This window comes from Pseudonaja textilis, chromosome 3 (genome assembly GCF_049901715.1).
Source record: "Pseudonaja textilis isolate UNSWEBS1 chromosome 3, rPseTex1.2, whole genome shotgun sequence".
Lineage (NCBI taxonomy): Eukaryota > Metazoa > Chordata > Lepidosauria > Squamata > Elapidae > Pseudonaja > Pseudonaja textilis.
The window spans coordinates 43,017,692-43,089,780 of NC_141992.1; the positions used below are offsets into that span (position 1 = coordinate 43,017,692).

General features: G+C 36.7%; 1 protein-coding gene and 1 long non-coding RNA gene across 2 annotated transcripts; one reads left to right on the top strand and one right to left on the bottom strand.

Moving 5' to 3' along the window:
- Nucleotides 1–19,028: 19,028 nt before the first annotated feature.
- Nucleotides 19,029–42,406, bottom strand: LOC148126087 (uncharacterized). Its single transcript, XR_015742807.1, has 3 exons — nt 42,333–42,406; nt 20,278–20,339; nt 19,029–19,306 (listed from the first exon to the last, which is right to left on the bottom strand). It is a non-coding gene; the product is annotated as an uncharacterized LOC148126087 (long non-coding RNA).
- Nucleotides 42,407–52,059: 9,653 nt separating this feature from the next.
- IL10 (interleukin 10) lies at nt 52,060–57,707 on the top strand. The gene is made up of 5 exons (XM_026715629.2): nt 52,060–52,206; nt 53,063–53,125; nt 54,114–54,263; nt 56,274–56,339; nt 57,490–57,707. The coding sequence occupies exons 1-5, from the start codon at nt 52,060–52,062 to the stop codon at nt 57,580–57,582; spliced, it is 519 nt and encodes a 172-aa protein (XP_026571414.1). The 3' UTR covers nt 57,583–57,707.
- Nucleotides 57,708–72,089: the final 14,382 nt, after the last annotated feature.

Genomic DNA, 72,089 nt, shown 5'->3' on the forward strand with positions numbered 1-72,089 from the left:
GGAGAGATGCGTTGAGCCATGTTTCACAGACAAATATAATGTCGAATTTAGCCGTATTTAGTAAGAGGAGAAATTCAGATATTTTATTTACAAGGCTTCTTGCATTGAGTAGCTTGCATTTAAGGCCAGTTGTGGTTGAAATAGAGGTAGTTAGGGGCATGCATGCCTAGTTTTGAGTGATGTTGGATTGGATGGGGTGGGGTTGGATGCAGAATTGTGGGTTGTGTGACTTTCTTTTGATGCAATCAGCTCTGTAGTCAATGTATAGATCCTTTTCTCCATTGTCTAGATGGTTTTTGAGTTCTGCGCAGAGTTCACAGGAGTGGATTCTTTGCAGTATGGATAAGTCTGGTCTTGAGCAAAGTATTTTGTGGTTGGGATTGGTTTTTGCAATGGCATTTATTGTATGAATGAATATGCGTTTGCTGGACTCATTTTTGCATACACTTCTCGATTTTGTGCTTGAGATAGAAAAAATGCAACTCTGATTCTGGTTTTTTCCAATTAAATAAATTTGTTATTATAGAAATGGCTATTTCGTATGTAAAGATAAAAAGATGAGATTCTAATGTTATTATTTTATTCTACTAAGCTGAAAAGAGTCAGAAGTCAATGCTTTTATTTCCTCTTTTCCCTCTTTTTTCTTCTTTTCCCTTCCCCATTTCTCACTATTTCCATTTCCATTTGTATTGTATACTTTGATAAGTATAATAAAATTATTATTTTAAAAAAAGACATTTTGAAAGGTGAAATGGACATCTCCTGAAAAAGATCAGTTGCATGGCTTTTGCCCCAAAATTTGACCAGCTTACATCCAGTTATAACTAAACAGCTTTATGAAGTATTACATAAAGGACTAACCAAAGCTATAATTTGTAGAATTATGTCAGATCTGATTGAAACAGCTGTTTTTGTTTACAGGATGATTTGTGTCTCATAGCATTCTATTTTCTCAACTATTGCTATTATTTGTTGCTTTATGATTTCAAAGTTTCTTCAGTAACAAAGTTTCTTATAAACAATGTTTAAAAGGCAATGGCTTGATCCTAACCTTCTTTAATTTTTGCCCTTTCGTGTTCTTTAAATTACTTGCATCTGAGTTTAATTTCTTTATCTTGGTCTCTAGTCTGATCTTCCACTTTGGATTGAATATGATTTTGCTTTTGGTTTTTTGATAATCAGTTCTTCTGTAACCATCATTGTTCTACAGGTAGTTCTTGATTTGCAACTAATTATTTAGTAATCATTCAAAGTTACAACAGACCCCAAAAAAGAAACTTAAGACCCATTTTCAACTCCTGACATCTACCCCCTCTGCAGTCACATGACTATATTTTGGGCACTGTGCAATCAATCCAAACTATGGCCATTTGCAGGATCTCTGGTCATGTGACATACTCTTTTTGTATGAACACCATTTAAAACATTATATATGAGCCATATTCTAGCATGACAATGCTAGACAATGTACTATATAATACAACAGGAAGAAACGTAGATGTATGTCATAAGCCTAGGCCCCAGTGAGGAACTGGAAATGGCTATCCATTCAGTGCCTCATCTGAAGAACCTTCTGTGAAAAGCACCAGAGAACTAGCTGCTCCTGCATTTTCTCCAAACTGAGAAGTAGCTATGGGAAGCAGCAGCACCTGGGGCTTCTTTCCATTCCACTGCCCCCATGGAACTGCCACTGGAGGCTGATGAATCACTTTGCCTGATGAGCAGGCTAGCCTTGCACACTAGTTAGATCACTTCTAACGTGTTGATACTTGAAGGAGTCAGCAGAAACAAGGGCTTACCTCCCAGCAGCTTGCTACTTTGCATTTTGCTGGCTTGGTTGGTTAGCTGCTGAGCCAGGGAATCTTAAAGCAGCAGGGAGGAAGAAGTTCCTTTCCTGATACTTTGGAAGTTAAGGTTTAACTTTAAGGTTTTATTGGAAAGTTTGGAGAATGGAAAGCACTGTCACTGCTCCTTTTCCTATTTTATCTTTCTTTTTCCTTTTTTTCTGATTCTGGCCCTACAGTGAGGATGGGACCTGGTCTCAGTGTAGAGTGATCCTAGACTGTCAATCATATGAAAACTTCTTAAGTGTATGCTCCTGAGGCAGAGGTGTATGTTGGGGGAAACCACCCAAAAGGTTTCTGAGCAGTTGAATAATTTGGTTGCCTGACACCTGCTAAGCCAGGATATCAAGTGGCACTGGGAGGGCAGTTCAGACACCAGGGAAGAGATAGGGTTTTCCCCACAGGTGATCTCTGTCATGCTATGTATGGCTCCCCTCCCTTCTTACTCTTCTTTTTTATTTAAAAAGAGTTAATAGATTCATTAATTATAAAACATTTAAGATGGCAGATTTGCTCGTGCAATTATGCCTGCCATTTTTTACTGCACTCCATTCCCTGCATTTTTAATACATGAAGATTGTCTGGAATTATGCAAGTAGAGTGTATTGTATGAAGGAAAGTTGGAGAAAGGGCTGCCTAAATGAAGGTGGTAGTGGTGATGATGATGATGATGATGATGATGATGATGATGATGATTGGTTGCACAGTCAGCCAGACATTTAGGCTGGGTTTAGCATTTTTGTCCAACCATTATGTTCTTACCAAGTACCTGGGATAAGTAGAATTTGTAGTTTGATAATATTAAAAGTATCATAGCAGGATGTAAGCTGTTTGAAGTAAAGCTGCCTTTTGCAATTGACTGATAGTGATTTTATCAATGCCAATCTTATTCAAGTGATGTTCCAGTTGTTTTGGGATTGCACTTAAAGCACCAATTACTATTGTAGTATTTTTGCTTTCTTTTGTCCCATTCATTCAACTACTATTTGCAGGTTATCTTCTCCATTCCTTTCTCTTCTATTTTCCTGTGTCCAGGTACTGCCACATCCACTCTCCAGACCCTTTGCCTTTTCTTATCAATATAGTAGAACCTTGGGTTGCAACTGTAATCCATTCCAGGACTATGGTCGCAACCCGATTTGGTAGTGACCAGAAGCATTGTGCTTGCATGGACAAAAATTTGCATGGACTGTGCATGTGCAGAAGGGGAAATCAGTGCAGAAAGGGAATCTGCCAGGGCTGGGTTTGTTTGCCACCCAATTTTTAAATTGTGACCAGAAGCATTCATGACCTGAGGTTCCACTGTAGTTTTTAAGTCTGGGGTGTTATGTGGCAGGTATTTGTGTGTTTGAATTCTAAAGCACTTTAGCATCTTCATTTTCTATTATTTTTGCTGTGCCACCAGTTCTTGCTTGCAGGCAATTGGGACTTCCTGCAGATATTCCAGTGCACTGTTGCAGCAGCTAAGTAGGTAGTCCACTGTTCTTCAGCTTCTTCACAGAAACAACATTTGATTTCTATTACTATCTTTATCAATTCTGACTTTGTATGCATTTGTTCTTAAGGCTTGATCTTTGGCAACTGGAATTAGACCCTCTCTCTTCAACTTTCCTGCTCTTAGCCATAGCCAGCTCTTGTTATCTGCTTTGCCTGCTAGTTTTTGTTGTATATACTGGCCAGGTAATATTTTGCCTTTTTTCCCCTGTGTGTATTTAGTTGGCCTTTGTCATAGACTGGTTTGATCTCTCCAGAATTCAGTAACCCTTCATGATGTACTGTAGTATTTTTTAGTGTATCTTCTTCCCTGTCCTTCATATATTGTTCCAAAGACCTTTCTTATTCTTTAAATGGTCTGGTGTACTTTCAACATTCCACATCCACCTATTTTCTTTGGTAAGTAGAGTCTGTCAATTTTGCTGCATGAATGAAGGGCATTATTATTTGTATTATGGCTGATCACACATCAGCCAAATGTTTAGAGTTTATTTTGCATTTTTATCCACCTATCAAGTCTTTCCCAAAAACCTGGGCTAGACAGATGTCACTAAAGGAGAATATTTGTAGTTCAGGGTTGATTGTTCAAGCAGATCATTCAGGCAGATCCAGGCAGTTCAGGTTCAAGGTTGACTCAGCTTTCCATCTTTCTGAGGTGGGTAAAATGAGGACCCAGATTGTTGGGGGCAATATCCTGACTCTGTAAATCACTTAGAGAGGGCTGTAAAGCATTATAAAGCAGGATATAAGTCTAAGTGCTATTGTTATTGTTAAATGAGGGGTCCTAGATGTTTTTTGAGCATAGTTGTTTTCTTGAAGACATTTCATTACCCAAATTGGTAATATCATCTGTGCTAGTAAGGTGTGGGTTTTCTCTCAGTTTATGTTCTAGTGTCTTGCCCTGTCAGTGTTGGTGCTGGTGGCTGTAGAGATTCTTTGGTTGGCTTATTTGGCATTTTTTTGATTGGGGTATTCCTTATTTGATTGATGTCTGGTCTTAATCTTAATCTATGCTCATCTGGATGCTGATTGCTGGTTTTAGTCTTTTTGTTCCTTTTTTGGCTTGTTGATTGTCTCTTTTGCATAGTGTATGGATATTGTTTATGTCTATGTGTCTATTAATGACTAATTTGTCAAGTGTGCCAGGCTTCTAGAAATTCCTAGTATTTTTGAACTTGACTTGGTCTAGGATGATCTCAATTGAAACTATGGTTACGTCTATCCATAGGTTGTGAAATTAAAAAGTTTCCATCATGCCATTATACCAAACTGGGTCTCATTCTTGTATTTTCTAATGCCTACTTCCTAAGTCTGCTCTATCAAAACACACACACACACACACACACACACACACACACACTTTTAAAAATGGCAGAACAGCAAAGGCAATAGGCATATCAGGAGCAGCTTATACAGTGTTACTGGTGATAGTCAGCACTTTAAGATAGGCAAAGTCAGGAAACAGAAGATGTTTGGAGTTTTGGAAGGTACTTTAATATGACTAGGGTATTATATCAAAATCCAGAAAGCCTGTCAAGGCCCTTTTCTATTTCAACTTATACCTAAACCCAATCAAGCTGAAGTTGCTTTCTTTCTCATGCTTTCTACTTTAGGACTCAAATGTTTTTTTCTGTAGTGGCTCATATCGTCCTTTCTCTTCTAAGTCAAACCAAATTTCATCTCACTTCCTACTATAGTCCTGGAATGTGTTCCAGCCAACTAACAAAGGTTATCTACCTTTTACAGAGAGACTATCAAACATGGACTGCAAAAGTGTGAGTAACCATTAGATGGCAGGGAATACTTTGAATGCTCTATATCTTTTTGTTCCAAGAGCAAGGGCCTTCAAACTTGGCAAGTTTATGACTTATGGACTTCAACTCCCAGAATTCCTGAGCTAACATGACTGGAGGAAGAATTCTGGGAGTTGAAGTCTACAAGTCTTAAATCTGTCAAGTTTGAAGCCCTCTGATCTAGAACATGGGTACCAAACTCAATTGCATCACGTGACTTCATGTGATGTATCATATCTTTTTTGGGGGGGCTTTTCAGAGCTGGGGTGGACATGGCCTGCATGGGTCACCAGTTTGACATCCCTGATAGAGGATAACCAGATTTTTGTAGGCCACAACTGGTAGCCTAAGGTAGTTCACCACTTTTTTGGAGTCATTCCTCTTGAATACCCTGTTTTTCAATTGCAGTAGTGTGGAAGGAAATGAAGCATAATAGAGAATGGTTATTTCGATTATTCAAAATCATCTTTCAAAAGCCTGACAGAAATTTATTAAGGGGACACAATATTGCAGAGGACTCCCTACTGTATACTATATAACTATTGAAGTATTATTATTGGTTCTTTATATAACTGATTTCTCAGTCCAAGGATCTATTGAGTCTTAGCTTAGCTCTAACACAAATTATGAAGAAAACTATCTCAGAAGAAATGCTTCTTGAAATGCAGCCTGAACTGAACTAATTTATTCATCATAAGCTACATTTTGTGTCAGTTACAATTCCTAGACATTTTTCAAGGGTGACAACACAGAACATGTACAATAGTTAAGACGGGCCATAACCAAAGAGTAGAATCGTTGCCAAGTCTGACCACCTAAGGAACAATCACAGTTAGCACTCCACCCTTAATTGTACAAAAATATTCCTTGCCTCAGCCACCACCTGCAAACCCAGTGAGAATTAAAGGTCAGGAAGCATTTGCAAAGTGCAAAACTTCTCTTTTTCAGGGAATGCAATACTATGGCAAGCAGATTTCACCTCAATTCATAAGCTCAGCTTTCTTCTTACCTATAGCACCTCTGTAATTTAATATCATATAATTTCAGCTTCTTTTCTCTCATTTAGCCCATTACCAAAAATCAAGGGTACTTCACTGAAATGAGAGAGAAAAGAGCAATTATCAGTTTATGATACTGCACTCCAAAGTTCCAATGATCTGCCCCAATAGATTCATGCAGATAGTAAATAACCCGGGGAACAAGATAGAACCCTGTGGAATTCTATAGATCAATAATCTATATGTCAAACCATAGTAGCCAACATCATTTTCTCAGTGCAGCTGACCTAGCATCATCAAATAATCCATAAAGATATAGTTGTGGCTATTGATGAAAGCTGCTCAGACAGCTAGCAGGATTGTACTCTTCATTGAAATAGGTCATCTACAAAAGCAAGTAAAGCAATGTTGGTTCAATTTCCCAAATAAAATCCTTATTGTAGGGTTGGAGGTTACAATTTTCTTGAGCCTCTTAAAAGCTTTGGTACCTTCTTAGTCTGCTTGGTATTTTGCAGTAGTTCTGCTCTTTGCTGTTGGGGCATGCCCAGGAGGTGGTGCTCACACCACTCTATTGGTGCCTAGTTTTTAACCAGAAATAAGTATTTAATATCCTTGAATGCTGCCTAATATTTGTAATGGGCTTGAAGGGGGAGAACAAAGTGAAATTAAATCCATACATGATAGAGATGTGTTGGTAAGCCAAATCTGGACTCTGGAATTATGATGAAACATGGGAATAAAATTAAATCTCCCACAAATATAGGCAGATTAGGACTTCTCTTTGACCTACAAAAAGTTTGTCGATGGCAGATGTGAAAAGGAGTACGTTTGCACTATTATGACCAATGTGTCAACTGCAATTCCTCCAAAGCTAATCAGACTTAGTGATTGGCGGCCATGCTTCAGCCCAACAATGACTGATACATCATTGCCATGCATTTTACTTGTGACTCCCTTGAAAATTGTTTGAAAGTTGCCATTGGGACAAACAGGATGGGCAAGCAAATATGAGATGCAAGGAACATATAATGCACTAATAATAAAGAAGGGAGTTATAGATAGATGATGAAGAGATAGATAGATAGATAGATAGATAGATAGATAGATAGATAGATAGATATAGATAGATAGATCACAATGAGCACATTGGGCACAATGTGTGGGGTTGGTATTGACTTTAAAGTGCTGAGCAGTTTAGGACCTGATCATCTGAGGGGCTACCTCCAGTTATGAACATGCTCCAACCTAGATCAGGAGGCCTTTCTGAAATGCTCCCATTCCCAGTTTATCAAATACATGGGAATAGGCCTCCACTAGTGGAGCTCACATGGAATGTGCTCCCGAAAAATTAGCTAATGTTTGGTTTCCATTCTGCCAGCATTTAAGAACATACTAAAAGTACAGGCCATTTTGCTAAGTTCTTTAAATTATTTTAATAATTGGTTTTAATTGTTTTATTTATTATGTTTATTATTTGTTTTACCATTGGAAGCCACCTTGAGTGTTGGAATAAATCAAAAGGTGCAAGATAAAGTCAATAAATAATAAATAAAATGTAACTAATCAGAAACATCTTCTATACATATGCACTGTGAATTCACTAAGTATCTTGTATTCTATTACTGCTGAGCAAACAGCTGTTATTTATTTATTCATCCGGTCCTTGTTGTGGTTTAAAAAAAAGTTTCTCAGCAATCTATGCAGTTATGACTAAAACAAACCAGAGGTTGATATATATTAAAAGGTAATGGCATGTATGAGGTAATCTTTGTACTCACGTTCTGACCACAACCACAGTTACATGATATTTGAAATTAGCTGACTTCTGTTTTAAGAAAAGAGTTCAGTTGCCTGTTGCCTGTACAAATTTGATAAATGTAATCAATTCCCGAACTACCTTATCTTATTGTAAGTTGGGCTTTACTGAGCTGATATGCTCCATTGATGTTAAACTTCACCTCCCAGAATTCATAGTTATCAGAAGCCATCAAAGAGAGGAAGATTGTTGTAAGGAATCATGTCATGGTATTTTAATTGGCTTGCATGCTAATCAGAAGCATTTTCTAGAACTATAAAAAGGTCTGATGATTTGGGGTTGACTATAAACAAAATTTCTTTAAAATCTGAAGAGAGTGGACAACTGCTCAGTCAGAAATTTCCTCATGAGCTTTTGTCAGGGCTGAAGATCTTGAGAATTGCAATGGAGCCTTTGCAGTCTAGAAATGTCCAAAATATTTGGAATTTGAAACATTTTACATGCTACTACATAATTTTATATATAATTTTGTCACAAAGTGCATGAATTCCTCATCTTACTAAGCACAGCCACATTCGATATTATATTTGTCTGTGAGAGATAGTGGAATGCATCTTTTCCAGACTCCATTATCACAGTCAGAGAATATCATGTTTATCGGTCAGATCGTGAAATCCATAGAGGAGGTGGAGTTGCTATCTTCTATAAAAAAAATCCCTAAATCTAAGAAAGATTCTAATTACACAGGAGCTTGCTCTTCCAGAGACCATCATTTGTTAACTGTCCTTAAATACCACTATCCGCTTCTTACTATGCTACAGAGCCCCTGATTATGACATAGTTCATGCAAACAAACTAACTTCACTGCTGACATGGGCTGCCTCTTGTCCACACCCACTTATTTTCCTTGGTGACCTCAATCTACTTCTTATAAACTGGACCCTAAATGAATGTACTTCCAAACCCATACATGCAACCCTGTACAACACTGTTACCACACTGGGACTGGATCAATTAGTAACAAACAACACTAGACTCAACAATTGTCTCAACCTCATCTTCTGCAACACCCCAAACTCAGTTTATGGCCTACAAATACAAGAACCCTTTTCAAACAGTGACCACAGTATGATTGACTTTTGTCTCAATTTACGCCTTTACAAAGAAGATCATAATGAGGGATCTCCAAAATACAATTTCAAAAAAACCAATTATGATCTCATAGATGCTGACCTATCATCTCTTGATTGGCACTTTCTGTTCTCTAACTGTAATACTACAGAAGACCATTATAATGCATTCTTACTTGGACTTGAAAGAATCATTAAACTATATGTACCATTAGTAACCCCTAAAAACAAAAAACAAATTACCCATAACAATAAGGAAACTTCAATTTAAAAAAAATCACTATGGGGTAAAAACAAAACTAGCTAAGTAGCAAACTTTAAAAACCAATACACCTTATGCTGACAGATAAAGGCAGAATGCACAAATAATTACTGAAAACAGGAGGAAAACTTCCTACGTACAAAATCTACCTGCACCTTCTACAATTTTGTAAACACCAAACTTAAAGACTCAAGAACCATCCCACCTCTAAAGGGACCAAATGGGAAAGACTGCAATGATGAAGGTGTTAAGGCCAACCTCTTCAACACATTCTTCAGTTCAGTCTTTGTAAACAGCAATGGCTCATGCCCTGCATTTCCTAGTTGCACCACAACCAACTGTAATGACCTACTACATATTGACTTTACAGAAGATAACATAGAAAAGGCACTACATAATCTAAAACCATCCCTATCTATTGGCCCCGATGGATTATGTGCATACTTCTTAAAAAAGCTTTCCTCTGCCGTAGCGGAACCCCTAAGCATTATATATAATATATCATTCAGAACCAACTCCTTACTGAACCTATGGTCCTTAGCTATGGTCATCCCTATCTTCAAAAAAGGTGAGCCCAGCCTGGTTGAAAACTATAGACCAATCTCGCTGTGTTGTGTCATGTGCAAAGTCATGAAATCAATCATTAACCAATTCATCACCCTCCACTTAGATTCAAACAACCTACTCTCCCAAAATGTGGTTTCAGGAAAAAAAAATGTCCTGCAACCTACAACTCCTCCACTGCAAAAACATATGGACTACTCTACTCAACTAGGGTAAAGCAATAAACACAATTTACATAGATTTCTGCAAAGCCTTTGATTCAGTGGTACATGACAAACTACTGTTAAAACTAAATTCTTATGTCATGTCCAGATCCGTTCATAAGTGGATTACTGCATTCCTGTCAAACAGGCAACAAATAGTAAAAATAGGGAGTGCTATATCAAACCTTGCTCCAGTCAACAGTGGTGTCCCCAAGGCAATGTTTTAGGACACACACTCTTTATACTCTATATAAATGACCTTTGCGATCACCTTATAAGCAACTGTGTCCTCTTCGCAGATGATGTAAAACTATTCAATACCACCGACAATGCTACTATTCTTCAAAGTGACCTTGATTATGTGTCTGAATAGTCAAACATTTGGCAACTCCAAATCTCGACCAACAAATGCTCTGTCACATTGGTAAAAAAAAATCAGTTCACCAAATTCAGGCGGATATGACCTCATTGATGACCCTCACTCTGTCAAGGATCTCGGAGTACTTATATCTAATGATCTAAGCACTAGAGCTAACTGTAACAGCATTGCCAAAAAGGCATTAAGAGTTGCAAATTAATCTTACAAAGCTTCTCCTCTGGAAATATTGAATTGCTAATAAGGGCATTCAAAACCTTTGGTAGACCAATACTTGAATACAGCTCATCTGTCTGGAATCCGCACTGTATATCAGACATTAATACAACTGAATGAGTCCAGAAGTATTTCACAAGAAGAATACTACACTCCTCTGCTCACAACAGAATACCCTATTACCACCAGGCTTGAAATTTTGGGCTTGGACAATCTTGAACTATGCTGCCTATGGTTGGACTTAAGCATGGTACACAAAATTATCTGCTACAATCTCCTACCAGTCAATGACTACTTCAGCTTCAACTGCAACAATACAAGAGCACACAACAGATACAAACTCAATGTTAACCACTCCAAACTTGATTGCAGAAAGTATGACTTCAGCAACAGAGTGGTCAATGCCTGGAATGCACTACCTGACTCTGTTGTAACATTCTCCACCCCCCACTCCTTTAACCTCAAACTATCCACTATTGACCTCACCCCATTCCTAAGAGGTCTTTAAGGGGCATGCTTAAGTGTACCATCATGCCTACCATCCCTGTCCTATTGTCCCCATTTATTTGTACCTATTTCCTATATTCTTACTCATGTTTATACTTATACCTATTATCTTGGAAGCGATTGACGAATCAAATAAATAAGCTTCTGTTTTGCAGATAGTTGGAAGAACAATTCTTGATGTGGAACATATGCAGTTCCCAAATAAGGGATAAGCCGCATTGTGGCAATTAACAATAGGGGAGTCAAGTGACACCGCAATGCAAAATGTGTGTTGAGATTTTTTTATTGCTTAGAAAAGCCTGTTTATGATTTAATGTACAGTAAATATTAGAAATCATCTTTATAGCATGTTTACCAGCTCTATTTTAAAACTAGTTTTCATGCTAAATTAATGTCTTTCTCTAAGCTTCTCTCCTGCTATGAATATGCTGTAAATAAATACATTACATATATTTGTAAATCTCCCTTCTTAATGAATGTATATTATGCATATTAACAATCTTGGAAATGAGTTGTTCTATTCTGTCTTTTCCATGATCAAAGAAATGTTTTCAGGAGTCAGATTTTCTGCTCTTCCTATTTTAAAATTCCTAAAAAAACTTCACTGAGGCTACAAAAATTATAATGTGCCTGAATGCAGATAATGAAAAATCATAGACATGTCTAAGTAATAAATACAATAATCTGGTATACTACATGAGAATAGGTACTATCCTATCTAGCTTTCCTAATCTCTCTTCAGCTTTCAGTACCATCAATCACAGTGTATTTGGACTGACGGTGAAGTTTGGAGTGGTGCACCATTTTGGTGTTGGTTTTCCTTTTTTCATTGTGGGTGGTTTCACTTGGTATTAATGAGAGCATGGGGAAATTGAACCTACTGACACTCAGTTGTGAGTTATCAAAGGACTTGACTCCCTCTCCCCTTTTATTTAATAGCTACCTGAAACTGCTGGATGAAGTCATTTGTCAATTCAGGATTTCACTCCAGATTATAAAACTGTCTGTGTAACACATAGGCTGCATGCCAGTATTTTCCTTCCTTTTTGCCATGCTACAATCAAACCTCAATGCCCATTTCCTTTCAAGCTATCGCTTTCCCCATACCATGCTTTGCATAGGAACTTCTCACTAGACTTCCAAAAAGAGAGAGAAGAGAAAGGTCCTTTATGCTATTTGGGGAAGAGAATCAGTTGTTTTAGCACTGTACGTCTTTCACAATATCCTAAAATGAGTAGACCTATGCTGTTTTATCTGTGGAAGAAGAAGATGCATTTTTTGCACTAATCCATTTTAAACTATTTTTACTGTGTACAATCATAGCTCTACCTTTCTTCATTACAATATCCAGAAATAGTTGAATTGGGCTGTTGCTCTTTGTGTGCCCATCCTCCTATATTTATCACTTTTTTTTTGCTCCTCTTTCAGTAATTAGAGCACAGGGCTACTTGATGAGTCCTTCCTCTTCCACTCTCACATACTCTCACATTTTCCCTCCACCCCATGAAGAAAGAGACTCAGTTTCCCATTAGCTAGTCAGTTATGCTCATCCTATTCTATGGAGCTTAGCTTGTTAAGCAGTCATACTGAGTCAGCCTATCTTTCTCTTCAGAGTTCTCTCTGCTCTCCTATATATTTCTCTCCTTTTTCCCCCACAAATTTTAATTGGGAAATGGTGAGATGGAATGGGAAAGGAAGGACTCATAAAGTGCTCTTCTTACTGAAAAGAGGAACAAAACAAAAACAAAAAACAAATCAGCTCAGAAATCAATTTTGGCAGTAAAAATAAGATAGGGACATGGACATGAGAACATGGGAGCTGGACTAGAAGACCTAAAAGGTCCCTTTCAACCCCATGATTCTATGATAGCAATCCCCAGAATTGTTTAGTGTCAAGGGCAGGCACTTTAATTCAGTAAGTGGGGAGAGGTCTTGGGTTTAGCTTGGCAGCTCATGCCACCAAACCATGAGGATAAACTGCTGACAACTGAAATTCAGTAGCAATCTACCCTGGCCCCACTATGCCACAATCTTGTTTGTATGTAATTTCCAGCCTCCTGTATATAACTGACTATGGTTCTTGCTGTTTGAGACAATCTTAAACTTTTAAATTATCCAGCTCATCCTGCGGGATTAAGAACAAGTCATGAACAATCTAATTTTGCAAATTTGCTGTATCTATAATTAATTGAATTTGTTTGTAATGCTGCAGTGTATGCCAAAACTAATCCTTGCAAGTAGAAACAGAATCAGTCATGTCTTGACTATAACTAGCTTAAAGCAATCTCATATTATCTCACATATCACAAATCTCACATGTAACAAGATAAGTTACAAAATCAAGTATAGCAATAGAATATTAATAGATACTATCTCCTAATCAGTGGTAGGGATTTTCTCCCTACATTTTGCTTGACCAAACCTCAGTAGCATTCTATTTTATAATTACATGAGCCATTGAAATTACCCAAAAGGGGGGGAAAGCCATTGGTGGAATTCAAATTTTTTTACTACCGGTTCTCTGGGTGTGGTTGATGGGTGTGGTTTGGCTTGGTGGGCATGGCTTGGTAGACGTGGCAGGGAAGGATACTACAAAATCTCCTTTCCCTCCACACCCCACTAACCTTCTTTCCAGCTCCGTTCTCCTATGCAGGGCAACAAAAAAAGACCTAGCTGACAGCTGGGACTCGGGAGGCAGAGAATAGATGGTAGCAGGGCCAGCCAGAGGTGGTATTTGCCAGTTCTCCAAACTACTCAAAATTTCCCCTACCAGTTCTCCAGAACTGGTCAGAACCTGCTGAATACCACCTCTGGGGAAAGCATTCTAGTAATGAACCTAATTGAACTACTTGGGCTGTAAGTAAAACGAAAAAAAAACTTATCAGGAGTGACATTTCTCTCCTATATTGAAGAAAATTAAATGGATGCACTAGAAACTGAGTTTGATTTGAAAGAGTTTTCACCTTTAATGACTCCACTTCTATATTTAAAAATCATGAACTGACTATAGCATAGCCTGCTCAACAAACTATTAAACAAGTTCAGTGAACTTCTGGTAATCAGTTGGAGAAACCTTTGCCTCTTCTTGTGAAATGTTCTTAAGAACATTGAGACAATGTTTGGGAGTTTTTTAAAACCTGCAACTTTTTTCTATTGAAGGGTGGTTTTTGAAATTTTGTAACCATCTACACAGCACGTGCATCCATGCCCTTGTCATGTAAAAAAAACAGAGATAGCAATTGAAAAGTTTTTGGTCAGTGTACAAACACTATTAGCTAACTATGGAAATTTAGAGTGCAATTCTATATATGCCTACTCAGAAGTAAGAAGGTAGCCAACTCCCAGGCAAATGGTTGGAACTGAGGTCTTAATTATTCATAGTCATCTCTCTCCAATAGCAAAATATTTTGTGGGGTTGGGTTCAAGACAATTTTCAACAACATTCTGTAAATAATTATGTAAGCATGATTGGAAGTTTTGTGAACTGTGCAGCAGCCTCATTCTTCAGCTCCAGAATTGGACTTTCAAGTTGCATTTTCCTTAAATAAATTACTGTAGTTTCTACTACATGTATTTGTATATACTGTATGTCTGAAGAGCAGCCAGGAAGAAGGAAAAGATATCTTGCACATGCAAAGGATATCACATTAGCTTCTGTGAAACTTAGCATGTTTCAGTCTTTATTTCTTCAACCACTGATATTATGCTGACATTTGCATTATTGCTAGCAATGTATAAAAATAAACAAAAGAAAGTTTTGAATGTAATATTTTATTTTTCAAGAAACACAAACAAGGCCATAAAACAATATTTTTACTAAGACCATAGTTTCTTTTTGAGGAAAGCAGAAGTAGGAGAGGTCATGTCAGGCATGTGGATGAAATGGGGTCAGGTGGAAATTCACAAGGTGAAGGGGAGATGTGCATTTTGCTTGATGAAACTACTCTCTTTTGTGACATAGCTATGTCGATATAGTTATCATGGCAACAGTATATCTTATTCAAATAATGTTCCACCTGTTTTGTTAGGAGAAGAAACTGTAGTATTGCACCTGAAAAATTTAATTTTGAGTCCCCATTCACCAGAATCTAATAACTATTCACTACTATGCAGGAAGGATCCTTTAGTGTATCAATGCTCCCAACCAACACATAGCCTAACACTGGTCATTGATGTGGCATTGACAGAGGCTAGATGGGAAGGTAGTAGATGGATCCACACAGGGGTAGGATTCAAATTTTTTAACAACCGGTTATGCGGGCATGGCTTAGGCGGTGGGCATGGCTTGATGGTCATGTGACTGGGTGGACATGGCTTGGTGGTCATGTTATTAGCTGGATGTGACCAACTCAATATCACTCACATTGAGGCATGCATCTCCTCGTCTGGCCTCTCATGACTGTGGGGATGCTGCAACAGTCGTAAGTGTGAAAAATGGCCATAAGTCACTTTTTTCAGTGCCACTTTAACTTTGAATGGTGACTCCACGCAAGCAAAGTACCAGCAAAGGAGGGGGAAAAAACTCCAGAGACGTTCCTGAGACAGGAAGTCTAGGCCTGCCAAGAATGTAATAAGGGTTAACAGAGAGGCAGTTTCTGTAAGCAACACCAGAATGTTTCCTTCCTGCCTTCCTTACAGGATTAGGCCAGTAATTTCTTCTAACAACCGGTTCTCCAACCGCTTAGAATGTTAACAATCGGTTCTAGGGAATAGGTGCGAACTGGTAGAATCCCACCCCTTGGATCCACACCTCAATCTTGCAGCTAAGACAATAGTTATATACAGACCTGGTGGATATCAGTTTCTGAACACAAGATGTTTTGTAATTTCAGAAAGCATTAGCTTAGATTGTAGCTTATTTAGAGGCTGGCAGTCCAACTGAAGCTACTATAGCAGGTTTCTGAGAAGTCATACACACACATACACACATATTTGCACTCTTAAGGGATTATTTGTAGTGACATGGTCATCATCTTAAGAATTAAAAATAATGTGATATAAAAAAGTAGAATGTTATGAAATTACATTGGTGTATGCTTGCCTCTGCCCACATCTCTCTAAAGATGATACCTCATTTCAGAAAGAGATTGCAGGTACACGATAGTAATCATGAATAAGAAACTGCAGTCAAAATGAACTGAAGGAAACAACATGTAACAGCTCAAACTGATCTTGCTGAAGATATGACACTAATATTGTAAATGTTTCTTTACTGTTTTGATATGGTTTCGAAACTTCCATCAAGTGTTGGTGTTTTGGTAAAACTGGTTGCCTAGCAACTACAATGTCGTAACTTGCATCACATTATATTATGTGTATTGCATATATATAAGTGTAAAAGACTGTATATACAATATCCCTCCTCGTCTCTCTGTTTTGTTCTTCTAACATTGGTCAACCTCCAAGTACAAAAGATTGCAGATATTTGTGCAGAACTGGGAAATATAGAACAGACATTGTCTTCAGTGCAAAAATCATAGAAACTGAGGATAACTCCCATTGCAAGACTGAATCTAAATCTGTTTGTCTTGAATATGGTGGGACTCATCTCCAGGGAGGATGAGTCTGCCTATTGAAATGCGGTGGACCGTTTGCTTTCATGGTGTGGAGACAATAACTTGGTCCTCACCAAGGAGCTTAAAAAAGGAATAGATCAGACATCCAGCCCTTGCTTATCAATGGAGACCAAGTAGAGCAAGTGGTCAGTTTTAAGTATCTGGGTGTTACCTTAAAAGAGGACCTGACCTGGGGTGCTCACATTGCAGCACTGGTTAAAAGGACCCAGCAGAGATTATACTTCCTGAGACTCCTCAGAAAACAACAACTGAATGAAAAACTGCTGGTGACCTTCTACCACTGCACCATAGAGAGTATCTTAACTTACTGCACCTCTGTATGGTTTGCCAATTGCACAATGGCAGATAGGACAGCACTCCAGAGGGTTAACGTCATTGCCCAGAAGATCATTGGTTTCCCTCTCCCCTCTTTGGAAGAGCTTTATAGCTCCCACTGCCTTAAGAAAGTTCAAAACATTCTCAAAGATCCATCTCATCCTGTGCACCTTTTTTTGAATTATTACCATCTGGCAGACAGTACAGGATAATAAAAACAAAGACAAATAGGCTGAAAAACAGCTTCTATCCCAGGGCAGTAACGCTATTGAATTCTACTGTATACTGCAATATTAATGCAATATCAGGGGTTTTCAATTCAATATATAGAATGTTAAGGATGTGTGTTTATGTTTATTTTCATAGTCATAATGTACACTAGATGGTATTTAATTTCATTGTATAAGGTGCAATTACAATAAAGTAAACTAAACTAAATATCTCAGAAGCAACTTAATAATACTGTGCTATTGATGTGCATCCAATAATTTGCACAGTGCTCTTGCCTGCTAAAAGATTGATGCCTCAGACAGTAGTATTTTTTTTTAACCTAGGATTTTTTTTTCTGGCATTAAAGTCTAAAGACTAATAACTGAAATGAGTTGGCTTTGGCTAACCATTGAGACATTCAGAATGTTATCACTCATTCTCTGTGATTTCTCCTTATTTGTTCTTTGCTACCAGTAATGAGCAAGACCAAAAGGCCATGTGTCATGCTTAGTAAAACTCATGATTCAAAATAATTTTTGTAGTCAGACCCCTCTTCAGATCTAACATAAAGAAACTATCTAGTCATACTATTTAACCTGTGTCATCCCCCAAAACTGAAATCAAAATTTTCAGTAAATACTTTGCCTGTGTGTTTTAAATATAATTCATCTCTTCAATGGTAGTATTATTTCTGCATGCTAATGCTGCCAGGACCAAAGAGATATATAGAGTAGTCTCATTCTCAAAATTAAAGTAAGTATTGGTTTCGCTGATACTCAAAAGCAACAAAAAATATTTCTAAGACCCATTTATTTAAAGAATGTACAAGAGATGAGCAACAGAAGTGCAAAGACCACAAACCAACACAGGGTAAAAATAGGAGAGATAACTTGACTATATAGCATATATTTTTCATGAATAACATCTCAGGTATACAATACACAACCATTGCTGAGAACATCTACCCTGAATCTCTGGAGGAAAATGTGGTCCATAGTTGAAAATACTGAAATACTAAAATCCTATGATCTGATGTCTGAAAAAATATCTCCTTAAAGATTCCTTTGACTCCCCTCTTGTTAATGTTAAAGGTCTTTGAAAATCCTAGGCCTTGAGTTAGTGTGGTGGAAATAGTGTGGTTATAGGATTTTATAATAGTTTTAATGTTTTCTGGATGTTTATTATTCTTTTAATTTTTTAAAAAAAATTGTTCTTATATTTTTAATGTATGCCATATGCACAGCCTTCAACTTTTTGTAACCTCACTTTGTAGGGCAAGGTAAGGTTTATGCAATCTGAAGAGAAATTTAGAAATCTTTCAGTCATACTATGTATGTACCTAGTCTGAGCCTCCTGTGGAGAGACAGTTTAGTGTAGTGGTCAAGGCATCAGGTTAGAAACTGGGAGACTATGAGTTCTAGTCCTGCCTTAGGTGCAAGGCCACGTAGGTGATCTTGGGCTAGTCATATTCTCTCAGCTTTAGGAAGCAGACAATGCAAACCACTTCTGAAAACATTGCCAAGAAAACTGCAGGGCAATTTCCAAGAGTCAGATACAATTGAATGACAGAAAACAAAACTTTGGACCAAGCACACTTTCTTTCCTTGGGAAAGAGGTCTAAAAAAAAGAACTACCAATGGAAAGTAGTTAGAACTGGCATTATTTGTCACTTTACATGAAGCAGAAAATATATTTCAATCCTCATTATTGGCAATGTTCCCTATATTTCTATTAGGGAGTTATACTTCATTGTTTTGGAAAAAGAAAGCATAAAAGGTGCATACTTACGTGGAATGTATATATGCTCATATGTTAATTTCATTGAATAGATCTGAATTTTAAAAATATGAGTATAGCTTGCCCAGTGACAAAATGAATCTCACATTAACAGGAAAGATTTATCAGCAATTTTGTCCGTTGTCTGTGTACTATTTGCTGATGGTGATTCACTTCATGCTCATGGTCACTTCATGATCCTATCTTCACTTCATTTGGTTCTTTTATCTTTATTCTAGATCTAGATTGGACACCTCTTCAGATGGAGAACATCTTGGGTCTGTATCTATAATAAGATCTAAAGTGCATTATAATATCAAGTATATTTTTTCTAAAACATGCACAGAAGCAAAAAATATATAGTACAACCCATGCTAGAAGCATATTATCCAGGTAAGTTGCAGAACCTAGCTAATCTTGGCTGATCTTGAAAAGCTAAGCAGAATCAGGATCTATCTAACACTTGGAAATCATCTAGAAATCCCAGGACTGTAGATAGAATGTGAAGCAGAGAAAGCATTCCAGAAGAAGGCAATAGCAAACCCTTTCTGTATTAATGCCAGAAAAACCCCTATATATATTTCTGAAACTGCCAAGAATCTCCAAAGGAGATTTTACCTTTAAAGTGTATTCACATGAGAAGCTTATATTATTTCAGGCTTAAATAAAGTGAAGCATAAGTAAAGAAGAGAATACCCACTTAGTTTGATGTTGTTTATTAACAACTTTACAGAGGAGTTTGAAGAAGAAGCTCAAATTTTTTGATACAGTAATGCAGTTGTGCTTATATTTAGTTTAATATTATAAGAAGCACCTAATATTAGCTGACACCGGAGATAACTATTTTGCTTTGGCAAAGTTTTTAAATTACAATAATCGTGGATCATGCTGTCTTACATAAAATAAATAAAGCCTGTTAGATATCTGCCAATGAAGATCATTAATAATTTCCTCTCATCTTCCCTGCAAATCTTTATAGCTGGCACAGCACAAGCTGATTTTTGGCTTGCCTGCCTTATGACTCAGTTCATTAGGCAAAACCATGAGGCAGGTACAAACATTTCATCTTATATAAACTGTGAATGGACAACTACATAAAAGCTCTTCACATTCACCAAAAATGAGATTTCCTGGATCACCTTAGGGTAAGTCACTTGTTGGCACAGGCAATCTTAAAATTACAACATGGGCCCTTTGCAGTTTTAGAAGCAAACAAAGGTTACTCAATAATAGTCAAGTTATAAGTTATTAGCTTACATGTTAGCAGAAGTAGTACTGACAGATTTGGACTTCGGTGTTGGAGAAGACTCCTGAGAATACTGTAGACAAGAAAACAAACAAATGGGTCATCAAAAAATTCAATCCAGAATTCTCACTCAAGGCACAAATGTCCAAATGGCTCAAATTACCCTACTTTGAACCCATTATATGGAGGCCCAGTTCCCTAGAAAAGGCTTTAATGCTGGAGAAAAGCTGACAGAATGCTATACAACCAGGCCAGAAATATATTAACAAGAGAGATCAGAGCAGCAAAAAGAAGCTACTCTGAAAAGTTAAAGAATCAATTCTCAACAAATGAACCAACAAACATGTGGAAAACTCTTTAAAACATCACTGGCTTCAGCAAACCTCCTTCCCAGGAAGAAGGAAATCAACAACTAGCAGATGACCTGAATGTATTTTACTGCAGGTTTAAAAAGAAACTACAGCCACCTATCTCCACAACCCACATCTCAAACACACCAACAACAGTCAAGCCTCCTACAACTGGCCCCAATCCATTGGACTCACAGACTCTGGTGATCACAGAAAAAGAAGTGCAAGATCTATTACACAGACAGAAGCCAGGAAAAGCACCAGCACCAGACAAGATAACTCCTACTTGCTTAAAAATCTGTGCTGACCAATTGGCCCCCATCTTCACCTGAATCTTCAATAGATCACTAGAAATGTGCTATGTTCCTTCCTGCTTCAAATGTTCTACCATCATCCAAGTGCCAAAGAAGCCCTCCATCAAGGAACCGAATGACTACAGACCAGTTGCCCTAACATCTGTAGTTACGACAATCTTTGAAAGGCTTGTGCTGTCCCACCTGAAAACCATCATGGATCCGCTGTTAGATCCCATGCAGTTTGTATACCAAGCAAATAGATCGACAGATGATGCTGTTAACATGGCTCTGCATTACAAGGTGTTGTGCATTACAACACCTTGAATCTCCAAATACCTATACAAGGGTCCTCTTTGTAGACTTCAGTTCAGCATTCAATACCATCATTCCAGACACTCTTCTAAGTAAATTAAACCAACTAGCGGTACCTAAACACACTTGTAAGTGGATCATAAGCTTCCTAATAGACAGGAAGCAACAGGTGAAGTTAGGCGGAATCACATCCGATACCTGTACAATCAGCACAGGGTCCCCCCAAGGCTGTGTGCTATCTCCACTTCTCTTCTCCCTATATACCAATGACTGCATCTCAAATGATCCATCTGTTAAAATACTGAAGTTTGCTGATGACACAACAGTGATTGGTCTCATTCGAGACAACGATGAATCTGCATACAGACAGGAGGTTATACAACTTGCCTCGTGGTGTAACCGGAACAATCTGGAACTGAACACACTCAAAACTGTAGAAATGGTGGTAGACTTTAGAAGAAACCCTCCCATACTACCACCTCTTACAATACTAGACAACACAGTATCAACAGTGGAGACCTTCAAATTTCTAGGTTCTACTATATCACATGACCTAAAATGGATACCTAACATCAAAAACATCATCAAAAAAGCACAACAAAGAATGTTCTTTCTGCGCTCAGAAAGCTCAAACTGCCCAAGGAGCTGCTGACACAGTTCTACAGAGGAATGATTGAGTCTATCATCTGCACCTCTATAACTGTCTGCTTTGGTTCTGCAACCCAACAGGACAGACACAGACTTCAGAGGATAATTAAGACTGCAGAAAAAACAATTACTACCTACCTGCCTTCAATTGAGGACCTGTATACTGCACGAGTCAAAAAGAGGGCTGTGAAAATATTTACAGACCCCTCACATCCCGGACGTAAACTGTTTCAACTCCTTCCCTCAAACCGACGCTGTAGAGCACTGCACACCAGAACAACTAGACACAAGAACATTTTTCGAAAGTCATCACTCTGCTAAACAAATAATTCCCTCAACACTGTTCAACTATTTACAAAGTGTACACTACTATTACTGTTAATTTTCCCACCACTCCTTATCGTCCCTCCCCTCCCACTTGATTGTTTCCTAGTATGATTTGATTGTACCATATGACTATCATTAAGTGTTGTACGTTATGAATCTTGATTCTTAATGAATGTACCTTTTCTTTATGTATACTGAGAGTATTTACACCAAGACAAATTCCTTGTGTGTCCAATTACACTTGGCCAATAAAGTATTCAATTCAATTCTATTTCTATCATGGAGTCTCACTGTAAATGTCACACAAAACTAGCAATATGCAGATAATTAAATATATAATTTGGCCCTTAGCTAAACTTCTCTTACGTTTAGCTAGCAGTACCAGAAAGTGCCCCATTTCTGATTAGTTTCTTCTTTTCAGCACGTGTTGCAAAGGAAAGAGGGAAGTTATTTCTAAGAGTAGTACATTGGGTTTCGTAGATATGTAGATCTTCAGTTGTACAGTTCAATGGCAAATTGTACTTAGACTTGAATGGCCTTTGATATAAAAATCTTTAATAAACTCTTTGCTATTTCTGTTTCTATAGGGACAGCCTCTGGGGTTAATTTGTTGCACAAAAGCAAGCAGCTTGTCTTAAATACTACTAAATTGAATATGCATGAATGCATTACAATGCACTTTAACAACTATATAGAATGGAGTTTTATATGCAAGTACAGTTCTTTAGAAAGGGTGGTATGATGAATAGAAAGATGAGAGACAAAGGTATCTATAGTTTATGACATTAATAAAGTTATTGTTATTTGTGGCAACCATTCTTGTCTTGATCCTATAATTTCTCCTTAAGTGTTAAGAAATAGAGATACACTTCTTGATGGATTCTAGCTCAGGATTTATTGATGAAATTGATCTTAATAGTCCCTTTATTTTAATAAATATATGAAATATTAAGTTATACATTAATATATTTGATTCATGTATTGATAATTCAGTAAATTCCCTTTCCTCTTAAAATAAGTGACAATCGCTTAGGAATCCAGAGTTTCTCCATCGGTTGCTGGATTATGCTACTTTGGATGTCACATATATGCCCATTTGTTCTTTTGCTTGTTTGGCCAATATACAGTATATTGCTGACAAACTATAATGTATGATGTTGCTAATAATTTACTGCCAAAGAAAATATGGAGATGTATTAGCACTTGTATCTACACCATTGTAGCATAGACTCTTGTTGCTGGAAGCTGATAAAGATAATTATTAACGGTGTGCAAAAAAAAGCAAAAAAATTTTTTGAGGGGGTGTGTTTGGAACAAAATACCTCACTCAGAATATTCATTCTATCAATCTGTTTTTGAAAGGACTATATTGTTAATGTAACTAAGAACACTAAAATTGTCAATATGATTACTATCATTTGGTATCAAAACTAACAATACCCAGATGCCACACTGTTCATGTATTCAATGTATGTATGTATGTATGTATGTATGTATGTATGTATGTATATTCTTAAGTTTTTGCGGGTACTTACACGTATGGTATTCAGCTTTGTTCGGGTATTTTCCCACATCATTATAGTTGTGCTTTTAAAGTTGTAGCAATGTTTTGGCAGAATCTCATCTGCCATCATCAGGCTTCTGTATTGTGTTCTTCTGTGAATCAGACTTTCACAGCCGTTTCTGTTTTAAATTTGGTGCTAGCCATCTGCTGTGCCAGAATGGTTTTTTCTTCATCCTGATTGGTTGGGAGTCTTGGTCTGTGTTTATTGGTCTTGGAGTTTGCTGTGAGTCTGCTTGATTGGTATTTCTAATATCTTCTGTCTGCTTTGTAGCTTTTTTTGTCTTGATTGGCTGGCAACATTGTGTTTGCTGTATTGGAGGTTTTTAGTGTGGCTTGGCTCCGAGTAAATGGACGGCTATCATTTATTAGGAAGCTAGGTTTCATCTGGGTGCCTGGTTGGGATGTGTTTGAGCTGGAGGTATCAGGCAGATCTGTTTGTGCCCAGGTGTTTGCCTGGCTTGTGGTGTGGAGATTTTTTTGTTTGTGAGTGCAGGCTTCCAAATAATTGACAGTCTGGTGGAATCATCTCTTCTATTCATGCTTTCAGGTCTTGTTTCAATCTCTATGGCTTCTCTGATAATTCTGTAGCTGGGGTTTTCTATAGTGGCTAGAGTTTTGGTGCCATTGAAGTCGATGCTATGACCTGTTGCTTTCATGTGTTGGACTAGTGAGAAAGTGTGTTCCAGCTTTTTTACTGCATTTTTGTGTTCATCCAGGCAGGTACTTATTCTTCTATTGGTCTGTCCAATGTATGTGGCAGGGCATGATGCACAGGGGACTTCATATATGCCTTGGTTTTCCAGGTCAATTTTATATTTGGGGTTTCTTAGGATGGCTCCTATTTTTCTGTCCTGCCCTACATAAGAGGTACTACAGACAAAATCAGTAAGATACTACACAGGCATCACATCAAGACTGCCTTCAAAACAGACAGAAAACTGTTTCCACCCAACTGTTGGAAATGTCACTACGAACAAGGAACATATTTTCACATGTGGTGGACTTGCCCATGTGCTCAGAAGTTTTGGAGAAATATTAGAAATTGGATTTTAAATATAACAAAACAAAATTTAAAACTTTTCTGCTAAGTATGATAGATTTAAACATGGAGAAAAAATATCAATATTTAATTTTGCACATCATAACTGCAGCCAGAATAACCTATGCACAAAACTGGAAATTGTCTTTCATTCCTTCAGAGAATATGGTAATTAAAAAAAATACATGAATGTGCTGAGATGGATAGCCTAACCAAACTGTTAAAAAATAAACAAGATAGTGATTATTATGAAATATGGAATGTTTGGTATGATTGGTTAAACAAAAAGGTAATATTTGATATTTGGATAAGTTATGGAAATGACAGAAGACGGCATTTAATTATAAACTATATAGAGAAATCAAAACATTAAAAGAACGAAGGAGTTATTGTAAAAAGGCAGATCACGTCAATGATAAAGATAAAGAAAAAAAATTAACCATTGCTCAATATACGCTGTAAAATGTGTGTGTGTGTGTGTGTGTGTGTGTGTGTGTGTGTATCAGCTTTGTTCGGGTATTTTCCCACATCACTGTAGTTCTGTATAGAGAGGGTACAGAAGCCTGATGATGGCAGATGAGATTCTGCCGAAACGTTGCTACAACTTTAAAAGCATAACTACAATGACGTGGGAAAATACCCAAACAAAGCTGAATGCCATACATGTAAGTACCCGCGAAAACTTAAGAAAACACACACACACACACACACACACACACACACATATATATATATATATATATATATGTATATATGTATATGTATATATATATATATATTGATTGATTGATTGATTTGTCTGTTTTAAATGTATGTCAAATAAATATTTAATAAATAAATTTAAAAATTTAAAAAAAAACACAGACCAAGACTCCCAACCAATCAGGATGAAGAAAAAAACATTCTGGCACAGCAGTAGACTAGCCCCAAATTTAAAACAGAAACGGCTGTGAAAGTCTGACTCACAGACGAACACAATACAGAAGCCAGATGATGGCAGATGAGATTCTGCCAAAACATTGCTAAGAGTACCATGTTTCCTCAAACCTAACATGAAACATGTTGAGCATCTTGGCTAGTAAAAACAATAGAAATATAGAAAAAATGTTTGCTCCAGAATCACAAGAATAAAATTTGTGCTGAGCACGAACAGAGAGCTGGTTTGAAGCAAAAAATGGCACAGGGGAAAAAAATCTTGTTTTTGAAATCTCTCCTATTATGGAAGTATTCGTTTCATCTTCTTACAATGGTACCTGCTTTGAATTCAGTACTTGTTTTAGCCTAGTAATGTGTTAACTGAAAAAAATAGGAAGAGAGATTAGTCAACTGGTTCCCTCTGGGAAAAAAAAAAGCCGTAATCTCTTTCACACTCTTTTTAACCTAATTTGTGTATGCCTAATTCTAATTTTACAAACAGTTAGAAATAGGACTGTTGTTTCCTTCTGCGCCAGACTTCCTTCCAGATTGACTTTTCAAGGGGAGGGGAGAGAAATGAGCTCAACTACAGGCAGATTGCCAAAAAAAGAGGGTGAGGTGTAAGCAGGCAGGTAGGCTTGGAGGCAGGTTGTCTGGCAGGCCAGCAGAGAATTTCCTTCTTGGGAAATGCACAAAAATAATCCCTTTCTGCCTGGCTCCTAGCATTTACATCCCAAATGTAAATCACATTTATACTGTCAGTAGCACAGAGCACACTGCCTCAGTAAAGCAACTCCTTTTTTTAACCTTGAAGTGCTAAAGGAGCAGAGGGACTGCTGCAAACAGACCCAGTTCAAATATGCCTTTTCACCAAATGCACAGTAGGCTATATTAGCCAGGCATAGGAACATGAGCCAAAGTATGAAACTATTGTGAACTTAGTTGGTTAACCAGCACAGAGACTTTAGCTTTTTTATATATATATACTCCGAATTTTCATTTTGCAAAGGCACTCAAAGTCAGTAACTCCAAAGGAGCAAAGTTTAAACAGCCAGCTAAACATAGCAAGCCATCAGAATAGAAAAGTTTTTCCCCCATTCTCACCTAGCCTAAGTCAATGGCAACATTAACATCAGTCTGGAACCCATATCATGTATCTGATATTAACACAGTGGAGAAAGTCCAGAAGTATTTCACAAGAAGAGTTCTCCGCTCCTCTACTCATTGCAGAATACCTTATCCCACCAGACTTGAAACTCTAGATCTAGAAAACTAGAACTACACTGCCTTCCGTCCAATCTAAATATAGTATATAAAATCATACATTGCAATGTCCTACCTGCAAATGAATAATTCAGCTTCAATCATAACAATACAAGAGCACACAATAGATACTAACTCAAGGTTAATGGCACCAAACTTGATTGCAGAAAATACAACTTCAGCAACAGAGTCATCAATGTTTGGAATACTTTACCTGATTCGGTGGTTTCTTCCCCAAACCCCAAAAACTTTAACCTTAGACTGTCTACTATTGACCTCACCCCCTTCCTAAGAGGCCTGTAGGGGGCGTGCATAAGCATACCAATCGTGCCTACCATCCCTGTCCCATTGTTTCTTCTTATTTTTCTTATAAGTATCCATCTCATGTATTCAAAACTATGTTTATTCTTATACCTGTATCTTGTAAGCGATTGACAAATCAAATAAATGAATAAGTAAATTAATATGACTCAACCTTCTGACTGTACTAGCATAGAGAATAAAATTTGAAAGTTAATATTCCAGTTCACATTACCAATCACATTACCAAATATCAGTCTGCTGAATACCATATGCAAAACTCCCAATGGCCACTAGATAATATTAGGAAAAAATCGTTAAAATCTCCTGTCTCTCAGTTCATAATTGCTGAGATTGTTGCAGTCAAAGTTTTGTAACCCTGCTAAGACAGCATGAACCATTTCACCAGGTGTATTCAATACAGATGGGTTTTGTTTCTTGAACAGTGCCAATTACTAGTCTGGACCATTTCATGATCATTATAGGGGGTACGAAACCAGAGATATTCCTGACTGAGATATTCTTTCAGAAGAAGAAACTTAGCATAATAAATCACATTAGATTTAGATTAAGTTAAGTTAAGTTATTAGATTTGGATTAAGTTACAACTTCAATAATTTCATTTGCTAATTGTTAGGAAGCACAGCAGACAGTATACTAACAGTATTTCTATACAGTCTCAGCCATTAAATGTTGTAGCAGTCAGTCAGATGTTGCAGACTGATAGATGTAATATCCATAGATTTAGCATCTGCTCAGCAAGATGTAGTTCTTGCAGTGCACAACCTCTGTCTACCTGGCCATTGTCCAATCCTAGCCTGCTGTGTTACAGATAGACTTGCAGACAAAGCTTCTTCTTCAGTCAACCAGATCACCATGATTCTTACTGGTCAATCCTTTCATTCAGCGTTAAATTCTGAATAATAGATATTTTATCAGCAATTCATCTACTGCAACCTGAGTATAAAATATGCCAGCCTGATCTCCTTTCCCTGCAACTAGTCAGTTGCACTCTTTCATCATATCTCCCCCTATTGGTTACTAGTACAGTGTTCTCTGTCTTCCATTTCTTCCGATGTACATAATTATTAACATTTCTATTTGTAGAAACTTTGCTTCCTGATGCATCTCTCTAACTTTACATAAGCAAAATTTGTTTTCTTCATGGAAATATTTGCAATTTCAAATCTTGTAGTCCATTGCTTACACATCCATGTTTATAGGCTATTGACTGTACTTTTTCTTCCTACTAAAAAAATGCATAATCAATACAAAGATTAGCTGTAAAACGTCCTCTCCTTGGAAACTATTCTTCTAGAATACTGCTACAAAATCAAAGCAGCAAAAATCCAAAAGAGGATACACTTTACTGCCATCTTGTGATCTTTTGGATTTTTGTAAAAGCGACCTGTAGGATTGGACTGTCTCTATTACAATAAATCGGAAGCCAGAGCCTTCTTTCCTAGAGCTGCAAACCTCAATCAAGCTTAATTGATTGAAGTCTGCAGCTCAAATAAAATTACATGCTGAGCCAGTAATATGGAATATATAAAACTCCTCTGTAGATTTATTTATTTATATCCCACCTTAATTTTTTTCACTTAAGGCAGTGAACATACACAATACTCCTTCCTCCTCCTATTTTTATTGTATTTTTATTTGTCAATTACTTACAAGATAATAGGTGTAAGTAAAAATATACAGTCTAAGGTAATGAATACATGGATACATATAAGAATATATATATATATATATATATATATATATATATATATATATATATATATATATATATTTGGTTGTTCGGGTTTTCTCCGCGTAAGATTCAAGTATCTAGGCAACGTTTGATGAAGTCTCATTCATCACCAGGCTTCTGTCTTCGGCTCTTGCTTCTCACTCTGAGAAGCAAGAGCCAAGACAGAAGCCTGAAGATGATGAATGAGACTTCATCGAACGTTGCCTAGATATTCGATCTAGCTGGAGAAACTCAACAACCAAAGATCCACATACAAATACCCGAGAACCTCAGAATATATATATATATATATATGGGAGAAAACCCAACAACATATATATATATATATATATATATATATATATATATATATATATATATATATATATATATCTGAGGTTCTCGCGGGTATTTGTATGTGGATCTTTGGTTGTTCGGGTTTTCTCCCGTGTAAGATTCGAAGTATCTAGGCATATATTCTATATATATATATATAGGACAGGGACAGTAGGCACATTGGTGCACTTATGCATGCCCCCTAGAGACCTCTTAGGGAAGGGGTGAGGTCAATAGTAGACAGTCTAAGGTTAAAGTTTTTGGGGTTTGGGGAAAAAAACCAGAGTCAGGTAGAGAATTCCAGACATTGACCACTCTGTTGCTGAAGTCGTATTTCCTGCAATCAAGTTTGTTGCCATTAACCTTGAGTTTGTATCTATTGTTTGCTCTTGTGTTGTTATGGTTGAAGCTGAAGTATTCATTGACAGGTAGGACATTGCAATGTATGATTTTATATACTGTACTTAGATCGGACCGAAGGCAGCGTAGTTCTAGGTTTTCTAGGTCTAGAATTTTGAGTCTGGTGGCATAAGGTATTCTGTAATGAGTAGAGGAGTAGAGAACTCTTCTTGTGAAATACTTCTGGACTTTCTCAACTGTGTTAATATCAGATACGTAATGTGTATTCGAGCATTGGTCTAGCAAATGTTTTGTATGCTCTAGTTATTAGTGTAATATTACCAGAGAAAAAGCTACGTAAGATTAGCTTAACAACTCTTAATGCCTTTTTGGCTGTGTAGTTACAGTGGGCACTAGCACTTAGGTCATTTGAGATGAGTACTCCAAGATCCTTGACAGATCATCAACAAGGTCTTGACAATTCAGCCTGCATTTTATTTTCTGATTTTTTTTTTGCCAATATGTAGGACAGAGCACTTATTGGTTGAGATTTGAAGTTGCCATTTGTTTGACCATTCTGATACATAGTCAAGGTCTTTTTGAAGGGTAGCAGTATTGTCTGTGGTTTTGAATAGTTTTACATCATCAGCAAAGAGAACGCAGTTGCTCTTGATATGATCACAGAGGTCATTTATGTAGAGTATGAAAAGAGTTGGTCCTAGAACACTGCCTTGGGGGACACCACTGTTGACAGGTACAGAATTTGATAGGACACTCCCAATTTTGACCATTTGTTATCTGTTTGACAGGAAGGCTTCTATCCAGTTATGCAGGTGTCCAGAGATATCGTAAGATGTTAGTTTTAGGAGTAGTTTGTTATGTGCCACTGAATCAAAGGCTTTACAGAAGTCTATGTAGATTGTGTCTGTTGCTTTGCCCTGATTGAGTTGTGTAGTCCATATGTTTTTGCAGTGTAAGTGTTGCAGATTACAGGATAGTTTTTTGCTAAAACCAAATTGATTATTAGAGAGTAGGTTGTTTATTTCTAAGTGGAGGATGATGGATTGGTTAATAATTGATTCTATGACTTTTCAGGTGACGCTGCATAAAGAGATTGGTCTGTAATTTTCAACTAGGCTGGGGTCTCCCTTTTTGAAGATGGGGATGACCATGACCATAGGTTTGGCAAGGAGCTGGTCCTGAAAGAATTTTCAAAGATTATGCTTAGAGGTTTGGCTATGGCAGTGGGTATCTTTTTTAAGAAGTAGGCACATATTCCATCCGGTCCAATAGATAGAGATGGTTTTAGATTGCATAGTGCTTTTTCAACATTGTCTTCTGTAAAATCGATATGTATTAGATTATGGTAGTTGTCTGTGGTTTGACTAGGAAATACTGGGCATGATCCATTGCTGTTTACAAATACTGAGCCAAAGAATGTGGTAAAGAGGTTGTCTTTAATAGTGTCATCATTGCAGTCTTTACCATTAGGTCCTTTCAGGGGTGGAATGGACCTTGAGTCTTTTAGTTTGTTTGTTGTTGGAATTGGTGCATAGAAAGTTTTCTTCTTGTTTAATGTGATAATTGGTGCATTCAGTTTTTATCTGGTGGCATAAATTTTTGTATTGGCTTTTGAAGTTGGCAACGTGACCAGATTTGTTTTTCCGCCAAAGTGATTTCTTTTTGGATTGAAGCTTCCTTATTGTTTTGAGTAATTTGTTTTTTCTGGTTAATGGTACAACTGGAGTTGTTATTGGTATAGTTTGATGTCTCTTTTGACTTCAAGTAAAAATATGTTGTAATAGTCTTCGTTTTCCTCACAACAATCCTGTGGGGTGAGTTGGACTGAGAGAGAGAAAGCCACTGACCCAAGTTCAACAACCAGCTATACGTGCCTAAGGTGGAACTAGAATTCACCGTCTCCTGGTTTCTAGTCTAGTGCCTTAACCAACCAGACCAAACTCATCTATGAACTTGTTTTCCTCATGATGAAGTTGAGTACTAGTTCCCAGACCTTATTTGTGTGAACGTTTGAGAGATAACTCAGTTGAGTAAATCAATATACATATAAAATTTAAATACTGTGGCACCTAAAATTTATGATATCTACTGAATAATACAGCTTCATAACAAGGAAACTCTGCCCTTCAAAATAAACAATCCTGTTTTTAAAAATGACATTTTTGAAATAAAATATAGACGATGATATTCTAACATGAGAATTAGAAATAAAAAATGTGAGGTGTGTACTTTGGGCTACCACATTTATAAAGTTTGGCTTTTGTAATTTCCACTATATTTTGTTTTAATTCTGTCACTGTTGTTTGGATTATGTCATTGTAAACCACTAAGAATTGTATGGTTTCAGTGGGATAAAAATCAGATAAATAAATACGTGAACTTCAGTATCATTTCTCCATAATGGTAACAGAGTAGATATGGTAGAACAGTTTGATGAGTTTGTGATATAGGAGATGGTTATGGGTTATCAAAAACAGCAGCATTGCAGAAAAGAAGCAGGAAGAGAAAGCCTGGCATCTGGAATTTCTCCAAGCCACTTAATAGCAGTGGTGATCTGTGTCATGTGACCAAAAAGGAGTGAGTTCAAGAAGGGGACAGCTGCCCAATTGCTTTTTCCAAAGTGGCAAGCTTCTCTGGTGGCAGCTTGTACTGGAAGCAGTAAGCTCAAGAATCTCTCTCAGATCCTTGATGAGTAAGATTGACTAAGAAAAAAATCACAACACAAGAACTTGGGCTAGAACTTTCAAATGAAGAATATGAATCTAGGCAAATTACGGTGGGATAATTCTTCTTCTCACATTCTCCTAATGTAAAAGAGAGGAAACGTGTCCCTTTAGTGAAAGAAGGGCTCATTGCATCTCTTAAAAGTTTAAGAAATGGCTACTAATTATCTTGCAGCCATTTCTTAGGTGGTCAGGTGAATAGGATTAACATAGGGCTGACCACCTATGTGAATAGGTGATTAGCCCTATGTGAATCCAACCTGATTTCAAATTAACCTTCTTTTGCCTGTTTCTCTCATTTCACCAAACTTTATTGTGTTCTATTCTGTTTTTGGACAATTATCTTGATGATGGTTGGATATATAGACCCAAGATATATTTCATGTATATTCTTTTCAACATCTTCTTCTTTTAGAAAATAAAAATAAAAATCATGAAACTTAGACTTCTGATTAGATTCCAAAATGTAACCTTAGTAGGACAGTTTTTCTAATTTTTTAGTGAAATAATATTGGAGAAATCAGAGTAACACATTCAATTATTTATTAGAATATACAGTTGTAAGTCCAGTCTTTAAAAAACCAAGCAAGAATCTTGGTGAGTAACACATGACAGTGACACATGTGACCTTTTCAGAATTTTTCACCAGGGAAGAGGAGAGGGAGAAGCCCAGTAAGAAATCACTCAATCCCTTCATAAAGTTATCACAAACTGAGTCAGGGAAAGTCCCTTCTTAACAAATGATTCCTGACAGATAGAATTTTGTGTTGCATATAGAGATTGAAGTATATTGTCACCCACCACATCTCAAATTAAAATTGGAAGCCTAACCATCATACTGGCAGTGTGAAATATTTTCATACTCAAACGTTAATCTAAATGAAATGTTTAATAGATATGTTTATCTGCACAGACTTAAATCTCTCCTGGGCTTACAGTGGGTTACTGCTCATCTGTATGCATTTGCATATGTGCCATCAAATCCAGGTTGACTCTTAGAGACCAAATAAATGAATTTTCTCCAAGACAATCCGTCTGCAACTTGGTCCTTCAGATTCTCCACTGGTTTGAGGGTAATTCTGTCCATTTTGTTCATGGTCACCTTCTTCTTCTTTTTCCTTCCAACATTCCGAGCACTATAGACTCTTCCAGAAAATTAGGTCTTCACATAATATAGCCAAAATGTGATAATTTGACCCTTGTCACTTATTCCTCAAGCATGTATTCTGCATTAATTTGTTTGATGATCTACTAGAAGTCACTGGATGTTGAAGACAATATTAATGACAAGACTCTCTGATTTTTGCTTATATAAACATTCAAATTAGCTTACACAAGAGAATATAAAGTAAAATTATAATTAAAACTAAGTTTAAAATTAAAATCAGTATAATTAAAATCAACAGTGAAAAGCTTGGTGAAAGGGATGCATGTTCAGAAAATCTGGAAACTGAAAGTAGTCTATGCAGCCTGGTATCATAAAGGTGAAGACCCATATTAGGCTTCTCAATCTAATAACCTGGCACATTATTGGCTGGAGTGTCAGTCCCTCAGATAACCTGTATAGATTGATACAGATCTGAGAGAGTCCAACTGCCTATCAGACAAATTTAGTTTTAGACTGGCAGCTGCTACAAATCTCTGCAAGGATGGAGGAGAAGTTAAAATGATCTGCCTGTGCAGATCTTTCAGTAGAAGCATTGTATGATGCCTGTGTCACAAACAGGTTGGCAGCATCACACCAATAACAATTTCTAGTCATTTTTTTTAAAAAAGCTGCATGTTGCAATAATCAAGATAGGCTATAATCAAGATACAAATAACTGTTATCAACTCTGGCTGGCTTAGGAAAGTCATGGTTGGTGCCCTAGCTATAATTGTGCAAACACATTTCTTTTCATAGTTGCCATCTGCAAAATCCAGTGAGAGGTAGTACTCATATATTGTAAAACTATCTTTTTGAATGAAAGCAGCCTTATTCCATCCAAGCTTTATCTCAAATTGCAAGTCCACTTTTCTTCTTACAAACTGTACCTCCATTTAGTCTGGATTGTATTTCAGGTTAATCTTTCTCATTCATACCATTATCAAAGTTAGCTAACAAGATATTGATTGCTTTCTAAGAATTAAATGGTGTGGTAGAGTAGAACTCCAGGGCTCCACAAGTATTTCCACAAAGATTATAAAAATCATAGATGACAGATAATCTGTGGGACACCAACATTCAAGCAGTAATCTCCCAGCACCATCTCCTGGACATATCTCACAAAGAAAGATTGGAATAATTACAATACAGTGTCTCCAAATTGCAACTCTCCTAAGCTAGTGTATGGTAAACCAATTGTACTCTCAAAAGCAAACTTGAGACAATAGTAACAAACCATACAGGTTCCACTGATCAGCCCAGGTTTCAACAGCACTGTTGACAAATGAGACATGAATTTTCTCAAGTGCCTTCAGAAAACCGTCCAGATCCATCACATTCATGGGACAGATCATTTTAACTTCTCCTCCATCCATGCAGAGATTTGTAGCAGCTGCCATTCTAAAACAGATCTGAGACAGTCCGTGACAGTGAGTTACAAAAGGCATCTCCACTATTCAGTCATTTCTGGCACCAATAGAACAGAATTTTTAAAAATATTGTTTGCCTGATTGTGTGTGGGGGGATAGTTGGCAATTGGGATCAGCCCATACTATCATGGCAGGCATAACATTCTGAGCCACTCCTAATTAGCTACTTCAGTATGAAAATTAAAATCTTCCGAGAAATCTAAGATAATTAATCTGCTGCCATGCCCCAGATTACTCTAATTAGTTTAGGAAGAAAGATTATTGTAAAAAAAAGATGGATATGGCAGCATCCCTTTCCTTAAACCACTCTGGCAAGGGTTAGCATGATACCACTTCCCTGATTTCCAGCTCTGGCCTGCTGCATCCAAATTAACTCTACCTCTCTCAGTCAGGTATCCTTAATACATGCATTTCGTTTAGGATGAAATCTTGAATAATATATATCATACCAGCAACTGAACTCTATTAAAAATAGGGCATTACTTTGGATGGTCTACTTTTTCTATCATTTTTACTTCCTTGGTTATATTAGAAAGGAACAGATGCCGACCAAGCTCCTGCCTTTTTTCCCCTCTTACAACTGCAAGATTGCTGCCTGCCATTATATCTCTTCCCCACTTCTGCATCCCTGGTCTAGCAAAAAGAACTAGCAAGTCTTCACACTTTCTTTTCAAATTTATTAAGCAGATTCAGGGCTATATCCCTTTACACCAGGACTGTCAAACTCCCGGCCCATGGGCCGGATGCATCACATACTGGTCACACCCATGCCGGGTTTAACAAAGGGAGGGAAGTCCCAATACATCATGTGATGCCGCCATGACAACATGAGTTTGACACTCCTGCTTTACACCTTGGGAGCAAATGATGGACATTCAATAAAGTATCTTCAGCCATTTAGAGAAATTCAGCAAGTTCTGCAAAGAAAGTTGGCAGTTGTTTTTTGTCAGGTTCTTTCCAAATAATTGCTGGGTTTTTTTTTTAATGTGTTATGGTACTGTTTTAGACACATGTTACAAAAAAAACATGGATGGGAGAAAATAGATAAAGGGGCGTATCTTAAATATTTCAAAAGAGACCCAAATTTACTGATAACTTCAATGTTCAAGTTCAAAACAACTTCAATAAGTGGTTGCATAGCTGATAGACTATGAAGCTAACAGATTTCAACTGCAAAAAGCCAGACAAGCATTAGATGGTAGCCAAGAGATGCAGAAAACTCTACAATAGTCTAAACATTTTGTTTTGACAGGAATCAATGGATGGAAAAGTAAATCCTTTTGTGATAGCAAATATTGCCCACTCAATTGAGATGGGCAGTTAGTGAGTGGATATAATCGGGTTCATAAGTTCATGAATCTGACTGACTATATTTTCTAATGAAATGAGAAATTTGAAGCTAGATAGCAGTAAATGAGAATTCTTATCCTATGTTCATGCTATCTGAATTTGGCACTAAATTTGACCTCTTTGGGTCAATATTTAAATCTGCAAGACAAAGGAAAAAATTGTGTATCACAATTTGAATTATTCATAGGTCAAATCATTGTCATAAATATGGACACATCATACACATTTGTGTGGTGTTGGAATTTACACATAAAAATCCATCTGAGTTGTGCTGATAAATTCAGCAAAAGTAGTATGCAAAATATATATTTTTTTTGTAAATTAAGTAAATTCTGGCTAAATGTGATGGGTAATATTATTTGGAATATTAGTCACCATTAGGATGATTACTGGTTTAACATTATTTAGCACTGTTTGATCTGGCCAAGATAATGATGTGTTAATTTAAACTCTAGGAATTATTAGTACTTCATAGGAATTATTGACATAATTCTATTACATCTTTTGCCTATTTTTTTCTTTTCATATTTTTCTTTTTGAAGATATCTATACATAATGGCATGTTGAAATATTGCTATTCAAGCAGAATAGTAAATACTATATACTACAGAAATAGTATATTGATATAATGACCATGGCAAGAATATAAAATTTCCCAGTCTATTTACACAATAGTTCATCACCTGTTCTCCCTGAAAATGTAGAAACTACCTTATTTTAAAAGAAGTACTAGTTCCAGTTTTTTTAATATATTCAAGGAAGTAAATTGTCAAACATCTGTTTAATTTCCTGCTCTTGCAAATTTTCAAAATTCTTTCAAACTACTGGTTGTTAGATAAATAACCAAGATAAAATCCGCCCCTTTACATTATTGGCAGCCTAAATTCCAAGCAATTTAATGTTATGTAGGAAAAAAGCTTTGGGCTGAATTGTCACCATCCTATATTTTGAAGAATAGTACATATTGCTTCATTAGTCATATTTACTAAAATAAATCCATTATTTATTGGTACTTTTGAAGTAAATACATTACATACTACTCACCTTTTTGTTTAATGAAGTAAATAACAAAAGCCCCAATTAGCTTTACTAATTTATCCAATGATATGTTCTCATTTTTGGTTAAGTCTTGTGATTTATGTACATTGTTTTATTTGTATATAATTTCAATTATGTTAATCCCTCTTTATTACTAGCCATTAATTAGTGCCTGTTTCTTTAGAGCAAACCAATTCTTAACACACCTACATATCCTGCATACACATACATCTGAAAAGGACTGAGGAATCCTCCAGATTTGGGGGGGGGGTGTTAAGGCACTAGAGGAAACAAGACCGTGTTTGCCCGTGTTTCCCTAAAAATAAGACCAGGTCTTACTCTCTTTGGGGCTCCAAAATAACCATTAGGGCTTATTTTTTTGGCGGCGGCTCTAGCAGCCCATCTATCCATGCCCTGATACCTGCCTTGCTCCACAGCAGCAGTTTTGACAGCCCTATCCAGCAACACCCCCACATGGCTGCCAACTCACTTCTGCTTACTTTTGGCGCAATAGAGCTGGAGGCCAAGTGACACACCAGTGGCACAGCCACAAGGTGAGGTAGGTGGGAAACTGCCCCACATGTCCCACACTGGCTTATCTCAGGTGCCCTGCAGCTTGGCCATCCACACCCTGACATCTACCTTACTTCACGATGGTGGCTCTGGCAGACCCATCCAGAAAGACCCTGCATGGCCACTGGCCAAATTCTGCTTGTTCACAGCTGCAATGGAGCAGAAGGCCACAAGGCAAGGCAGGGGAAGCTTCCCCATGTGCCCCACACAGGCTTACTTTAGGGGCCTCACAGCAAGACCACCCATACCTAACCCTAACCCACAATGCCTAACCCTAGCCCTAACTCCCACCACCCAGGGCAACCACAATGCCAAACCCTTTCATTGAAGGTTAGGGTTAGAGGTGGGTGGCCTGACTTCCTGTGGGGGCCGGGTGGCCTGTGCACATAGGGCAGTTCCACCCTCTCTCCTCTGCTTCACCTCATTCTTCACACACACACCGCTTTGCCTCATGGCTGAGAATGTCATTCAGCCTCTTGCTCCATTGTAGCCATGAGGAAGCAGAAGAAGTGGACCTGCTGCACATGGCTGCTGGAGCCACTGCCGCAAGGCAAGGCAGTTGTTGGAGAATGGATGGCCTTGTTGCAGGGGCCCTAACATAGGGTAAGCCAGCGTGGAGCACATGGGGCATCTCCACCCCCCGCCTCACCTTGTGGCCACAGCAGCCCCACTCCACCCTCTCCCCACCTTGCCTCACCTTATGTTGGTGGCACTGTAAGCAACAACCAGATGGAATGGGTAGGTGGCTGGCTGTACAGGTGCTTAAGTAGGGCTTACTTTGGGGTAGGGCTTATATTAGGCACAAAAATAGGCTAGATCTTATTTTCATGCTAGGTCTTATTTTCTGGGAAACATAGTAGCACGAAGCTTCATTCCACACAATATTGCTGCAACATTTCTCTCTACGTAGCTAATTCATCTAGTAAGACTGTCACTGCTTCAAATTTATAACATGTCCAAAAATTTCTAGAATATTTTTTCAATATTATTGTGCTTCAATGCAACTCAACAAAAACAAATCAATTCTATTAAGTACTTCATATTCATTTCAAAGATTTATGAATTTGTTGGAATTATTTATAAAATTATCATCCAATCCAGTAAATATAATGATTCTCTCAAGCTCTGCTTGTCTAATGGGGACTATATGGATATGTAATTTTCATGATAATAATCAAGAAGTGATTTCTCAATGTCTTCTTCAGGGATAGTTTTTCTAAAACTTCCCAGTCTAGCCCACAGCCCAGGGATTTCCCATAGTCTTACTAGATTGACCATACTTAGATTTTCTTTTAAAAAAAATATTTTTTATTAAGTTTCATTATAAGATAAAAATATAAAAGAAAGAAAAGTTAGAAAAGTAAGAAAATGAAAAGGATGAGGAATAATGACTTCCAGCTTTGTTTGGTGCAACAGATTTTTTAAAAAACACCACCACATCAATCTTTTGTTTTGCATTTCACAACAGTTCAAGTCATTTGTCTAATTAGAAATTCATTCTAATCATTGAAATCTAAAATCAAAGTTTCATATTTTTTTGCAGTTTCGAGTAAAAAGTCCAGAAGGGGTTTCCAAATTGAAACAAAACTAGATATTTCTTTCTTTAATTAAAACAGTCAATTTTGCCATCTCCGCTAATTCCATTAGTAGTATATCTTTTAATCTTTGTATAGACAGTTGTATTTTGCACCATACTTGCCTTTTTCAAAGTAAGTACCAACCATTGTTTCACAATCATTTACTGTTAATATATTTTGGTTCTATTATTGAAACCTATTATTTTTTATTCCAGGAAAATAATAATAATAATAATAATAATAATAATAATAATAATAATAATAATAATAATACAGAAACACTGCACCACCTAATTAGCTGCTTCAAGAAGATTACACAGACTGATATAAATCAGTAACACGACAAAGTGCATTGGAATATCTGCAAGAAATACTGTTTGCCTGCAAGGAAGGACTACTGGAACCACAAAATACACAAGTAATAGAAAATGGAGAAGCTAAAGTGCTCTGGGACTTTGGTATCCATACCAAAAAGCCTGATAAAGAAAAGCTTGTGGGAAAACAATAAGAGAAAAACTAGGTCCACATGTGAAGGTCAAATTAAACTGATTTATTGCTAACAAGCCTATACACAAGAATCTTCTCAACTAACAACATCTGTCTGGAGTTAAGATAAAGGTTATGGGCTTTAAGGAGCATTGGATTTTGTTCACTTGTGGTTACTTAAAAATTTTAGGGTGATCCCTCTTTTAATGCTGCCCCCAGATTCTGCCACTACTTCTTCTACAAAGAATTATAATGAATCCAGCATGAATCAAGCAAGATAAAAGTACCCAACATGGAAGACATTAGGATAACTGAGGAAATGGCATAAAAACAATCAGTGAAGGTCAAAACCTGGAGTGCTCCTAGATCAGAAGAATTCTGTGAATTCTGCCTAAAATCATGGACAATCTACACTTGAGGTTGAGAGACTGGATGAATAGGGTTTTGGAATGACCCGAAAATGAAATATAGCTAACAACTGGAAAGACATTTGTAATTCAAAAAGATGAGAAAGAAATAAGCCAAGAAACTACAGATCCATTATCTGTTTGACAACTCAGCCTTCCATCCTTTTGAGGTCAGTAAAATGAGGACCCAGATTGTTGGGGGCAATATGCTGACTCTGTAAACTGCTTAGTGAGGGTTGTAAAGCACTATGAAGTGATATGTAAATCTAAGTGCTATTACTATTTATGGGCATTAAATGATTTACTCACTGTAGAAGTTTGTTTGTTTTTTCAACAAAGTTGTTTTTTATTTGAAACAAAACAATCTCCCAAAAAAGAGAAAAAATACAAAAACTAAACTAAACTAAATAGTTCTACAAAAAGAGTGCACAAAAAGAGAAAACAAAACAGATACATACATAAATTGTTCAGCCAGTTGAATACTGATAAATATATTTCAAAAAAAAAAATAATAACTCCTCTGACTGCCCCACTTGCAAGGCAGGCACACAATTTAAAAATTTCTAAGACATTGTTTAGCCAACCTACTTAATCTGACATCTATTTACTATGTAGAACCATAGTTAACAGGTAAAACCAACAATTAAATTAAACTTCAAAAACCCGTGTTAACAGTCTGTTTATTGTATTTCACTTACAGAAAATCCACAAATTCTGGTCTACTATAAGTCACCACAATCATTGTGTCAGGTGTGCCCGTGGAAGCTGACACATTGTCTCTCGTCTGTCCAGGATCAAATATCCTTGATTAAGTCTATTAAGTTTTAATAATAAGGCTTTTCCTTAGGATATTAATCAGGATCTTTCCTTACAGTTGGATTTTATTTCCCAAAGTCATAAACCTCTGTTGTGTATATTTCCACAGCATTTGTTATACAAAAAGCATGTCCTGTAAATTGTAACATAACATCTCTTAACATTTGTTTTTCAATTGGTATAAAAATCCATTCCCCAATCTTCTTGAAAAAGTTACGATTATCACTGGTCAGTTCTATCAACTGTAAATCTTTAAAATCCATACCCTTCTCAAAGTCACTTGTATTTTCCAAGTCAACCTTATCTTTTAGGTCTGCCATCAGCAAGGTACATTCCAATCCATCTGATTGTAAATCTTGTTGTACTACTTTACTTGCATCTGGTTACCATCTTCAAGTTGATTCATACCCATCATTATTTTATAAGGCTTTTTATCCAAATTTTCAAATTGGACTTGTAAGTTAAAAAGTTTTCTGTTTCCCCAACTTTGCCAAGCTTTGTCTTGATACATTGCTTGCATTTTGACTAAATTTTGATACAGTCAAATAGTTAAACTTTTACAGCTGCGATTTTTATAGCCAATAATAAACAATTCCTCTCAAAAACAGGAAAAGCGCCATAGCAAATTAGCCTCAAAAATATTGAGAAGAGCTTTCCCCAGCAAAAAAAACAACCCAACAACAGATTTTCATTAAAAAATTTAAAAAATAAGACCAGAGGCTTTTTAAATATTTATAAAATATAAAGTCCCTGTAGTGAAAGTTTGATACATATGTAAATCAAATTAGATTTTTTTTGGTACCCAAAGTTTGCTGCATCTTCCATGTAGAAGAGGCAGAAGGGATTTACAACAGCTAATAAACAATAAAACAATAAAAAGAACATTTAAAAAACCAGATCCAGCAGGGGGTTACTTAGTTTAGCATTCAACCAATCAATTAATGTTTGAAAGTAAAAATCAAAAAGAAAAAAATATCAAAATATGCTGTTAAAACCCAGGCATTTTTAAAACAGCAGACAACTGGAACAAATAGATGGAGACTGCTCCCTTTGACTGCTCCCACTGAGAATTGCTACCTTCTAGGTCCTCTTAGGTAGGTCCACAGTCCTGCAAGGGTCATCTTGAGTCATTCCTAGTAGTTCCCGTTCAAATCTGGGAAGTGTGCAAAACCAGCTGTCCATCAGCAGGGGAAAATATCCATCTTGAGGAGACTTCTATAGGAAGGAAGGAAGGAAGGAAGGAAGGAAGGAAGGAAGGAAGGAAGGAAGGAAGGAAGGAAGGAAGGAAGGAAGGAAGGAAGGAAGGAAAGATTCAAGAGGAATGAATGACCAGTTATTGATTAACAAAGTGGTTTTAAAGAATTTCCAAAAAAGAAGAAAATTTTATTTATGACTTGGAGAGAAAAAGTTTCACATATTGTAGCTAGATTGAGAAATAACTTGAAATTTTTGAAATCAGTAGAAACATTCTGCAGTTTATGAACACTTCAGTGATGTTTTGGCAAATGAAACTAAAAACTGTTGAGGGCTGAAAATGAAACAAAGACATTGCCATGAGGAAGGCCTTCTAAAAATTCTTAGCTTGACACCTTAGGCCTCAATTTTAGGTATGTGAAATAGCACCTCCGATGCTATTTGTTCTTATTTTTCAAAAAACTTATGGTGCATATAAATGCAGGTTTACAACTTTTATTGTTCATTTTCTGAACTAAATGGAGTTTCAGCATTTATTGTTCAATTTTATTGTTTCACTCTACTCACTTACACCCACAAATTCATACTTAACTGCATTTAATTCAAAGTCTAGTTGACCAATCTGAGTTTTTAGAGAAAAATCAAGATAAATGCTTGCCCTTAGTGAAATCTTATTCAACATGATAATTCTGAAGGGCTACAATTCCTATTCTGTCCTTTGGCAGAACTGGGACAGGTGTGGTGGAGCAACCTGTTCTTCATCTATCAGTGGCCTTTAATACTATTTACCTTGTATCCTTCTGATTCACTTGTAGAATTAGATTTGGGACCACAGTACTTAAGTTAGACTAGAGTTGATGGTAGAGTAGATATCAAGCCAAACATCCTGATTGTCAGTTTCAGCAAGCTAGAAATGGAGACAGTGGCTTCAAGTCTCATCTAAGCCATGAAAGCCAACTCAGTGATTTTTGGCCAGTCATTCTGTCTCAGCCCAACCCATTCTTATGGTTGTGAGGAAAATAGGAAGAGGAAAATGTGTTGGATAGGTTTGTCAGCTTGAGTTATTTGTAAAAATAATAAAGTTGTAAGATAAATAAATAAACAAACAAAATCTACATGGAGATCTACATGTTGAAGGCCACACAGTAGCTGCAGCTTGTCAAGAATGCAATGGTGCAGGCTATTATTATGTTTTCCTCAGTATGCCCATGTAACTTTTTGCTTTATGAGCTGCACTAGAATTGGATGCAGTTCAAATCCTTCATAGATAAGACATAGCTTCCCCCATAATATCTATCCATTCTCTTCAACATGAGCTTTGGGTCCCATCAATAAAACAGGATCTGATAGGATCCAAGAAGCGCACTGTGTCACTGTCCTGTCAGTGGCAAAAATTTTACTACTAGTTCTGTGGGTGTGGCTTGGTGGACATGGCAGGGGAAGGATACTGTAAAATCTCCATTCCCTTCCCCACCCCACTAACCTGCTTTCCAGCTCTGTTCTCCTGTGCAGGGCAACAAAAGAAGACCCAGACCCAGCTGGGACTCGGGAGGCAGAGATAGATGGAGGTGGGGCCAGTCAGAAGCAGTATTTGCCAGTTCTCTGGACTACTCAAAATGTCTGCTACTGGTTCTCCAGAATTGGTCAGAACCGGCTGAATACCACTTCTGTGCCCTGTCTTATAGAACAGCATTCCCCTGAGATTCATATGCCCTCCACTCTGACCTTATCTTTAAAAAGCTTTTAAAGCTGGCTCTTCACACAGGCCTTGACTAATAAATGGTGGGATCCTTACGAGTGCTCTTGAGGCAATATAATCCCAGATACAACTTTCCTAGTAAGCAAAAATTGATCTGTCATAACTATGAGCTTTTCATTAATGTGACATCATAGTATAAAGGGGTTTTTTTAGATTATCAAATATTTCCTGTGAATGGGAAAAAGTAATAGGAAATAATGACATGGTTAGCCAATTTTGTTGTTGCTTCTGACTTTTATTTTAAAGAAACTATGTTATGATCTAATATGCCTTTACCATAGTTTTTATTTCATGGACCTAAATAGCTAAACGCTGAAACTGAAGTGACTGTGTCATTATATGTCTGGGTGGGTGGGTGGGTGGGGGGATATCAAAGCAATACTTTAAAGCACAGAGGGGGAGAAATACCACTTCAGAGATAAGATGGAACACCTTATAATTTTCCTTGACATATTATTGTGTTCACAGAACTTCTTCCCCCAACATGCTACTGTTGTAATTTTTCCCATTTAGCCAAAAGCAATTATAAGCCATACTAGGTGTAATATTTTCTAGTGGCCTATTAGTCCTCCTGGATGTATATTTTTCTCTTTGGGGAAAAAGATCCTATGAACCTGAAAAAATAAATAAAAAAATCATTCTACAAGTCTACAAGGAAACAAGTAAGCATCTGAACCATCTGTATTACTGCTATTCTCAAACTGAAACCAATAACTCTGTACCAAGTCCATAAAAGTCTTTATTAGAGCTCTTCAGACACCTAATGCAGTCCAATTCATAGATCATCTAAGAAGTAGAGAAAATATATGAATTAAACAAAAGTACTTTAAAGGTAGTATAATATGTGTGTCCAAATAAAAAATTCTGTGGAAAGACCTTGCATATCAGAATGGGACAACTCACCACAGCTAGTTTACCATGGCCAACTCGCCATGGGACAACTCTCCATGGGACAATTTAACAATTCAACTATTTAAAATAAATAAAAAAATACTTTATTTTTTGTCATTTACATTTCATGTTATCCCTCCTTTTGCATCCTTTCTTTAATGATTCTATTACACCATTTCTTTAATATTAGTATAACTCTTGTCCCACAGTGAGTTAGCTGTGGCAACTTGTCTTGCAGCAAGTTGGCCATGGAAAGTTGGCCATGGTGAATTGTCATAGATCCCCTTGTGTATATCTCTAGGACAAAAAAAGGTAGAAAATAGTATGGAGAAAAGATTAAACATTATCCTTCTGACAGTCCCAACTGTTACCCGTTTTATTCTTGGAATTGTTCTTATTTTTTAAAAAGGACGTGATCCTTATCGTTGATCATACATATTTTGTCTAATTGTTCCTTATATACATTTCATATGGGTGAAAATATCTCTTTTTCGCTTTCAATAAAAATCTATGTATGGCATGAAGGAGTAGATGTTTGAGCTCATATCAATATTAAGCATCAGATTTTAGGAAAAAGAAACTTGAAAGTCACACATGACCTGCAGAAATATCTTTTTGCTTTCTTTTTCATAGATACTAAAAGCTCAACAATGGTTCTTTTCTTTAACCTAACCACAAAGCAGAAGAACACAAACAATAGAATATATGTTCCAAACTATGCATTTGATGGAGAGTGTTGAAAGAAATTATTCTGGTAATATTTTATGATGGTTTTGATCTTGACTATTCAGCTTGCATTAGATTCTTTAAGTTTCTAAGTTTCTGAAATACTTCAGTGATACAACCAACTTCAGATCCATCTTTTAAAACAGAAAAAGAACAAGAAACAAATATAATAATATAATAATATAATAATATTAATCATATTGTCAAAATTGCCATCAGGTAATTTAAAAAGACAGCTTTACTCAGAACAGTTTACATCCTGTGACAATACCCATAACACCATCAAACATCAACATCTGCCAATCCTAGATCCTTGGAGGGGACTCAATAGGTGGATAAAAATGTAAAATCCAATCTGAACATCTGACTGTGCAATGAACTATGTAATAATTCAATAGAAGATCACAAATCTCAACTTTGATGGGACATAAAATTAATTGGGGGGCATTGGTGTTAATAATACATGAAAATCAAAGAAAAAGGTTTTCTATCCTTCCTTCTCTTTGCAGCCTCCTATGATGCAATAATCTTCTCCAGAGTTGATGTTACCTCTTGAATATATGCACGAAGAAGTAAAGTCATGTGTACAAGGGGAAATTGTAAAAGAAATAAAAGATGATAACCACAAATTGGGTTTAGGCAGAGGTTTGGACCAGTCCAGGCAAACCGGTTGTTAACTTCTTGCGCAGTTCAGAGAACCAGCTACCACCCCACCCCTTCTAGTCACTCCTTGTCTCACCTCACCCACCTTGGCCGCTTGCCTAGAATCCCACCTGTGGCATAGCTGATGGTTCCCTCGTTTGCCTTGACCATGCGGCCCAGTCGATCTCTGCCTGGTCAGCCTTCTTTGCTCCTCACCCTGCTACCTCCCATGCAAGATGATAAGATAGCAGGCAACTACTTCCGGCCTTTGTTGAGCTGGCCATGACTCAGTCACTCAGGGAGCAACCTGCTCTCTGCCCTGAGACACTGGACGGCCACCGCCACCGCTGCTGCCTTCTTCTCATTGCCTGCTTGCAGGCAAACAATGGATGCTGCAGATACAGGGCAATTTCCTACATACTATTCCAAGCCCCTTCCCCCCGGCAGAATATAGCAACTGCCTACTGAGCCTTCCTGGCACATGCTGGCAAAAGGAGGCTAGGAGGAAAAAAAGAGATGGGCCAATGGAAATCCCCCATTTTCCACCTCCATTGGGCTGCCTGCAATGCGCTGAATCAGGATGGGGAGGTGTGGGGGGAAGCAAAAAGCCAGCTCTGGTCTGTACTCACCAGCACGACAGCAGATCTCTCTTTCAGCTTGCCTGGTTCAGGCAGCAGGAGCTTGAGGGGTAGATTGTGTGCCATGAAGTCCATCTGCTGAGTGTCCATGCTCCCCACATTGCCCATGGCAACAGCCCTTTCTCAAGGAAGGGGAATGGGGGAGAGCGGTCCACTTCTCTGTCCGGGTTTCTCCTGCCAGATTTCAAGCTCCAAACTGTTCCTGCTCGCTGGCTCTGGCTGCAGCCAACCATCCAGACCCCAGAGTCTACCAGTGGCTTGTTAAGGCATGCAATATGGGAACCTGGGAGCTTCGTGGCCTATGATATATTGCCAACTTAATTTCATAGAAGAACCAACTACAAACTCCTCTTCTCCCTGACAGGCTCTTCGTATCACTCCATTGTTATTCATTCCTCATTCTCTAGAAACTCTTTCATCAATGGGAAGAGGCAGCTATACATAGGAATAAGATAACTGGAATGGTGAAAGCCACAGGTTAGAAAATGCAGTTGTCAATTCAGAAATTTAATCAATTAAAAATAACAATAAGGAAGGGTGGTGGACAAAGACTGCAATGTTGTGCAGATGCATTCTTTCTACAATGATATGGAGATATATATGTAGTTGATCAAATCACATCATGCCTTTCTTCTAGGCCTCACCTTCCATGAAGGCTTGAGCAAAATAACCCTCCAATGCTGCTTTGTAAAATTTTATTAAATTCCTTAGCATTCCACTAAGCTTTCTTCACAGCCTATTCAACTGTTTCGCAACGGCAGAGAAAGCTGCAGAATGATACAGAGCACTTCAACTAGGTGAATCAAACCCAACTTGCACAGGCTTGTATTCTAATTACTCAAGGTATTTTTAAGAGATCATAAAGAAAATTTGGGGTTTTTTTGTGGGTGTTCTTCCAAAAATGCAGTTTTTTTCCTTGTTCACGTGTTTATGATTGTATATGTCATGCTGTACCAAAATGAAGTTAGTGGAAATGTCCACATTTCTTTTAATAAGAAAGCATTTTCTTTAATGAGAAGATGAATAAGCATGCATGTATGAGTGAATGCCCTTTTAATATTTCCAGCCTACTGCTACTTCTTTATGTCATGTCATTTAAATCTGAAAGGAAACCCTCTCATCATGCTTTTTCAGCATTCGTAGTGAGGTGGAGGAACAGCAACAATATTTTTCAACACTACACAACACTAAAGGAAGTTTACAATTGCTTTAAAAGAAGTTATAAGGAAGTTTGAGGCAGTCTGAGAATGCGGTAGTAAGACAGACATGGGAAGACAGATTAGAACATGTACTAAAATCTGTCTTTTAAGAGGCTACTGGGCAAAAGAGAGAATAGAAAATCAACATCAATGTACTTTATTTGCCCGTTACCTACCAAACTTTTTTAAATCAAGGGCATTCAAGTGGAGGGACTAAGATGGCAAACAATTACAGGTACTGTACATGAAGTGATTCTTCAGATGATGCAAGTACATAATCGCAGTGTTTAGGGGGAGATAACATAATCCTTTACACGTATTCATTCTGATGCTATCACAGTTTGTTAAGATGCTGCTAGGGCAATAAGTTTTCCTTCACCTTTTTAGGAACCATGGCAGCAAAGTGATGCCAATGCCAAGATATTCAGCCTGTCTTTTCCCCATTTGATGTTGTGTTTTACAAGGAAATTTCATATATGTGTCTGTGTATATGTATGTTTGTGTCTCTGTGTATGTCTCACACACACACAAGGACACACACATATTATGTACACACACATACACACCAGAGGTGGTATTCAGCAGGTTCTGACCAGTTCTGGAGAACCGGTAGCGGAAATTTTGAGTAATTTGGAGAACCGGCAAATACCACCTCTCACTGGAGATTTTACAGTATCCTTCCCCTGCCACACCCATCAAGCCATGCCCACAGAACCAGTAGTAAAAAAATTGAATCCCACCACTGATACACACACACACACACACAGGGAATACAGGGTAGTCCTTGACTTACAGCTATTCATTTAGTGACCATTCAAATTTATAATGGCACTAAAAAGAAGTGACTTATGACCATTTTTCACACTTATGGTCATTGTAGCATCCCCAGGGTCATGTGATAAAAATTCAGATGCTTGGCAATCGGTTCATATTTATGGCAGTGGAAGTGACTTGAGACCATGTGATCCCCCTTTGCAACTTTCTGACAAGCAAAGTCAATGGGCAAGTCAATTTACTTAACAACACTATTACCAACTTAACAACTGCAGTGATTCATTTAACAACTGTGACAAAAGAGGTCATAAAATGGGGCAAAACACATAATAACTATATTTATGTAATATGCATATGTTGTATGTACATGTGTGTGTGTATGTATATGTGTATGTGTATAGGTAATACTCGACCTGATCACTAAAGTACTTAATTGCTAAAGTACTTGCCCAAAATAAAAAAATGCTGGAGATCTGTTGCTGCTCGATATGCTATATAGCATGGAAGGATCTAATTTTAATGCTACACACACATATACATACACACACACATTTTGTACACAGGTGATAAACATAGTGAGCATAGCAATCATTTTTTGTTAGTTTCTCACCAACATTAGCTGAAATTGTCCACCTCTATTTTAGGGCTTGATATCAAATATATAGAAACCAAAAATGGGCCTTGATTGACTTCCAATTTAGTAAATTTGGGGGCTTTTTTGAAATGAATAATTTAGGAATTAGATCTACTGCAAAGCTGTTTGTGATTACTCCATTGAGAGATGGATAAAAAAGATAAAATGGCGGCTGCAACTATTTGATCAACAAACCCCTACATATGCATAGTATGTTACATGCACATAAAAAGTCAAAACTTCAGCCAAGAAGTCTTTGATGTTGTCTTAATCTATTTAACCTCCCCTACAGAAGCCCCTGCCTTTACATAAGCAGATAAGTGGGCATAAGGTTTATGTGGTACTAACACTATTGTCCTCTCCAGAACTCTTTCTCACATGTTATTGTCCTTTCTTTTTAGAAAGGACATCTGCTGACTTCAAATAATACATATAAACTGTCCATGTGATATAACATGACACAGGCAATTATCTAAATAAAGATTCCTATTTCCAAAATTTACCCCAAAATGTGTTGGATATCTAGCTCACTTAGTTCAATTAAAATTAGTTATAGAACCATATTATTTATATCACCCAGGACCACAAAATCATAAGATTACAAAGAGAAACATCTGACTAAAAAGGTAAGTCTTAATTGTTTGTTATTATTTCATGATTATATTAAATTAAAGTATCAATCTGAATTACAAGATTCTTTCCAAGAATTGGCTTTTGATATTCTTTTTTACAGGATTCTAGTAAAGGGTTGCTTATTTCTTTGTCATTCTACAGCCCTAAAAGCAAGAAGATTGTTTTTCAACTGAAAAAAGAACAACAAAAAGTTATTTCAGTTTGAGATGGAAGTTATTATGTTTCCCCTCTAAGGGAAATAATGAACCAATATAATAAAACCTTATTCTCGATTATACAGAAAAAAAACATCAAGTCTGGAGAAGGTGAAAGAGTATTTACATATAACACTGATCATGAAATTAACAGCTCAACAAAAAGGAAGCCATCAATAAGCCAATCACAGAGAAGAAGAAAAGAAACAATACAGAAAATGAATTTGAAGAGCCACTTTTTTTTCTGAAACATAAGACTTTTAAAGGAATCTTGATGAAATCATTAACACAGAACAATGAATGAGATACAGTGTCAAAAATATCAGGAGGATTATATTGCTTTCATTTGCAAAGAGGGAAGCATCGAATTCATCATACAAGCTTATCTCTGTATTGAATGTAGATTATAATCATTTTATGGCTATGCTTACAAAGTGGTTGAATGACTTCTTAACTTATTGAATACAACCTGATCAGGCTGCATTTGTTCTGAAGAGATATCAGAGAGAGAGCATCAAATATATTTTGAATGCAATGCATAATATAAACAATAGAAAAAAAACAAAAAAAATGGGTCTCCACATGGAGACACAGCATTTACAATAAACAAAAAGCCAAGAAAAGGGTAAAATTGTTTTTATCACAAAAGTTAATTACGATGAAAAGGACATTTATTGGTAGAACCATTGGCAAGGAAGATATAGCAAGAGAAAAAAATTCAGAAATCAAATTGACAAATCAAAAGCTAAATTATCTAAAATAGAAACTATTCAGCAGGTCTTAGCAAGATGACCATAGGACAAATCCAATATAAGTATATATTTCCCCTGTTTAGGGAAGGTGTTTGACAAGGTAGTGGCACTGCAACTTCAGAGGATCCTGGATGAAACAAGTCTAAAGATCTCAACTTTTATAGACTTGATGCTTAGGTGTTTCAAAGCCCACAAAAGTCACCCATATGCAATCAATTGCTTTATGATTAACCTATTTTATTCAAATAAAACTTTGTTTACATTTAAATATATTTGGGGATTTTATGTTGTTTGGGAAAATATTGGCTTTTTCTCAAAAATACAGCCTGAGATTGATTTGCTTACCACTACTGGTAGGTTAGTAAGGGGAAAATAATTCAGTTAGGTTTGTAGAGATTTGTTAGCAGAGAATTTTCTCATTTCAATGACATTTACCTAAAGTAATCATAACACAACGGAAAGTGTATTTCCATCTAAGCAAAGATAGCACAAGCATTACCACACATTTACAAGAAGCAAAATTTGTGTTCTTTTTTTAAAGGGGAGGAAGGTGGGAAAGTTCTACTCCAATAAGCACTTTTAAAGGGAGCGGGGAAGGCTCAAAAATTTATGATGGGAAAAAGATGACATTTGAGGTCTGAGTACCATTTATGTTGACGAAATGAGGAAGGAAATTAATCCTGCTTTGAGATATAAATCAGGGACCAATCAAGGTGATGGCAATCTAACTTTCAAAATCCAGTGGGTCTAGGAACAGCCAGAAGAGAGATGAACTCATTGATAGCACACGTGCTGCTTCTGCTGGTGCTCAAGAATGCACATTCCCAGTTCATAGACTGTGGACACTTTTCAGACAATCTTCCCCTTAGACTCCGAGAGCTAAGAACCACATTTAACAAGATCAAGGATTATTTTGTGAGTATATTTATCTTTTGTTTTTCTAGCTCTTTTCATTGAGAAATTTAGGAAGTGTAAAGGGCTGGGCTTCTTTGTATAACAGTACAAAGCAACAGATGGTTATGTTTTTTGTTGCTAACTACAAGTAAGAAGTAGTTTGGCACATAATTCATCAAGAGCTTTTTATGCAAGCCCCAAGGAAGAAAATGACAAATGAATTTTCTGGTATGTTTAATTCTTTTCATAATAAATAAATATGCTTAGTATAATTGCCTCTCAGATAAAATTACTACAATGACTAATAATATATATTTGAGGATTTGAATTGTTTATTGAAAGGATTGGAATAATATTCATAGTTTAATGTTACATTAATACAAAAGTCTGAAAAACATTTGCCTTTGAAAATTAACTTTCTGTATAGAAATATATTCTTCAGATGTGCATAATAAACCCTAACCCTAACCTTAAATAATAATATTGAATATTATATTGGTATTTTTGAAGGTAAGAGCTTTTGAAAGTAATTGAAATGTATTATATATCCAAAAACAAATTTTGAGCATCTTATGTTAAATATATATCTTGCAAGTTTAGCTACTATGCACAAAAAGATGCAGTTTTAAGCATTCTTAGAGGAAAACAAAGACATGAAAGATTGAAAATAGTGTACTGTGCTAACCCAAGATTTTTAACAAAATTATTGAATAAGCCATATTATGCAATTTGATGATTCATAAACCATGGCTTATAAATCATAAAATAGATAAAGAAAAGACTTGGTTGTTAGGTGATAGTAGCACATTCTTTCTAAATTAAATTTAAGTTCAGATTTTCTTCAATTAATGTTTTCTTTCATTACTTACTTTTATAGCAAGATAGAGATTCTGAGCTGGACACCATGTTATTAAAACAGGATCTGCTAGAAGATTTCAAGGTGAGATTTTAGTTGCCTTCACCAGATTACTTAGAAAAAAGTGTAGTATAATCTGGGATCATGGAACAGTATTCTTGGCAGGCCTAAGTCCCTTTAGGGTACCTATCAAATATCATAATGGAGGATTTTATATGAATCTGTAATGAAGTGAATTGAAAAAACTAAATAACATGCATATTGTCTTATTTATTTATTTGTTTGTTTACTTATTTATTTATGCCCAAGTCCTAAATATATAGCCTTATTGGTCGTAAACTTCAATTCCCTATTTCCTTTTTCACTTACTTATAGTACATGGGAGAAATCATACATTTATAAACTACTTTAGAAAAGTCAGAATTCGTTCTACAGATGTCTGATAAACAAGGCTGAATAACATATCCAGATAAACAGATGATATATTGATACTCCATATGTTTTATTTATTTCATAAATGATAATATTTGAAAGGAGGAAAGGTCAAGTTTGATTTGTACATTCTTGTTCCTTAAAATCAGAAAAAGGATTGCTGCTTTAAACAATTTGTTCTTAGAAGGTTCAAACAATGGAGATCACAGAAAGATTTTCTGATGGATTATAAAATGTGTTATAATTAAAATTTAAAAATAATGTTATATTTATTGAGATATATTAAGAGTTGATTTTGCACCCAATAATGATGGAAATTTAATACACAAATAATAATAAATTACCTGGGGGTTTCCTCAATCTGCTGTGTGGAGGTGTTGCTAAAATTGTTGCTCCCCTTTCACAAATCACATGCGAACTTTTTTTCTTGGTATCAGTTTCCAGTTCTGATTTATCAAGTGGCATTTAAAAAAACCCTGCTTAAATATAACTTTGATATTTTCACTTGATCCTCTCCTCCCATGGATTAGAGTCAAAGGATAGAGCAATATGTTTTATTTCTAGACTAGAATAGAGTTAACAGGATATATGCAATTTCATTTTCATCTCTTACCATTATTGTCCTCTCGAATTCTTTCAGAGTTATTTGGGCTGCCAGTCAGTGGGAGAAATGATTCATTTTTATTTGGAAGATGTCTTACCCAAAGTATCTACAGACAATCCAGTAAAGCAGGATGTAGACTTCCTTGGAAATATGTTGCTAGATCTGAGACAACTAATCAAGCGCTGTGTAAGTATTTGTGGTTTCTTTTCTTGGCCACTCATTGTGTGGCTTGCTATGTCTGCTTTCAAGGGAAAATACTTGTATAGCTAGAATAAACTATGTTTCATTGTTTGGTTGCAGTTTTTTATACCATGTCTTCAAACATTTGCTCTCGTTTCTAAATCAAAGGTAACAGTGCAGAAATTTGGTGACACTGGGATTATGATAAATGTTTGGAAAGACCACTTCTTCATGTAGAAATGATGCACTTTAGATCATTTTTTAAAAAATCAGCCCAGATCAATCCACATTTTGTGCCAAGAAAAGCTAAATTAGAGAAATGCCAAAGTTATGTACCTAATTCACATTTGTGGATAAACTGTTTGAAGCAATTTAAGTAAAAAAATACTAGGAAGTTTTTGATATTTTAGTGGCACTAATCACACAGCTCACTTTAAAAACATTAACTTTTCTCAGTGCATCCTTCTTGTGCCTAGCAACTCTTTCTGCACAATGTTCTAGGCTACACAAACCACGCTTGGCTATAGCTATTAAGGGGGAAAAGGAATGAAGCTGCTTTTAATGTTTCTTGTTTAAATCAGTAGAGACATAAAGCAAAGAAAGTAAATAAAGTCTGTGTGAAATAGTAGCCATTTCATCATCTGTGAGAATCTGTGGATTATATAGTCTATATTAAGAACTGATATCTCCGTTAAGTAACTATATGTAAAATTCTTACCTAAAAGCAGCTGCTTCTACAGATTGTAAATGCAGAACTATAACTGATGGAAGTATTAGAATTGTTTTATTACACTCTCCTCCCTGCTGTGTCATCAGGTCACAGAATGACTCAGAATGCAAATACAATTCTGTAAAGGAAGCCTTTGCTTAGCAGAATAGATGAGAAACACTTCTTTCTAGTCTTCAGTTGAGGACAAGGCATATTCATCAGCTTACACGTGACAATAAGTCATTTCTAAGAACACAATGTTACAAATACCCATGTACTCTCTGAGCTTAGCTGTTTTAGATATTTCATTACCTGATTAGGAAATAACCAAGCTTGGAAAGTATCAAGGACTCCACAGTTCCACCCTGAGCCACAGTACATATATTCTCTTCTATTGGGCCAATGGCCCTGCTGGAACACATGAAGATCAGGATTTTGTTTCTCACAATGGCCAATGGATTATCTTTCGGTTGCTCAAAGATAAAAGCACCTTCCACACTGTAATGCAATCAAGAAATACATGTTCCTTGATGGGAGAGATAGAATCTTCCTTTGTTAAACTATCTCTGATTTTAGGGTCTTGAATTGGTTGATTTGGGCTGTGGGCTATTTATTTGTGAAATAAAAATATTTCAAAGTGTAGAACATGTAATTAGTCCTTAATCAGGTTTCATTCTTATTTCTGCTTCCCAGCAATGCCCAGGGAAACTAGCCCCAATTATGCAGCAAGATGATTGGTTCAGACAGTGGAATTAGGCAGAAATTTATGTTACTTATTATTTATATTACTGTGTTCAACTAAAACTTTATTATACTTAAAAGTGAAAAGATATTCTTTACATTTAAAGGAGAAAAATAAAAAGGATGCGATTGTAAAAGTAGATAAAATAGTGAAATACTTTTTATTACTTTATTAAGTTATAGTATAACTATGCTATGCTATGCTATGCTATGCTATACTACTATAGTATATTATTACTATAACCTCTAGGTATTAGAGGATATAAAGTGCAATTATTAATACATGAAAAAGGAATGCATATATTTCCATGTTAAATAGTTGTGCATAGCTGATTACATTTAAATTCTGGAGTTTTACATATAACCTCAGCATCAAAGGGGGTATCTCTCCTTGTTCATGGAACATAGTTGAGCACCACAATGTATATATGAAATATCCATTCATTATATATTTGTGTTCAAAGCGGCTACATTCACCTGTACATCTTCCTTGCTCAATTGAGGCATGTAGCTATGTCCTTTAGAGGTTTCAGAAGTGTTTATATTCACATGTTTCCTTCTCACAGCATAGGTTTTTCATCTGTGAAAGGAAGAATAAAACAGTAAAGGCTGTCAAAGATACGTATGAAAAGGTAAATTCCTGAATTATATTATTTAACTTGCCTTATGAATCTCTGCAGCTCTAAGAAAACTTGTCCCTATCTTTGAGAATCTTTGTGTACATGTAAAAGCAAAAGAAAGCATGTTTGACCCAAGTTTTGCATGAGTAGTCATCCTTTATGTGAATCCTTCAGATTTTATGATAAATGAAAATCTCTCTCTCTCTCACACACACACACACACCCACACACACAACCAAATCATGATAGTGGTTTCAGAATTAAAACATAAATAGAATAGTCCAAAGAAAAATTTCAAAGCATTCAACAGAATGTTCAGTTTATAAAGAATGCAGCTAAAAAACGTTCTCCAAACCAATTCACAACCTACTTTCAAATGCAAATATTCCAAGTATAATAACAACAATGAACATTTTTACAATATTTATTAAATTTATAGACCACCATAATCAGATCAACTCCCAACTGTTTAAAATTATAAAAACACATACAATATAAATTAAAACAATAGTTAACAAAGTGTCATAAAAAGGGGAAACCACAATTATAACCCTAGCAGATCCCCAACTTCAAAACAACAACAATTAGATCTCAAAAAGCCTATGAAACATTCCATCTTCACAGATTTATGAAATGATTGAAGGATAAAGGCTGAACAAAGCTCTATTGGGGTGGACTGTTTCACAAGGGGAAACTAGAGACAACATTGCTCCCAAGACCATATTCCTTTTACTTCCATTATCTGGGCAATAGTGGTGGGATTCAATTTTTTGTACTACCAGTTCTGTGGGCGTGGCTTGGTGGGCGTGGCAGGGGAGGGATACTGTAAAATCTCCAGCCAGAGGTGGTATTTGCCGGTTTTCTGAACTACTCAAAATTTCCACTACTCATTCTCCAGAACTGGTCAGAACCTGCTGAATACCACTTCTGCTGGGCTACCATAATCATTCTTACCCAGAACAAAAATATGGAGTGCATCAGTGCAACATGTAGGAGGTGTTCTTGAAGTTATCCGGGAGCCAATATTTGTAAGACTTTAAAGATTAAAAGTATTACATATATTGAATAGTATCCAGAAAGCTAACCAAAGCAACTCTTACAACTCCTATTATACTAATAGTATTATTAGTAATAATATTGTAATTATTTTCTTTCTCATCAGCTGCAAGACAAAGGGATCTACAAAGCAATAGGAGAATTTGATATTTTTGTTGACTACATTGAACAATATCTTATCATGAAAATGAAAAACTGAATGTTTTTCATAGCTGGGAAACTTACCTGATAAATGAAAAATGGAGATCTATTTTTTTGCAAACAGTGTTCTGGAAAAATCAGCAAAAATGTATGATAGTGTTAAATTTTTAACTTAAAATGTATTTATTAATTCATATACCTCAGTTTTATAAGTGTTTTACGTGTTTTAGACAATAAATATTAAATTATTTATTGACTGATATGTTTACAAAGAATATTAGTTGTTTTTTCTTATAGCTAGGATGTTTAAAGTTATATTGTTCTTAAAAAATGGAAATAACTGTTATTTTCTTATACTTTAACTCAACATTTTCATTTAAATCTCAGCTCTGTGATCTACAGCTTAGAAAAAAATCTATAGCTTTAAACATGAATTCTTTGTCAGATTACTTTTAAAAAAAATGGATATGCTGGCTTGTCCATAGGATTGTATCCAACAGTGTCTTTCCCTGCTGGAAGATTTGTGTTAGTAGAGGAGTGTCAAACTCGATTTCAATGAGGGCCGCAGTAGGGTTGTGTTTGACTTTGGGGGGTTGGGGGCAAGGCCAGGGTGCGCATGGCCAGCTTGATATTACTCATGTCGAGGGCGCCTGTGGAGGCCTGAGTGCTCTGCAAGCAAAAACGGGCTCCCAAGCTCTGATTTTTGCTGTGACAGCCTCCTGCAGCCTTCTGCCAGTGATAATGGAGCTTGGGGATGCATCTGTGGCCCCCAAACACCATTTTGGCTGGCAGGAGGCTGTTGCGATCAAAAATGGAGCCTGGAAGAACTGTGTGCGGCCCTCCTGAGCTCCATTTTCACTGACAGAGGCACTGCGGGCTAGACCTTTGCTGTTTCCAGCATGGCCCTGTGGGCCAGATTTAAGCACCCTGTGGATTGGATCCAGCCTGCAGGCCTTGAGTTTGACACCCTTGTGTTAGTAGAATGAAGAAAAGGATTATTTACTCCCATATTTGCAATTCTCACCCTCTCAGTTGTGACCCAGAGTTTTGACATACTTGTTTCAATACAGATGATCCTGTTTAATGACAACTCATTCAGTGACCAGTCACTTTTATGATGGTGCTAAACAAGTGGTACTTATGACTGATCACTGAAGTTTCAAGTGTTGCAGCATCCCCATGGCCCCTATGATTGCCATCTGGGTGTTCAATGAACAGCTTGAAATTATGTCATAGAGTCCTATGGTCATGTGATCTTCATTCATGACCTTCTTTGTTGGCTTCCAAGAAGTAAGTCAATGGGGAAGCTGGCAGAAGGTCTTACATGGTAACCACATGACATTGTGCTTAACATTGCAGGATTTGCTTAACTGGAAGTGTGTTCGCTACATGGCGATTTAATATGCTTTACAACCACATTGCTTAACAATGGAAATTCTAGTCCAAATTTTTGTAATTAACCAAGAACTACCTGTACATAAACTACTTTGGATATAAACTGTGGTGTTACTTTTTCACAAATAGAAATGTTTGTTAATTTAAACTATAGTTCTCTGGATAATACTAAGGAATGTGAAACTGGGGAGATATCTTACAATAGACCAAAAAGACTGTCAGCTCTTACCTCATATGACAACACAATTTTGCTGCTTCTTTGATTTTTGAGAGTGCATTGTGTCACTGCTATCATTGTGATCTGCTTTGCAAACTCTTCTATACCTATCCTTATTCAATGAATTTTAAATTCTACTTACAAATTTATTCTCTCAGGCATAAGATATGAGCCATGCATGAACTTAAAATTCATTATGTTAAAATTTAGGATCTCCAGCTAGCTCATGATAAAATTACACATGCAGGTTAGCAGACTTTAATGAATAGATGGTTATAGAAAAGATTATTCCTCCAATATCAGAACAATAGCTCATCATATATTTTGTGTTTCTGAAGGACCTTGATTGCTGTAATTTGGTAATCAACAGCTTTCTAGCTCTTTTTTGAGGGAAAAAAAATCAAAAATGTATCCCACATCTTAATAATTCCTTGGTCTTAAATTAGTCGTGTAAACAGATCATTAAACGTCTTTTTTCCCCTAAAATAATTATCTATTACCCATGGCTAAAAGGAAATGTGCACATTTTTGCTTATATTCAAAACATTCTGAAGTGATGAATAGAGAGAAATTGCCACAGCCCCTGGCTCCTACTGATAGTACCCTTGATCTTCTATGGTGCAACTGAGAAGAATGAAATTATTTTTTTAATATTTTTATTAATATAGATAAAAAAGTTCAAAATCCATATATACAGTGTGCTGTCTAGTTACATTTCTTTGAAGGAATATTCATCATAATAATAGTATTCTCTAATGGTAGTTTCATAATAACAGTGCTTTTCCCTCATAACATTAATACATATTAATGTAACATTAACATTTAGTAATGTTAATCAAAATTAATCACAATTAATAACTTACAATAAACAACCCTGATAGTGAGATTAATCTTTCTCTTATAAACTTCAAGATTGTAGCTCCTGTTTCTCTTATTCAACCAACGATAGAACAGATCCCATACCTCAGAATATTCAGTGTCTTCCTTTTCTTTAATTTCATATGTTAGTTTATTCAGTTCTGCACATTCTAAATTTTTTGTTATTATTTTTGAGATACATTTTTCTTGCTAAATAACCTGTGATCTCTGAAATGGTATATAAACAATGCACACTTTGTATATTATAACACAGAAGATACAAATTCGTATCTCGAGTAGATGAATCTTTGATTATTTTCGTCATTTTTAAAAATAAAATTGCATTTCTCTTATTTCTTTGCCTACTGTGGTATTTATCAGCTTCATTACGGGATGTTTCCAGGATAAAATAGAGAAATCAAGAAAGAACTTTTTTTTAATCAATATTTTTAAAAATTATCGATTTGGGGGATTTAACATACAGGAAAGTTTCAATTTCTTAAAATGTCCTGATAGTAAGAACAATTTGATAGTAAAACCAATGATCAGAAAAATTACTAGATGTGACCCCATAGAAATTATATTTGTCTGGTATACTTTAGATTGGATTTCTCCATTGAGCAAAATATGGGACTACATCAATTGTTCTCAAGCTGACCCAATCATCCCCTTTCCCCAATCTCAAATAATGTCATTGCCCCCACAGAATTTTTAAATCAAAGACTTTGTTGTTTTACACATTCCAGCAGCAGCCATGTTAAGAAACAGGAGGACAGGAGAGGAGAAAAGACATTATCATAGTACCAGAATGGCTGATTCTTGTTGAGTTAATCAATTATAGAAAAGTGCATCTCTCTGTCTGAAAAAGACTGATCTTCTTTTACCATATTTCTAGTGATTTATGATTCATCTCAAAAGAAAACAAACTTCCCTAGAACATTTCACTATTGGGAAGTAGACAGTGCACAGAAATGTTGTGTTTATTTTTTTGAAAGTTGGGTTATTCTTTCCTTAGTCAACCTCCTTTGTGTTTGAAAAAAACCTAATCATTGACACTGGGGAGCTTTACAATATCCCCATCTTAAGAGAGATGGCATGATTAAAGTTAACAGGAAAATTGATTATACTGTACACCCTACAATTCATAAAAGAAAGGAAGTCAAAGACCACAATATAGTGTGAGCATCAGAAGGGAGGATGTAACTGTATGATGATCATAATCAAAATCCAAAATTGCATAACTCAAGGTTTGTGATTGTGAACCATGAATCATTTCATATAATTTGCCAGAGTTTGTGTTATTTATAGGATAAAATCCAGGCCCCAAAGCCACAGCTGAAGCAGACACATTTTTCTCTGAAAATATATGTAGCCTTTTCTGTTACGTTAAATAGACACAAATTTCTAAATTTCCCCAGAAGGAATAAAGACAGTAGTAAGTAATAAGAATCATTTGAGAAAAAGAACACTGCATAAGAATTTATAAACATTTCACATGACCTATTTTTTTCCAGAGTATAATCATTTTATTTCAACACCATTCATATTTATTTGTGAGAAATTTGATTTTATAAAAATATCCAAAAATCTTATATATAAAGCCAAATTATTCGTGGATCTCCTGATTCGGGTTTAGGAACAGACATGCACATTAGCTGTAAGATCGCATGGATTTTCTTTCATCCTGCTGAATTCACCACTGCAAAATATTTTTGTTATTATTAGTAGTAATCTAGCAATGTACTCCTTTTCCCTTCTAGGGAATCCAAAAGAAAAAAAAATAATGAGAACAATCTTCAGTTTAAAAACTAGGTGATAATAAAACCATCATTAAAATAATATAATAAAATCAGTAAACATATATAGATAGGTTAGTGGTCCTTAACCTTTCTCCACAGACCAGTGATGTCAGCAGAGATGAGGACAGTGGGGCCATGGAGAGATGGTTTCACACACGTAACCTAGATTGCACACATGCACAAATGAAGCATTGCACGCTTGCCTACTACTTGTGTGGCCCAGTTTCCAATACACCATGGACCGGTACTAGTTCAGGGGTGTGTGTGTGTGTGTGTGTGTGTGTGTGTGTGTGTATACAATATAATTATACACAATATAATTGACATGACTGCTCACTGTGAAGAGAGGAGGACTGTTGGTTTCCTACTAAGTGAGTGAAAGCTAATTCAGATAATCTAGAATGTAGAAAAAAATGTACAAACATGTATGATCATGTAACCTGTTTCTAGCCCAGGGGTCTCCAAACTTGGCAACTTTAAGACTTGTGGACTTCAACTTCCAGAATTCCTCACCCAGCTATGTTCTAGTATTGCAAATTTTTGCCAACAACAGTCCCTTTGCTGTGGAGTAATTTCGGAGGTTGCCTCTATGTTAGAGGCACCTTCAAGTCTTCAAGACATTTGTGGCTCCCCAAAAGTGTTAGCTGCCCTTCCTAAACTAGTTACTTTGCTGAAATGTTAATGTGGTAGTTAATGTAACAGACATTTGACAGTTGAAAAATTACATAAGGAATAGGCCCTTTTTAAAATGTATTTACTACTATCTGACTTAGCAATGTAATGACAAAGATGTGCGTTTGGACCATGTTCAATATTTTTAATGTAATTTTTGTTTTTGTGTTTGCTTAATAAAGAAAATGTTTAAAAATTTAAAAAAAATAGCAGACTTAAAAAAAAACAATTAACTAATTATTATGGCTCCTTTGAATCAGTGTGACTCTCTGGTGACTGCCTGGACAAGTCCTCGCAATTTTCTTGGCAAGATTTCAAAAATGGTTTTCCATTGGTTTTCCAAGGGGCTGAGAGAGGTTGACTGGCCCAAGGTCACCCAGCTGGCTTTGTCCCTAAAATGGGACTAGAGCTCACATTCTCCCAGTTTCCAGCCTGATGCCTTAACCACGACACCAGGCAGGATCCCTAATTATCATTAATTTTAATTAAATTATAAAAAATTAGAAAAACTTTTAACTGTGCCTTCTTGCAGTTGTACAGCTCTTTTCACTTCTCCAAACTGTGCACTCTTATTATATGCGGTTGTCTGGGAAATTGTTGAGATGTAGGGAGAGTTTATGCCTCATTCAACCATATTTCTACCCATCATGTTTCATTTGTTTGCATTTATTTGCATACTGCAAATATTATTAGGAATTGGCTATCAAATCTCTGCAGTAGCATTACAGCTGCATGAAATAAAAATAATAGTACTTCCCTACACCCCCAAGATTTGTTAACAAGTATGTTAAATGAAAAGAAAGCTGGGTGGGTCAGCAGGCTGGCTGGTTTGGAGGTTGTTTGAGGGGGTACTTCATTTGTTGGAACTTTGATTGAGTGACCTTTTGAAGAAAAACTATGGAGCAAGGTAACATTCCACTTCTAATTGTCAGAGTGGAGCAGTCACAACACTTCACTTTGCTAATACAGTAACAGAATGTCCTGTACATGAACATAGACTTCTGTTAGTAAAATGTAATGGCTGATCAAAATAAGATTACCTTCTACATTTCTGCAAGGTGAAGCTACTCACTTGAATGACAAAGCACTTCCTTGAGATGGATTGCAAGCAGATTACCCAGCTATTCCACTGAAGCTTTGATCCCACATGCTTTCAACAGCTATGGAAATGTAATTAAATATTTTACCGCCCACTTCATTGACCAAAGTTGCCTATAAGATTCAGGAAATACGTTTACGGAAGGGAGTACAAAAGGAATCTGGATGAAAAGCAGCAATGTATTTAGATTTATAATAAGCATTTTTAAAAAGTTCTATTCCTCTTTTTTAAGAAAAGGGAAGGTCTGACTCTGATTTTAACTGCTGAAAAAGTTTGCTGACAGTTTTGATAAAGCAGTTCTTCAATTTCTATGATATCCTAGAAATCTTCCTCTTAATTTTCAAACTGGAAGTTCAATCAAAATTCAGTTGGAATAGACCTTGGAGGTCTTCTAGTCCAATTCCCTGCTCAAGCAGGGAGGGTCAAATTTTATTTCCTTGAGGGCCGGATCAGGGTTGTGTTTGGCCTCGGTGGAGGAGGTGGAGTGGGTGTGGCCAGGGTGGGCATGGCCAGCTCAATGTCTCTTGTGTCAGGGGTACATGTGGTGTCCTGAGTGCTCTGCCACACATGGCCCTCCCAAGCTCCATTTTCACTGGCCGAGGCACCACAGGCCAGTCCTTCACTGTTTCCAGAGTGGCCTTGCAGGCCAGATCTAAGCACCCCATGAGCCAGATCCAGGCACCCGGCCTTGAGTTTGACACCCCTGCCCTATACCATTTCAGTGGCTGCCCAGTCTCTTCTTAAAAACCTCCAATGATGAAGCACCTGCAACTTCAGAAGGCAAGGTATTCCACTGGTTAACTGTTCTCACTATTAGGAAATTTCTCCTTAATTCCAGGTTACTTCTCTTCTTGATCACAGCATAGAGGAAGTTAATGGGTGCCGTGAAAACTATACTAGAAAAGCATATTGTGCTTTGACTTTAAACTTTCTTTTCTGCAGAGTTCTCTTTACAAAGCAGAACTCAGGAACAAAATGGTTTATATGAAACATAGAATCATATGGCTTGAAGGGACCTCAGAGGTCTTCTCAGGGCAGGAGCCTTATAACATCCCAAATTGTTGTCCAGTCTATTTTTGAAACCTCCAGTGATGGAGCACCCAGAAATCCAGGAGGCAAGCTATTCCACTGATTAATTGCTCTTCCTGTCAGAAAATTTATCCTTACTTCTAGGTTGGATCTCAGTTTAACAAGCTTCCATCCATTACTTCTTGTCCTTCCCTCAAGTCACCTAAAGAATAAATCAATCCCCTCTTCTTTGTGATAAGCCTTCAAGTACTGGAAAACAGCTATCATGTCACCCTAATCCTTCTCTTCAACTGGTTAGATGGATCTAGCATCCTCAACTATTTGTCATATGATTTTGTTTCCAGGCCCTTTGTTGCTCTTCTCTACACACTTTCCAGGGTCTCAACATCCTTTTGGTGACAGAACTGGATACACTATTCCAACGGTGGTCTCACATGCAGGATGAAAAGCAGTTCTATCACTTCTCATTTTCTTGATGCTATCCCTCTGTTGATACAGCTTTGTGCTGCACTGTTTTTTATTTTACACTACTGGCTCATAAGTGTGGTCCACTAAATCACATAGATCCCTTTCACAAGCATTATTACTCTTGAGCCATGTAACGTATATTCTATAACTACTCATTTGGTTTTTCCTGTGCAGGACCTTACTTTCCTCACAACTGAACTGTATATCAAGGTTCCAACTGACAAACCCAACCAAGCCAACAATTTGAGTTGAACAGATCTCTAAGCATAACTTTATTGAGTACATCATTTTGGCATGTGTGAAGCAAAACCATCTCTAACTAGTTCCTGTAGTTTTCACCCAAATAATAAGTGAATTCTTTCCTCCTCTCCTTCGACCAGGTCACATTGTCCAATTAAGTGTTCTAATGTCACAATGGCAACTCCTTCAGGGCCTTGCCAAACAACTGTGAGATGACCTTGGTTCCCACAGGATGGTTTCTTATTGTTGTCTGGGCTGGCATTCCAAATGTCTCCCCTCCCCCACATAATCTGTGGCAGGCTGAAAAATGAAAAGATGACTACAACAGCAGGGCACATTTTGAAGTTTGACACTGCATTTTGTTGAAGAGAGTTTGATCCTAGGCAGATCTCCTGCTCGAGCAGAGGGTTGGACTGGATGACCTCCAAGGTCCCTTCCAACTCTGTTATTCTATGAATCTATGGATAAGACCCAATGTTCAATCTATCAGGATCCTGCTGGTCTTGAGCCTACCTTCCAGAGAATTGAATAGACTGGTGTCATTTGCAAATTTGATGAGTACCCCTTCTATCTCCTCATGTTAGTGTTTGGGGACAAACCCCCGAGCAGAGTGCACAGCAGCAGTCAGGCCAGGCAGCCAAATGAGAGAGAGGCTGGGCCCAAGAGTATACACACACTGGAGACAAAAACACTGTTTGTAGTTTTAAATAGTTATTTAATTCATTTAGAGTTTAAGCATTGTCAATCAGTCCATATGTCATTTTCCAATATATCCATCCAGTAACCTAGTCCATTAACTAGTCAGTACAATGTCTTTATCTTCTCCTTCCGATACCTTTCTCTCGAAGACAACGCTGAGTATGCACAGGATATCAGCTCACCAAGTAAACAGTCCTTTTGTTCAGTAGAAACGGTATCCAGCACAGTAGTCAACAAGCAGACGTCTCATACAGGAGTAAACAGCAGACAGGCAGAGAGCAAAGAGACCAGGGACCAGACCAGGGAGTGTTACGTTACTCTCACTGCCTTTTATTGCTGCTTGCAACCGCACCCTTAATTATCTAATTACATTGCAGTTTGGTGCTTAAAGCTACAAACACTTAAACCTAGGTTCATATATTTATTCACCCAAACCTAGTTGGTTTATTCATATACCCAACACAGATCACTTATGAAGATGTTGACTAGTACTGGACCCATAACTGAACCTTGAGGTACCTCACTACATGCTTCCCTCAATGTTACAGAATACAGAATAACAGATTTGGAGATCTTCTAAACCAACCACCTGCTCAACCATTCTGGACAAATGGCTATCAAATCTCTTCTTGGACTACCCACTGAGTGTTGTTAGTCAGCTAATTGCAAATCCATCTGGTGATGGTACTGCCTATCCCACAATGTTCTATCTTACCAAGAAGTAATTTGTACTCTGCTTTGTCAAATGCCTAATTAAAGTCCAAGTATAATATGTCCACAGCATTTCACTGATCCACTAATTTAACTACTTCATTAAAAAAAAGGCAATAACGTTTGCCTGGCATGATCTGTTTTTTGTTTTAGTTTTTTTGGCTTCTGGTAATTACATTGTTTGTTTCTAGATGTTCACAAATCATCAGCTTGATTATCTTTTCCAGGATATTTCCAAGTATTGATACCAAGCTGATTGTCTTGTAATTTCCTGGATCCATTTTTTCCCCTTTTCATAGATTGAAACCATATCAGTTCCTTTCCAGTCCTGTTGACTGCTGATGCTTCACACAGTCTTCCATAATTTGGTGCCTTTCAGATTCACTGAATTATAGTTCCCATAATTACTAATTAACATTATTATTCTGATTGCAAATTCTGTGGGTTGTTAAGTTAAGTAATTTCTGATTAGTTTGTGGATAAATCCTTTAGTACTTTCAAGAACATTCCAGTAATCCACCTGGTCCCTTGTCTTTTGCTCCATCTTGCCAAGCTGAACCATTTTTTAAAGCACATAATCTTTTTGCATGTCATGTTCAAGGCATGTTACTATCTTCTTGATGAGGATCATCTCAAAGAAATATTTTTTTTAATTTGATGCAAGACAGCTTGACTGATCTATCTTGTAGTCCATGATATTCTCACTAACCATATCCAAATCTCTAATTTAAAAGTGCCTTTTTTCTTCTCCCTCTTTCTTATTGAGTTTTCAATGCTATATATCAGAGGTGTCAAACCATGGGCCAGGTGTATCACGCACTGGCCATCCTGGTTTAGTGGAGGGGAAAAAGTCATGATGTGTCACATGACAACTACAAGTTTGATACCCCTGCTGTATATTAGCAATACAGTTACAGTACTGGAAATAACATTGCTTTAATGGTTCTGATCTATTGTCATGAAAATAATCTTATCCTTTATTATATTGTCACCCCCTTCCTCTTTAGAATTTACTTCTTAGCTTCATTGTATTTAACTTCTCCATCCTTGTGCTTGAGCTATAACAAACCTTTTCTTCACCATAAACTTTATTAAGCATGAAAGTTGGCATTTACCCTTATATTTTACTCAATCTACAAACTTATTGTCCTTGGAGCTTCTGAGCATTTCTATCATATCAAGGCAGCCAAGTTTACAATAGTTACAATCCAACATACAATCTAGCATATAAAGTAAATAAAATAAAATTAAAGTTTGATTTGTTCAGTTCATGAAACAGTTTTGATGTGAAATAATTTGTATTGAAATTGGAGTGTGGGATAATAAAAAGGTACATAACTCAGAATGTATTAACTAGATTTATCTAAATATGTTAGATAAATAGGACATGTGCAAACCACAACCTATTTTTTTCTGTGTTCCAAGTTTCAAAACCCTACTGAAAACCTAATTTTTACACATACACACACACACACACACACACACACACACAAGCTTCCAGTCAAGATTCAACTTTACAAATTGGTTTGACCACACAATCTTGATATAGATTATCTTATCAGAAATCATGATGAGAAAGGATGTGTTGGTTTATTACTGTGCATTTCTATATTGTGGCTTTCTTACTCTCCTCCAAGCTCGGAGTCACTGTTTCAACTGAATACAATAACAAAATATAGCTAAAATGATGGACGTTTTTTATGATTGCAGTGCTAGTCATCAAGGTTTGTAGTTATTGATGAATTTGGTAGAAGCAATCTTCAGTTGAATGATAAGTAGAAAGTAAAAAATATTTTCAAAATACATGCCATGGACTGAGAGAGAGTGACTGTCCCCAAATCACCCAGCTATCTTTCATGTCTAAGACAAGACTACAACTCACAGTCTTTGATTCAAGCTTTAACACTAGATCAAATTGACTCTTATTACATAAATATAAATCCATATCAAATATTTCTCTTTTTTAAGAGCATAAGTAGAATGCTCAGATGGGACCATGAACACAGCAGGAAAGTAAAGGACTGGCCAGTAATGACTGCCAGGGAAATCACCAGGGTCTCTGAGGGATCTACTTCCAGTGCATTGTGCAGCACAGCCCCTTCTCATTCCATTTCCAGATTATTTATGGCAATAGTAAGGAGTTCTGTCACACACATTGGTCTATCCAGGTGCCCAGGATGTGTATATACAAATCACTCTTAGGACAAATAGCAAATGCAGTTGCTTATGTTCCTTCTTAGGACTAGAACAATTCTGAATTGTGTGCAGATCTTCCATAACTTTTCTAGGCAAATTATGTTTCCACTCTGAGCATGCATGCCAGCTGTTTTGATGCCAACTGTTAAGATCAGTTGGCTAGATCCAGCATTCCTACAGGTGCTCAGGGACATCTAAAAGAAGGTGGAATTGAAAAATAATCAAGATGGCAGGTGATCTCTTTTAATATTCATTCCATATATAAAAGGTGGGGGAAAGATTCACTTATGCAGTCACCCCTGGCTACACTACTGTATAGTTATGCCCTTGCTTTCTTTTGCTTGACCAATATTTGCCACCTCACCAACCAGTCACCAGTGGCTGAGCTTCCCCTTCCCTCTTGCTCCACAACCATGTCAAATTAATGAACAGTAAAGAGTGGAAAGCCCTAAATTGCAAAAGTCACCAGTCATAACTTATCTTAGGTGCTATCCAGAATGAATATTTTATTATATATTTTAAATGTTTTTAATCCCTTGTTTATTATTTTATAATTATGTTGGCAGGCATGCTTAATACCCCTTCCACCTCCTATTTTTCCCAGAACAATAATCCTGTGAGATGAGTTGGGCTGAGAGACAATGAGACGGGCCCAATGTCACCCAGACAGCTTGCATGCCTAAGGCAGGACTAGAACTGTCACTAAAGGTCAAAACAAAGTAGTCCAAAGGGAAGAAATCTGTATTTTGGTCCATAGAAACAGTTCATGTTCAAATGTTGTGGATACTAACACATCACAAGGAACTTTTTTTCCTGACAAAATAGTGGGTATATGGTTGGCAAACTAAACAAGTCTTAGGAGTTTGAGATAGAATTTTCCATTCCTCTTTGCAGCAAATATTCCAAATCTGTATGCACAAGCATTACAGAGACTGTAGGCAAAAGGGGTAAAAGTATAATCGGTTTGCACATTGGTAGTAACATTGCAGGAAATCAACTTAAGTGATTGTATATGATAATTCTAATCTTTATTACCTACATTTACAAATACATACAGGTCTAGAGGAAGCTAGTCACTTGCTTTCAAGTTCATCAGATATGGCCACATAATTGATTTGTGGACATGAGTTAGATTTTTCAAAATTCTGCTTGAGGAATATTTCTTAATACTCACATGTTTGGTAATATTCACTAAATAATCAGTATTACAAATATCTGATTGAAGATGTTATATGAACATTAGACAAGTATTTGCTTTATCTTGAATTAGTTGACATTTATTGGTGTTTTCATTCTTGATTGTATCTACAATAAAGAAATATGAAAATATTTTGTATTTAACTGCATGTATTTATTGACATATATATGTAATGATAGTGACTTTTTTTACTAAAAGGAAGCTAATAAAATGTCAAAGGATCCCATTTTAATGTTTTTAAATTTAATTGGTTTTTTAATGCATTTTGAATGTAATGTGATCCATCCCAAAATGTAATGGATTGGAAATGTATGCAAATTACTGAAATTTACAAATAATGTTCAAACCTTCCACTCCTCAAACTATTTCATCACTCACTAGATATCAACATTTTCAAATAAATCAATGTCCCACAACTTTTAAAAAGGTGAATATTAGTTTGCATAATAAATCAATGAATTGTAACAAATCATAACAAGGTTCAAAGCGCTTTAAAATGCCAGCTAACCACAGAATCATAGGCAGGATTCCATAGGCCAAGGCAGGATTTCTTCTGCCATCCTAGACATTCTCCACTGATTAGTTGTTCTCACTATCAGGAAATTCTTTCTTAGTTCCAGGTTCAATCTCCCTCTGACAAGCTTCCATCCATTGCTTCTTCTGCTCTCAGGTGCTATGGAGAATAAATCAATTCTTTCTTCCCATGACAGCCCTTAAAATATTGGAAGACAGCTATCATGTCATCGTTAAGCCTTTTTCTTTGTTGGGCTATGCATATCTAGTTCATTAATGGGTGGAACTGTATCAAGGAGAGATCCTTAAGGTGAAATTTCCTGACAGAACAATTAATCAGTGGAATAGTTTGTCTCCAGAAGTTGTGGGTGCTCCATCTCTGGAAGTTTTTAAGCAGAGATTGGGTAGCCATTTGTTCAGAATGATATAGAGCCTTCTGTTTGAGCAGTGGGGTTGACTAGAAAACTTCCAAGGTCCTTTCCAATTCTATTATTCTGTTATTTTGTTATTCCTTTAGCTGTTTATCATACAATTTAACCTCCAGATCATCCCAAAGGAAATCTCCATAGATCTTTAACCTCCAGATCCCTTATCATCTTCTTTGCATTCTTTTTTAAATTATTATTATGGTGACCAGAGCTGGATGCAGTATTCCAAGTATGGCCTTGCTAGTGCACTACACCTCCCATGATCTTAATGCTGTTCTTCTATTGATGCAGCCTAGGACTTAATTGGCTTTTTTGGCAGCTGCAGCATAATGTTGACTTAAGCAGTGGTCTGCCAGTACACCTAGATCCCTTTCTCAGGCATGACTATTGAGCCAGGTACTATCTATTCTGTACCTGTGCATTTGGTTTTTTTTCCTGTCTAAGTGCTGGACCTTACTTTTCTTACCACTAAACTGCATCTTATTAGATTGAGCCCATTGCTCAAATCTGTCCTTCTGACTCTTGAGTCTGTCTTCTAAAGTCTGAGCAATTCCCCTCAGTTTGGTGTCAAATTTGATGAGTGTTCCTTCAATCCCCTCATTTAAATAATGTATGAAGATGCTGAAGGGCACTGGGCCCAGGACAAAACCTTGAGATACCATAGAATCATATCATAAAAACGAGTCCATTCATGTAGTGACTCAACTTACAACTACAAGTTATAACCAATATTCCAAGCTCAATTGTGGTCAGACATTAAGGACTGCCTGCCTATTTCAGATGTTTCTCTTACAGAAAAGTGAGGAATTAATATTAAAATGAATAGATGTAGACCTAGGATCCTCAATATGGTGTCCACCATTACATTCTTGGACATCTTCCTTCCAAATTTTCTGAGACTCTTGACTATTTACCTAATAAGTGGCCATGCCACCACTGTAACCATACTGTGAAGAGGCCAGCCTATGCTCTTGAAGTTCTAAAGCATGGGTGTCAAACTCATGGCGTCACGTTGCTTCACATGACGTTTCATGATGTTTTCC

Excerpts from the sequence above, each read along its gene's own strand:
- IL10 (XM_026715629.2), top strand. The coding sequence starts at position 52,060 with ATGAACTCATTGATAGCACACGTGCTGCTTCTGCTGGTGCTCAAGAAT. Across the intron at positions 52,207-53,062 it reads ACAAGATCAAGGATTATTTT|CAAGATAGAGATTCTGAGCT; the intron begins GTGAGTATATTT and ends TTACTTTTATAG. Across the intron at positions 54,264-56,273 it reads GACAACTAATCAAGCGCTGT|CATAGGTTTTTCATCTGTGA; the intron begins GTAAGTATTTGT and ends TCCTTCTCACAG.